The sequence below is a fragment of the Artemia sp. Qi Xiang Cuo genome, chromosome 5 (assembly GCF_049724085.1).
Source record: "Artemia sp. Qi Xiang Cuo chromosome 5, ASM4972408v1, whole genome shotgun sequence".
Taxonomy (NCBI): Eukaryota; Metazoa; Arthropoda; class Branchiopoda; order Anostraca; family Artemiidae; genus Artemia; species Artemia sp. Qi Xiang Cuo.
The window spans coordinates 60,876,829-60,935,749 of NC_142798.1; the positions used below are offsets into that span (position 1 = coordinate 60,876,829).

At 34.8% G+C, this 58,921-nt stretch overlaps 1 protein-coding gene across 1 annotated transcript; it reads right to left on the bottom strand.

Moving 5' to 3' along the window:
- Positions 1-32,015: 32,015 nt before the first annotated feature.
- On the bottom strand, positions 32,016-40,300 carry LOC148952343 (uncharacterized). Its single transcript, XM_089088938.1, has 3 exons — positions 40,201-40,300; positions 35,538-35,757; positions 32,016-32,236 (listed from the first exon to the last, which is right to left on the bottom strand). The coding sequence occupies exons 1-3, from the start codon at positions 40,201-40,203 to the stop codon at positions 32,142-32,144; spliced, it is 318 nt and encodes a 105-aa protein (XP_088945064.1). The 5' UTR covers positions 40,204-40,300; the 3' UTR covers positions 32,016-32,141.
- Positions 40,301-58,921: the final 18,621 nt, after the last annotated feature.

Below are 58,921 nucleotides of genomic sequence, written 5' to 3' on the forward strand. Positions count from 1 at the left end.
GAAGAAAAGTTCAACTTCGATTCTGAATTTTCTCAATGAAAATGAAATAAGTTATTGATCAATTCTATTTTCCCAAAATAATAGAAAATTTTCCACTTCAATTCAGATTTTTCTCAAAGAGATGAAAAAATTTAAAATATTGTTCCAAATTTTTCTTAGAAGATAGAAAAGTTCAAGTTCTAATCTGAATTTTACCAAAGAACACAATTCAATTCTAATTTCTCCAGAGAAAATAAAAAGCTTCCACTTCAGTTTTAATTTCACCAAGACATAAAAAATTTAAAATTCAGTTCTAAATTTTTACTTAGAAGATAGGAAAAGTTATACTTTGATTGTGATTATTTTCTATGAAGATAAAAAGTTTCACTTTAATTCTAAATTTTCTTAAATTCAGTTCTGACCTTTCTCAAAGAGATGAAAAAATTTAAAGTTCTGTTCCAAATATTTTCTCGGAAGAAGAAAAGTTCAACATCGATTCTGAATTTTCTCATTGAAAATGAAATGAGTTATTGATCAATTCTATTTTCCCAAAATAATATAAAAATTTTCCACTTCAGTTCAGATTTTTCTCAAAGAGATTAAAAAATTTTAAATATTGTTCCAAATTTTTCTTAGAAGATAGAAAAGTTCAAGTTCTAATCTGAATTTACCAAAGAACACAATTCAATTCTAATTTCTCCAGAGAAAATAAAAAGCTTCCACTTCAGTTTTAAGTTCACCAAGACATAAAAAATTTAAAATTCAGTTCTAAATTTTTCCTTAGAAGATATGAAAAGTTATACTTTGATTGTGATTATTTTCTATGAAGATAAAAATTTTCACTTTAATTCTAAATTTTCTTAAATTCAGTTCTGACCTTTCTCAAAGAGATGAAAAAATTTAAAGTTCTGTTCAATATATTTTCTTGGAAGAAGAAAAGTTCAACTTCGATTCTGAATTTTTCATTGAAAATGAAATGAGCTATTGATCAATTCTATTTCCCCAAAAAAATATAAAAATTTTCCACTTCAGTTCCGACTTTTCTCAAATAGATAAAAAAATTTAAAAGACTATTCCAAATTTTTCATAGAAAATAGAAAAGTTCAAGTTCTCTTCTGAATTTTACCAACAAACACAATTCAATTCTAATTTTTCCAGATACAATAAAAAGCTTAGACTTCAGTTTTAATATCACCAAGACATAAAATATTTAAAGTTCTTCTCTGAAATTTACATTGAAGATATGAAAAATTTTACTATGATAGTGATTATTTTCCATGAGGATAAAAAAGTTTCACTTTAATTCAAAATTTTCTTAAATTCAGTTCCGACTTTTCAAATAGAGATGAAAAAAATTTAAAGTTCTTTTCCAAATTTTTTCATAGAATATTGGAAACGTTATACTTTGATCGTGAATATTCAAGTTCTCTTCTGAATTTTACCAAAGAACATAATTCAATTCTAATTTCTCCATAGAAAATAAAAAGCTGCCACTTCAGTTTTAAGTTCGCCATGACATAAGAAGTTTTAAGTTCAATTTTAAATTTCTACATAGAAGATAGGAAAAGTTATACTATGATTGTGATTATTTTCTATGAAGATTAAAAGTTTCACTTCAATTTTAATTTTTCTCAAAGAAGTGAAGAAAAGTTCAACTTCGATTCTGAATTTTCTCAATGAAAAGGAAATAAGTTATTGATCATTTCTATTTTCCCAAAATAATATAAAAATTTTCCACTTCAGTTCAGATTTTTCTCAAACAGATGAAAAAATTTAAAATACTGATCCAAATTTTTCATAGAAGATAGAAAAGTTCTTGTTCTCTTCTGAATTTTACAAAAGAACATAATTTATTTCTAATTTCTCCCGAGAAAATAAAAAGTTTCCATATCACTTTTAAGTTCACCAAGACATAAAATTTAAAGTTCAATTCTAAATTTTTCCATAGAAGATAGGAAAAGTTATACTATGATTGTGATTATTTTCCATGAAGATAAAAAGTTTCACTTAAATTCTAAATTTTCTTAAATTCAATTCCGACCTTTCTCAAAGAGATGAAAAAATTTGGAGTTCTGTTCCAAATATTTTCCCGGAAAAAGAAAAGTTTAACTTCGATTCTGAATTTTCACAATGAAAATGAAATAAGTTATTGATCAATTCTGTTCTCCTAAAATAATATAAAATTTTCCACTTCAATTCAGATTTTTCTCAAAGAGATGACGAATTTTTAAATATTGTTCTAAATTTTTCATAGAAAATAGGAAAAGTTATACTTTGATTGTGAACATTCTTCATGAAGATATGGAGCTCCACTTTAATTCTGAGTTTTCTCGAAGAAGTTCAAAATGTACAATTTCTCTTCTGAATTTTCTTAGAGAAGAGAAAAAAAAGTTAGCTCAATTCTGAAATTTACCTATAAAAATGAAAAAGCTTCCATTTCAGTTCCTAATATCTCAAAGACATAAAAAATTTAAAGTTCAATTCTAAATTTTTCCATAGAAGATATGAATGACTATACTATGATTGTGATTATTTACCATGAAGATAAAAAGTTTCACTTTATTTCTAAATTTTCTTAAATTCAGTTCATTCATCTAACCACAAAAAACAATAGGTTAGGTTAGTTATAAATAAATATTAATAAATAATTATAAACATCTCTACATTTTTAATTTAGGTTAGGTTAACTTATCCTGAGCGCTCATGATAAGCTAACCTAACCTAACCTAAACATGGTAAAAAGATTAAATTAGGTGAGGTTAGGCTAGCTTAATTAGGTTAGGTTAAGTTAGGTTAGTTTAGGTTAGCCTACGTACGCGCTCGTACGTAGGCTAACCTAACCTAACTTAACCTAACCTAACTTAAGCTAGCCTAACCTAACCTAATTTAATCTTTTTAACATGTTTAGGTTAGGTTAGGTTAGCTTATCAAGAGCGCTCATGATAAGTTAACCTAACCTAACTTAAACATGTAGAGATGTTTCTAATTATTTATTAATATTTATTTATACCTAACCTAACCTATTGTTTTTTGTGGTTAGATGAATGAACTGAATTTAAGAAAAATTAGAAATAAAGTGAAACTTTTTATCTTCATGGTAAGTAATCACAATCATAGTATAGTCATTCATATCTTCTATGGAAAAATTTAGAATTGAACTTTAAACTTTTTATGTCTTTGAGAAATTAGGAACTGATATGGAAGCTTTTTCATTTTCATTGGTAAATTTCAGAATTGAGCTAACTTTTTTTTCTCTTCTCTAAGAAAATTCAGAAGAGAACTTGTACATTTTGAGCTTCTTCGAGAAAACTCAGAATTAAAGTGGAGCTCCATATCTTCATGAAGAATTTTCATAATCAATGCAAAACTTTTCCTATCTTCTATGAAAAATTTAGAACAATATTTAAAATTTTGTCATCTCTTTGAGAAGAATCTGAATTGAATTGGAAAATTTTATATTATTTTAGGAAAACAGAATTGATCAATAACTTATTTCATTTTCATTGTGAAAATTCAGAATCGAAGTTGAACTTTTCTTTTTCCGGGAAAATATTTGGAACAGAACTTCAAATTTTTTCATCTCTTTGAGAAAGGTCGGAATTGAATTTAACAAAAATTTAGAATTAAAGTGAAACTTTTTATCTTCATGAAAAATAATCACAATCATAGTATAACTTTTCCTATCTTCTATGGAAAAATTTAGAATTGAACTTTAAATTTTTATAACTTGGTGAACTTAAAAGTGATATGGAAACTTTTTATTTTCTCTGGAGAAATTAGAAATGAATTATGTTCTTTAGTAAAATTCAGAAGAGAACAAGAACTTTTCTATCTTCTATGAAACATTTGGAACAGTATTTTAAATTTTTTCATCTTTTTGAGAAAAATCTGAACTGAAGTGGAAAATTTTTATATTATTTTGGGAAAATAGAAATGATCAATAACTTATTTCATTTTCATTGAGAAAATTCAGAATCGAAGTTGAACTTTTCTTCACTTCTTTGAGAAAATTTAAAATTGAAGTGAAACTTTTAATCTTCATAGAAAATAATCACAATCATAGTATAACTTTTCCTATCTTTTATGTAGAAGTTTAGAATTGAACTTTAAATTTTTTATGTCTTTGCGAACTTAAAACTGAAGTGGCAGCTTTTTATTTTCTATGGAGAAATTAGAATTGAATTATATTCTTTGGTAAAATTCAGAAGAGAACTTGAATATTCACGATCAAAGTATAACTTTTCCAATATTCTATGAAAAAATTTGGAACAGAACTTTAATTTTTTTCATCTCTATGTGAAAAGTCGGAACTGAATTTAAGAAAATTTAGAATTAAAGTGAAACTTTTTTATCTTCATGGAAAATAATCACTATCATAGTATAACTTTTCCTATCTTCTATGGAAAAATTTAGAACAGAACTTTAAATTTTTTTATGTCTTGGTGAACTTAAAACTGAAGTGTAAGCTTTTTATTTTCTCTGGAGAAATTAGAATTGAATTGTGTTTGTTGGTAAAATTCAGAAGAGAACTTGAACTTTTCTATCTTCTATGAAAAATTTGGAATAGTATTTTAAATTTTTTCATCTATTTGAGAAGAATATGAAATTAAGTGGAAATTTGTTATATCTTTCGGGGGAAATAGAATTGATAAATTATTCATTTAATTTTCAATCAGCAAATTCAAAACCCAAGTTGAATTGTTCTTTTTACGAGACACTATATCGAACGGAAATTGAAATTTTTTAATCTGTTTGTGAAAGGTCAGAACTGAATTTAAGAAAATTTAGAATTAAAGTGAAACTTTTTATCTTCATAGAAAATAATCACAATCAAAGTATAACTTTTCCTATCTTCTAAGGAAAAATTTAGAACTAAATTTTAAATTTTTTATGTCTTGGTGAACTTAAAACTGAAGTGGAAGCTTTTTATTTTCTCTGGAGAAATTAGAATTGAATTGTGTTCTTTGGTAAATTCAGATTAGAACTTGAACTTTTCTATCTTCTAAGAAAAATTTGGAACAATATTTTAAATTTTTTCATCTCTTTGAGAAAAATCTGAACTAAAGTGGAAAATTTTTATATTATTTTGGGAAAATAGAATTGATCAATAACTTATTTCATTTTCAATGAGAAAATTCAGAATCGAAGTTGAACTTTTCTTCTTCCGAGAAAATATTTTGAACAGAACTTTAAATTTTTTCATCTCTTTGAGAAAGGTCAGAACTGAATTTAAGAAAATTTAGAATTAAAGTGAAACTTTTTATCTTCATAGAAAATAATCACAATCAAAGTATAACTTTTCCTACCTTCTAAGGAAAAATTTAGAACTGAACTTTAAATTTTGCATATCTTTGTGAACATACAACTGAAACGGTAGCTTTTTATTTTCTCTGGTGAAATTAGAATCGAACTTTATTCTTTGTTTAAATTTAGATTAGAACATGAACTTATCCATCTTCTAAGAAAAATTTTTAAAAAATTTTTATTTTTTGTAATCTCTTTGAGAAAAATCTGAATTGAAGTGGAAAATTTTCTATTATTTTGGGAAAATAGAATTGATCAATAACTTATTTCATTTATATTGAGAAAATTCAGAATCGAAGTTGAAGTTTTCTTCTTCCGGGGAAATATTTTGGAACAGAACTTTAAATTTTTTGATATCTTTGAGAATGGTCAGAACTGAATTTAAGAGAATTTATAATTAAAGTGAAATTTTTTATCTTCATATAAAATAATCATAAACATAGTATAAATTTTCCTATATTCTACGGAAAAATTTAGAAGTGAACATTAAATTTTTTATGTCTTGGGACTTTTCTTGTTCCGGGAAAATATTTGGAATAAAACTTTAAATTTGATTCTTTGAGAACGGTTGGAATTGAATTTAAGAAAATTTAGAATTAAAGTGGACCTTTTTATCTTCATAGAAAATAATCACTATCATAGTATAACTTTTCCTATCTTCTATGGACAAATTTAGAATTGAACTTTAAATTTTTATGTCTTGGCGAATTTAAAAAAGAAGTGTAAGCTTTTTATTTTCTCTGGTGAAATTAGAATTGAATTGTGTTCTTTGGTAAAATTCAGAAGAAAACTTGAACTTTTCTATCTTCTATGAAAAATTGAGCCTGCTAGTAGTATCATTATCTCTAAAATTATTTTTTTTACATCTCTGAACCTTTTAATAGATATTCTGAACGTTTGACGTTCTAGCATACGCAAAAAATAATGAACACTTAACAAAATAATGCATTAGATATTTTTAATGAAATAACGACATGTAGAATATTAATATAAAATATGTTAAATACATTATTATACATTATTAGTACACTTGCGCTTCACTTTCCGTCAATTCATCTTTATATTCATTGATGATATTGTCTGCTAATGTTCTTTTTATTCTGCCTGAGATTTCACTGTCTATTCTCACATTATTTTTACATAGATAGCAGTTTTGGCACATTGACATGATATGATTTATGATGTTGATGCAGCTGTATGCATGTCTTCTTTTTCCTTTTGCTTTCATTAGAATGCTAACACCGGAAAGATTGCGATAAGATCTATCAACGGCTAACAAGCTACCAGAACCATTAGCTAGAAGTTGTCCCTCTTCATCAAGTTATATTTTTAAGTTGACATTCTCTTTGACTACTAATTTCTCTGGTAATGTTACTCTCGCATATCCACCACTTGCATGATGGAAATTCTTGGGTACACCAAAGGAATTTAACTCCTCACTGTCATGACAACGTATGCATACAGCCCCAATAAGATCTCCACTTGCACTCGTTTCATATTTCAGGTATTTCTCCTTGTCAGCATTCAACACGACGATGATTTTTTCATGTGCACATACTTTCGTCGAATAATTAATCTTCACTTTTTACAGATATGAATTGTGTGTTGATCCTTCCACTGCGTAAAAAATACTGATTTAACGCATGCAATAAACTCGGTAGTGTCAATAACGTGCCATAGAGTATCAGTGGAAAAGCCGCGTCGTGTCTATGAACAAGCACAGAGTACGATTGGTAGAGCCGTAAGCATATTTCATGTCATTTTAAGATTAAAGAAAACTTAGAATTAAAGTGAAACTTTTTATCTTCATGGAAAATAATCATAATCATAGTATAACTTTTCCTATCTTCTGTGGAAAAATTTTGAAGTGAACTTTAAATTTTTTATGTCTTGGTGAACTTAAAACTGACGTGGAAAATATTTGGAGCCGAACTTTAAATTTTTTCCTCTCTTTGAGAAAAGTCGGAACTGAATTTAAGAAAATTTAGAATTAAAATGAAACTTTCTATCTTCATAGAAAATAATCAAAATCATAGTATAACTTTTCCTATCTTCTATGGAAAAATTTAGAACTGAACTTTAAATTTTTTATGTCTTGTTGAACTTAAAACTGACGTGGAAGCTTCACCTACGAAATACTAAGAAATCCAGCTCAGAAAAGTCAAAAAATAGCAACACACACATCCCAAATCATAGGTTTCAGACACCACACACCTACGAAAGACTAAGAAATCTGGTTATGAAAAGTCGGAAATAGCAAATTGCATACCTCAAATCATAAGTTTCAGATAACACACGCCTATGAAATACTAAGAAACCTTAGCTCAGAAAAGCCTGAAATAGCAAACTATTCATCCCAAACTATAGGTTTCAGACAACAAATACCTATGAGGGACTAAGAATCCTAGCTCTGAAAAGTCTAAAAAGCAAACTACAAATCCCAAATCATAATTCTCTGACAGCACACACCAATGAAAGGCTAAGAAACCTAGCTCAGAAAAGTCAAAAATAGCAAATTAACCATCCCAAATCATAGGTTTCAGGCAACACATACCTATGAAAGGCTAAGAAATCCAGCTCAGAAAGGTCAGAAATAGCAACCCACCTATCCCAAATCATTGGTTTCAGACAGCACACATCAACGAAAGACTAAGAAATCTAGCTTAGAAAAGCCCGAAATAGTAATTTACATATAACCAAATCATAAGTTTCAGACAACATTCACATATGAAATACTATGAAACCTTAGCTCAGAAAAGCCTGAAATAGCAAATTACACACCTCAAATCATAAGCTTCAGACAACACACACCTAAGAAATACTAAGAAACCTTAGCTCAGAAAAGCCTGAAATAGCAAACTACTCATCCCAAACTATAGGTTTCAGTTAACAAATACCTATGAGGGACTATGAATCTTAGCTCTGAAAAGTCCAAAAAGCAAACTACAAATCCCAAGTCATAGGTTTCAGACAACGCACACCAACGAAAGACTAAGAACCTTATATCCCAAATTATAGGTTTCAGTCAACACACACCAACGAAAGACGAAGAAATCTAACTTAGAAAAGCCCGAAATAGTAATTTACATATCCCAAATCATAAGTTTCAGACAACATTCACCTACGAAATACTATGAAACCTTAGCTCAGAAAGGCCTGAAATAGCAAATTAGACACCTCAAGTCCTAAGTTTCAGACAACACACACCTACGAAATACTAAGAAACCTTAGCTCAGAAAAGCCTGAAATAGCAAACTACTCATCCCAAACTATAGGTTTCAGACAACAAACACCTATGAGTGACTAAGAATCCTAGCTCTGAAAAGTACAAAAAGCAAAACTAAAAATCCCAAATCATAGGTTTCAGACAACACACACAAACGAAAGACTAAGAAATCTAGCTTAGAAAAGCCCGAAATAGTAATTTACATATCCAAAATCATAAGTTTCAGTCAACACACACCCACGAAAGGCTAAGAAATCCAGCTCTGAAAAGTCCAAAAGCAAACTACTCATCCCAAACTATAGGTTTCAGACAACAAACACCTATGAAACGCTAAAGAAATCTAGCTCAGAAAAGTCAAAAATAGTAATTTAAATATCCCAAATCATAAGTTTCTGACAACACACACCTATGAAAGGCTAATAAACCTAGCTCAGAAAAGTCAAAAATAGCGAACTACACATCCCAAACTATAGGTTTCAGACAACAAACACCTATGAGGGACTAAGAAATCTAGCTCAGAAAAGCCCGAATTTAAATATCCCAAATCATAATTTTCTGACAACATTCACCTACGATATACTAGTAAAGCCTAGCTCATAAAAGACTGAAATAGCAAACTCCTCATCCCAAACTAGAAGTTTCAGACAACAAACACCTATGAGATACTAAGAATTCTAGCTCTGAAAAGTCCAAATACCAAACTACAAATCCCAAATCATTATTTTCTGACAACACACACCTATGTAAGGCTAAGAAATCCAGCTCAGAAAAGTCGAAAATAGCAAACCATCCATCCCAAATTATAGGTTTCAGATAACACAGACCTATGAAAGACAAAGAACTCCAACTCAGAAAAGTCAAAAATAGCAACCCATACACCCCAAATCATAGGTTTCAGACAACATACATCAACGAAAGACGGGGCCCGGGGAGGGCCTTTGAGGGTCTGGGGGGGCCTTTGGGGACCGTGGGGGTTCCTTCGGGATTGGGGTATGGGGATCGGAGCCCTTTGGGTCGGGGTAGGGCGATCGGGGCCCTTTGGGGTTGGGGTAGAGGACCTCACGACACTGTTCAAATAGAACTTGTTTACTATAACCACTACACTCAAAACCTCTTCTAAAACCTTTTCTAAAATCATCTTTTAAAATGTCTCTAACTGTTTTGCCGAAATAATCCCCTAAAATGTTTAAAACTATTTCACCCAAATAATCCCCTAAAAGTAATTATTGCGTGTTCCTTTTGTTTTTGGCATCCCGGCGCTGTCCCATTTCAAATTTCTAGGATACCCTTTCTTACGTTAATCTCTTTATCTCATAAACGTTCCTAGCTACACTATTAAGGTTTCGTTAGAATATCAATTTATCTCTCCGACTTAAAGCTCAGTGAAGCCGTATTTAAAAATAGAATTTCTATCTCTTTAGACTCCCGCATAATTCCAAGATAACAAGTGATGTCATTTCTAATTTCTGAAACTAAAGATCAACGAAACCCTATTTAAATATAGAATATTAGTTTGTCTCGCTGACCTAAAGAACGTTTATCCCTCAGACCTAAGATTAAAGAAGCCATTATATTTGTTTCTTAATTCCCATTTCGCGAACCAATAATTCCCCTTCAGATTATGTAAATCAATTTCTCAGGTTAGGTTCGCCTAAAGATCAAAGAAGTCATGTTTGTTTCTCAATTCCCCCTTCGTGAATCAATACATTCCCCCGTCGATTATGTAAATCAATTTCTCAGGTTAGGTTAGCCAAACAACAATGAATCCATGTTTGTTTCTTAATTCCCCTTTCGTGAACCAATAATTCCCCCTCCGATTATGTAAATCAATTTCTCAGGTTAGGCTAGCCAAACAACATAAATTGCTGTTGACCTCCATAAATGTGAGAAAGTTCCTGTTTTTTCATTCTCACTGACAAAAACCATAAAACAGACATGAATTGCTGTTGACATCCATTAAAGTGAGAAAGTTCCTGTTTTTTCATTCTCTCTGACAAAAACCATAAAACAGACATGAATTACTGTTGACATCCATGAAAAACATCAAATAAATTGACCAACATCCATAACCGTCTAAGAAAACATCCATCAAAGTGAGAAAATTCATGTTTTTTCAAGTGAGAAAATTCCTATTTTTTCATTCTCACTGACAAAAACCATAAAACAGACATAAATTGCTGTTGACATCCATGAAAAACATCAAATAAATTGACCAACACACATAACCATCCAAGAAAACATCCATCAAAGTGAGAAAATTCATGTTATTTCAAGTGAGAAAATTCCTGTTTTTTCATTCTCACTGAGAAAACCATAAACCACGTGGTCCTCGTGGGAGTCAATAAGGCCTTTCTACTAATATTTTCTAGGGGGAATTTTCCACTGGAGGGGGAGGGGGGTAAGCTTCTAGAACGTTTCAAAGAACAGACTACAATTAATGTGGCTAATGGTATTTATAATTTGACTTGTTTCACAAGTCTAAAAGCCATTAATATTGTAATTTTTATTTATGTTGTTAGTGAGCACCCCCTTTGGACCATTTTAGAAGTCATATTGCTTCAAGTCTGTGATTTAAATACGGGAGCCGTTTCTTCACCCCCAGAAAATATCCTCTACAGAAAATAAACCCCTAGAAAATACCCTACCCCCTTGACTAGTTGGTCTCAATTTACTTTTGACTTACAAAAAAAGGAATAGAACTCTAAATTTCCGACGTAATGAGCACCCTCCGAAGTTTCTGTGACCAAGAGGTGGAAATAGGGATGAGGAAGAGACAGTCTCCCTCCTATACGGAATAAATTCTGCTCATTTTGAGTTTTAATGATAGTCTTTACTTCCATAGTTATAGCAAAGACAGAAACATTCCCAGCAATCAAGGGGGATTAAATATCAATATTAAATTTTATTACGTTTTTAAATATGTCTGTACCCCCCCCCCACACAAGAAAATACCCCTCCCAAACAAAAATCGTAGTTACAACCCTGGGGACTATACATTAATTTCTACCTTCTTCCTTCCCTTGTATCTTCTTTACATCTAATTCTTTATCATGGGTAGTGCAATAACGCTGCCTAAGTAAAGAGTGATGTGGACACAATTTTTTATTTATTTTTTTTTTTTTTTTTTTTTTTTTTTTTTTTGACCAGGGCACTTCGTTTCAAAGAAAATGTCGTAGAGACTTTAGAAAGGGCTCACTCGATTGGAAATTGAAAGGGCTAATGCTCTTTTCAATAGTCGAAAGTAATTGGAGGGCAACCAACCCCTCTCCCATGCCTACCATTTCCCAAAACATATCCGATCAACATTTTGAGTAGCCATTTTCTTCAGCGTATTCAAAAATTCCGAAAATTATGTCTTTGAGGATGACACCCCCCCCCCCTCCAATTCCCCAAGGGCAAGAGTTATAAGTTATACCCTGGGGGCATATGAGGTTTTTATAGAAAGGGTGGTCATATAAACTTTGGAGGGGGCTCATTGGATTGGAAATAAGAAGTTCTAGTGTCCTTTTTAAGATTCAGAGTGATCGGAGAGCGGAAACTCCCCCCCCCCCTCACCTCGTATTTGCCCAAAATGCAGCTGATAAAAGTTTTGATATGGCCATTTGTTGTTGTAGAAACTTGGAAAAAGGCTCATCCGATTGGAAATTGAAAGGGCTAGTGCCCTGTTTAATAGTCAAAAGTGATTGGAGCGCAACAAGTCCCCCCAGCCCATCAATTTCCAAAATATAACTAATGAAAACTTTGAGATAGCCAATTTGTTCAGCCTAGTTGAAAGGTCTAGAAATTATGTCTGAGGATGACACTCTCCCCCGCCCAAAGCCCTCAGTACAAGGGTTCTATGCTATGCCCCGGGGCAAATAAGGTCTTTATGGAAAGGGTGGTCGTATAAACTCAGGAGAATGCTCGTTGGATTCGAAATCAGATGTTTAGTGCCCTTTTTAAGAATCAAAATGATTTAGGCTCTTATGAAACGGGTCGTGTAAACTTTTGATTGGATGGAGGTCATTTGATCGGAATTCAGATTTTTCTGTTCCCTTATTAAGATTCAAAAGTGACTGGCGGCCAATCAGCCACCCCCCTCCCCCCAAGCCTATCATTCCTCAAAACACATCCAATCGATATTTTAAGAAATCTGTTTAGTTCAGCATTGTTGAAAGGTCTAGTAATTATGTCTTTGGAGATTTCAACCTCCCCACATTCCTCAGCACAAAGGTTGTAAGTTAGGCAATTCGTTCATTGTTTACATCTACTATATATTATTGAGAAAGGTATGCATGTTTAAACTTTTCTTTCCAAGAAGACGAAGGGCATTCAGGTGAGTCCTTTAGAGAATGTTGAGGGGAGTGTTGAACTAAATCAAAACACGGTATGTGTATACGGATTGTCAAAAGCATGTAATGTCAGAAAAATTATCCAACCTAATTTCCAAGGGTCAGAATACAACCCAGCTAAAGTTACTTTACTACAGTAACACAGGAATAACTGAGTATATTAATTTGGACAATTCAGGAAATGATAGGGAGATGATCAAAATGGCAATATATGCATGCTACCAATACTACTACAACTACCACCACTACTACCTCGAAAGTTCCTCTTCAAGTTTTCTAGTTTTGCTGCAACAACAATGAAACTTTCAAACAGTTCGTGGTAACGAACTGTAAGTAAGGAGCGACCCGGCTCAATGGTAACCGAAACTATAAAAAACGGAACTTCGATACCAATAGATACATCAAAAGAATCAAATTTTAATTCCGATTTGAAATATATAAGTTTTATCAAGTTTAATCTTACCCATCAAAAGTTACGCGCCTGAGAAAATTTGGCTGATTTTCAAAAAAGGGGGAAAGACCCCCTAAAAGTAATAGAATCTTAATAAAAATCACACCATCATATTCAGCGTATCAGAGAACCCTACTGTTGAGGTTTCAAGCTCCTATCTACAAAAATGTGGAATTTTCCATTTTTTGCCAGAAGAAAGATCACAGATGCGTGTTTATTTGTTTTTTGTTTTTGTTTTTTTCTTTTTCCCAGTGGTAATCGTAATGACCCAGGGTTCATAGAATATCGTAGGAGGGCTCATTGGAACGGAAATTAAAAGTTCTAGTGCCCTTTTTAAGTGACCAAAAAATGGAGGGCAACTAGGCCCCCTCCCACGCTCATTTTTTTCTCAAAGTCACCCAATTAAAATTTTGAGATGGCTATTGTGTTCAGCATAGTCGAAAATTTAATAAATATGTCTTTTAGGATGACTTAATCCCCCACAGCTCCCAGGGGAAGGGCTGCAAGTTTTGAACTTTGCCCATTGCTTATATATTGTATTGGTTATTGTGAAGTATACAGACATTTTCAGGAAGAATTTTTTTCTGGTGGGGGAGGGCTCGAGGAGGGGGTTACTCGGGAGAATCTTTCCGTGGAGGATGTTTCTTTGGGGTAAGGGACATTTCTATGAAGGGGGTGCCGGATTTCCAAGCATTATTTAAAAAACGATCAGAAATTAAATTTTAAAAAAAAGTAGTTTTTTCAACTGAAAGTAAGAAGCAACATTAGAACTTAAAACGAACAGAAATTATTACGTATATGAGGGGTTCCCCCCCCCCAAGTCAATACCTCGCTCTTTACGCTACAGTTCTTTTTTTAGTGCTTTCAAAAGAGCTATCTATTCTAATTAAACGGCCTTTGTGATTCAGGGATTTGTGAATTAAATTTTTTTTAAACTTTTAACGTAAAGAGCGTGGTATTGACTAAGGGGAGAACCCCCTTATATACGTAATAACATATGCGTAATAAAAAAAAACAATAAAAAAAACAAGCGATAAGGCTCAATAGTAATCGAAACTTTTAAAAAAGGAGTTTTGATGTCAATAAATGTATCAAAAGAATTGGCTTATAAAACCGATTCTAAATATATAAATTTTATTAAGTTTAGTATTACTCATCAAAGGCTACGAGCCCGAGAAAATTTACCTGATTTCTTAAAGAGGGGGGAAACATCCCCTACAAGAGAAAGAATCTTAATGAAAATCAAACCGTCAGATTCAGGGTATCAAAAAACACTATTACATAGGTTTCAAGCTCATATCTGCAAAAATCTGCAACTTTGTATTTTTTGCCAGAAGAAAATTATACGAATATAGAAGTTCGTTACGTAAGTTAATTTGTAAATTACGTCAGAACCAAATTTAGAGACAGCCATTTAGCAAAAGAAAAGTAAAATTTCTATGTAAATTTTGTTTACTTATTCAATGACGGTGAGCCAAATAAAAGCTGCATTAACTAAAAAACGATCAGAAATTAAATAAAAAAACAAGTTTTTTAAACTGAAAGTAAGGAGCGACATTAAAACTTAAAACGAACAGAAATTATTCCGTATATAAAAGGGGCTGTCCCCTCCTCAACGCCTCGCTCTTGACGCTAAAGTTTGACTCTGTCTCAATTGTCTTTGTAGGGAAAACTTGGAAAGGTTAGATTTTCGTTTTTTCTTTCTTCTTTCTTTTTCTTCTTTTTTGTTTAGCACTGAGGACGACTTGGCGGAGATCCTTGTCGAAATATTTGCTTATTTCTTCTTCTTAATGGTTCACCACTGGCTAACGAAATCCTCGTTTTTCACGCTTTTTGATTTTATTTTTCATTTTGTTAGTTTCTTTCCTCTCTTAGTTTTCATTTAAACCATTACAGTACAAAAGAATAGGACTGTTGTTGCATTACAAAGGTTTCTGAAATCAAAACAAGTGTTGTGTAATTCAAGAAGAGTTTCATTTGACTCTGTCTCACAAATTTATTTTTTTAAACAATAAAAAACTTTTGCGTAAAGAGCGAGGCGTTGAGGAGGGGACAGCCCATTTCATATACGGAATAATTTCTGTTCGTTTTAAGTTTTAATGTCGCTCCTTACTTTCAGTTTAAAAAACTTGTTTTTTTTATTTAATTGTGTATAAGGATCTGGCTATAAGTACACTTGCCAGTCAAGGCCAATCAGTTCTAGAAATCATTGAGACCGCATCTAGACATTTTACCTACTAATTACAGCACCGAGGCAAACACAGCCGTGCACGCTCCTCCTTGCCCCCAATCTATTCAAAGCATAACACAGCATTTTTATGTGCTTTCTACGCGATTGAGAATGGACAACGTCCTTTAGAGTATTAACTAAACAAAAACAAGTTTTTTTAACTGAAAGTAAGGAGCGACATTAAAACTTAAAATGAACAGAAATTATTCCGTATATGAAAGGGGCTTTCCCCTCCTCAACGCCTCGCTCTTTACGCTAAAGTTTGACTCTGTCTCACAACTTTATTTTTTAAAACAATAAAAACTTTAGCGTAAAGAGCGAGGGGTTGAGGAGGGGAAAGCCCCTTTCATATACGGAATAATTTCTGTTTGTTTTAAGTTTATGCTGGGAATAATTAATTGTTTCGCCAAACAGAGAATCCTGCAGAAAAATGCTGCGTTTTCTTCATTGCTACTTTTTTTTAAGCCACAATCCATATTTAAGCCGTGGGTTTTATTAAGTACATGGCTTTTGCCAAATTCAATGCTTAAACGAATTTTTTCAACTTCTTGATCCATCTAGATCGTTTATTCAGGAAAAAATAATCTCAAGTTGCCAGTTTTCAACAATGAAAAAAAATGGCGGCGTTTTTAAGTAAAAGTTATAAATAAATAAATCATCTGGGGCTATCAAATTATCCTTTTAGATGTTTAATACTAGCTGAAAATAGCATATCAATGGTTTCAAATAATTCAGAGACGTTTCAAATTACTCTGACATCTTCTTATATTTTACCTAATAAAGAAATGTTTAATCATCAGCTGTTCTCCTATTTGCATCGGCTTATCAAAAAAGAGCCATTTGGAAACATTTCAAATGCCTAAGATTTAAAGCAATAAATTGAAAAATTCACTCTTGATTTAGGGGTTTTGAATTGTATTTTAAAATTAATAATCAAGAAATATTTTTCAAAATACAGAAAAATTAACTGCTTTTATCAAATTATTATTAATGGGAAATATAGAAACTAATTTGTATAAACCATTTGTACAATTTATTTGGACAAAAAAGAAATACGTTGAGTTAATGTTCTAAGAGTTAATGTGTTAGAAATAATAAATAAAAATAATTTTTGAACTGCTGAATTGATTGAAGATCGTCACCCTGATCTTTATCAATCAGCACACATTAGGGTGTTATTCCCATGAAATTATTCGAAGTGCTGCCAGATGAAGCGTAATTAGGATGCAAAAGTGTCCAAGCATAATATTCTAGTCGATTAATCTACGAAATAGGATGGTTTGTGTGAATTTTGAAAAAAGTATAAAACTTCGTCCACATATGCAGTTTAATGTGATATTTCGAATGAAACATGGACACAATCATCTGACTACCCTCAGGGGGGAAACAGGGGGTAAAAGTCACCCAAAGGGGAAAATGCGAAAAAGTATCTTTTTGCCTTTTTCAGCTTGATATTTGGCAAGAAACTGAAGGGAAGTCATGGAAAAAGGGCTTGGATTGTTCCAGTACCCTAGGGGTGGGGGCTGGGGTGAACTTTAACCAGCAGGGGAAAATGGGAAATATTTGTTTTTGCCGTTTTTAACTCGACATTCGGTTTTTATTCTCGGGTATTAGAAAAAAAAGAAGAAGAAAGTAATTGAAAGTTCTCGGAGTGCCGTAGTAACTTACGGGGGGGGGGGGTTAGAATGGGTGAAAATGGTCACGAAGGGCTTTGGCAACCGACGGTGGACAAGCCAAAAAGCACGATTGCGCTGTTACCTGATTTTAGGATCAAGCGCATTCAGTAGCGATGATGCTTCACACTATGAATTTGGTTAAGAGATTTGTTGCGTATCTGAACCCAGGTCAGACTCAAGTTTTGACAGCTAATCAGCCACTTCTATGCGCTGGCCAAACTGATACAGTGGAACTTTCCAGAAATACATCCGAAAGATTCGTTTATCGTCGTTTTCGGATTAGACTCTCTAAGAGATTTTCTGGCACATTTGAACTCTTTTGATTCGAATCTCCAGTTCACACTGGAACTCGAAGATTCAGGCAAGCTGCCTTTCTTGGATGTTTTGATTATAAAAACTGCTCCTAGCCTTGAACTTTCCGTATACAGAAAACCGACCCATAATGATCGATATCTACATTTCTCTTCATATCACCCTCCTTCTGTGAAAAGAGGGGTAATAATCTCTTTGGTCGACAGAGTTTTAAAAATCTGTTCCCGTAATCATATAAATTCTGAATTAAACTATGCCAAGAATATTCTATTCTGCAATGAATACCCAATAAAAGTTATTGAAAATATCACAGATAGACGATTAAAAAAGATAAAACAAGAAAATAGGGAGCCCGTCCCCCTCGATTCAGTTACCCCGGCAATTGAGAAAAAAAATTTCATCACTTTACCATACATTCCGAAACTTGGTGATAAACTTGGAAAAATTTTAAAAAAACATAATCTCTCTGTTTCTTTCAAAACTGAAAAAAAAGTTGAACATTTTTTCAACTCAGGAAAGGATTTAACTGACCCTGTACTGGATATTGGTGTCTACAGAATCCCGTTTTCATGTGGGAAATTTTACATTGGTAGAGCCCATCAACAACTAGGTGAACGTTTGCATGAACACAAAATTTCAATAGATAAGTCCCTAAGATTGAAAAATAACAATGACAACTTTGATTCGGCTTGGGCCCTGCATATTTTCGAAAATCCGACCCATCTGGTTCTTTTTGACGAGGCAACCTTAATATCTACTGTAAATGGTCTAACACAAACTTGTAAAGAGATAATTGAAATAAAAAAAATACATAAACCGAAATTTAGCAATAAATAGAGATACTGGAGACATTTCATTCAGTCTAATTTATGACAGTTTAATTTTGAAGGAATCAATCAATATTTTCGCCCGTTATAACTTGAGAGAACCTATTTGCACATCAAATGATGAAGGAATTTGTAGACCAGCTAAGGCTATAGCAAAACAAAGCATTATTGCTCAATCATCTTGGTAGATTTTTTTTTCATTGATTCCAACCTGGTTCTTATTTAGTTTTTGTTTTGTCGTTGTGAGGTAAACTTCGAAAGGTTCGATTTTTGTTGGTTTCTTTTTCTTTTCTTCTTCTTTTTTTGTTTAGCACTGAGGACGACTCGGCGGAGGTCCTTTTCGAAATATTTGCTTATTTCTTCTTCTTCATGTTTCGCCACTGGCTGACAAAATCCTCGTTTTTTCGCCTTTTTTATTTTATTTTTCATTTTGTTATTTTCTTTCCTCTCTTAGTTTTCATTTAAACCATTACAGTACAAAAGAATAGGACTGTTGTTGCATTACAAAGGTTTCTGAAATCAAAACAAGTGTTGTGTAATTCAAGAAAAGGGAAAATCTACCTGGCCGCTTGTATCCATGAGGCTTTAGTGCAATGAAACGTAAAACCCTGCACATCAACAAACTCTTGCGTAAGCCAAGTGACGGGAAAACCTTTGTACTCGGGTTACAAAGGTTTTTGAAACCAAAATATGAGTTGTTGACCCTCAACCCCCCTTGTCGTCGGATTAAAAAGGTTTTTGGAACCTAAACAAGTGTCGTTGACTCTCAAAACTACGTTATTAACAAGGTCATTTGAATTTACATAAGTAAACAATAGAACTAGTGTCCTGGAGAATGCCCTGGGGTTTTGCATCTCTCCTAGTGCACATGCGGGGGCTCCCCACTGGACTAGCGTCTTGGAGAACGCCCTTAAGGTTTGGTATGACTCCTAGTGCATATGCGGGGTTCCCCACTTGACTTGCGTCTTGGAAAATGCATTGAAAAACAAATCTTGGGAAAATATCTGGAAAAATATCTTGAAACGTCTTGAAAAACGTTTTTAAGGAAAAAAATCTTGAAAAACGTCACAAAATATGTCTTGAAACAAATCTCGAGAAAAAAAATTCTTGAAAAACGTCTTGAAACGTTTTTAAAAATGTCTTGAAAAATGTCTTGAAAAACGTCTTCAAGAAAAATGTCTTGAAGAAAAAATCTTGAAAAACATCTTGAAGAAACAAAATCTTGAAAAATGTCTTGAAACGTATTTAAAAACGTCTTGAAAAACATCTTGAAGAAAAATATCTTGAAGGAAAAGATCTTGAAAAGCGTCTTGAAGAAAAGAATCTTGAAAAAACATCTGGAAGAAAAAAATCTTGAAAAGTGTCTGGAAATGTATTTAAAAACGTCTTGAAGAAATATGTCTTGAAGAAAAACGTCTTGAAGAAAACAAATCTTGAAAAACGTCTTGAAGAAAAACGTCTTGAAAAACGAGAAAATTTACCAAAACTTACGCTATCTACTTTTAAATTTGCATAAGTAAACAATAGCACCGGATAAACTATGTGCAGTGAAACGTAACAGCCACCTGTGTGTGAAGCGTAACATGTAAACAATAGCACCTGTGTTTGGAGAATGTCCTTAGGGAGGGAAGACACAGGTTGGCTGCAGGTACTTGGGTAGTCATGGACATTCGATTCAGACGCATTTGGGGAAAAGAGGGTAGGTGGGTGGGGGTTCTAGTTACCATTGGATCACTTTTGACTCTTAAAAAGAGAACTACAACTTTGAATTTCTTGTTATTTGAGTCCTCTCTGAAGTTTATACGACCAACTCTTCCATAAAAACCGTAAATGCCCCGGGACACGACTTACAACCCTTAGTCCCTCCGGGCTCAAGGGAGGGGTGGCATGTTGACCCGAAAGTTTTGTTACATGATCTTTAGACTATCATAGGCAGCGCGCTAGCGCTGCCTAAGTAAAGAACGATGTGAGCACAATGTGTTGTTGTTTTTTTTTGTTTTATCTCCATACCCGAGCACTTCGTATCGAAGGAGTCGTCGCAGAAACTTCGAAAATGGCTCATTTGATTGGAAATTGGAGTGGCTAGTGTCCTTTTTAATAGTCGAAAGTGATTGGAGGTCAACTAGCCCCCCCCCCACGCCCATCATTCCCCCAAACACATCCAATCAAAATTTTGAAATAGCCATTTTGTTCAGCGTAGTTGATTTCCAAATACAAAATATATTTTTGAGGAGGACACTCCCCCGCAACTCTCAGGGCAAGGGTTTTAAGTTATTCCCTGGGGGCATATAAGGTTTTTATAGAAGGCGTTGTCGTAGAAACTTCAAAAGAGGCTCATTTGATTGGAAATTAAAAGGGCTAGTAACCTTTTTAATAGTCGAAAGTGATTGGAGGGCAACTAGCCCTCCCACGCCTATCATTCCCCCAGATACATCCAATCAAAATTTTGAGATAGCCATTTTGTTCAGCGTAGTTGATTTAAACATAGAAAATAAGTTTTTGAGGAAGACACTCCCCCACAACCCTCAGGGCAAGGGTTTTAAGTTATGCCCTGGGGCATATTAGGTTTTTATAGAAGGCATTGTCGTAGAAACTTAAAAAAGGGCTCATTTGTTAGGAAATTCAACGGGCTTGTACCCTTTTTAATAGCAGAAAGTGATCGGAGGGCAACTAGCCCCCCCCCCCGCCCAGCAGTCCTCCCAACGCCTCCCCTCCAAGTGTGAAGAGTGCCAGTTTGTTCAGCGTAGTTGTTTTCCCCATAGAATATATATTTTGAGGAGGACACTCCCCCACAACCCTCAGGGCAAGGGTTTTAAGTTATGCCCTGGGGGCATATAAAGTTTTTATAGAAGGCGTTGTCATAGAAACTTCAAAACAGGCTCATTCGATTGGAAATTTAAAGGGCTAGTACCCTTTTTAATAGTCAAAAGTTATTGGAGGGCAAATAGCCCCACCCCCCCCAACCCTTCATTACCCCAAACACATCCAATCAAAATTTTGAGATAGCCATTTTGTTCAGCGTAGTTAGTTTCCAGATAGAAAATATGTTTTTGAGGAGGACACTCCTCCACATCCCTCAGGGAAAGGGTTTTAAGCTGTGCCCTGGGGGTATATAAGGTTTTTAAAGAAGGCGTTGGCGTAGAAAGTTCAATAAAAGCTCATTTGACTGGAAATTCAAAGGGCTAGTGCCCTTTTTAATATTCGAAAGTGATTGGAGGGCAACTTGCCCCCCCCCCCACACTCATCTTTCCCCCAAACACATCCAATAAAAATTTTGAGATAGTCATTTTGTTCATGGTTGTTGATTTCCAGATAGAAAACATATTTTGAGGAGCACACTCCCCCACAACCCTCAGGCAAGGATTATAAGGTATGCCCTGGGGGCATATACGGTTTTTATTGAAATCTTTGTCGTAGAAACTTGAAAAAGGGTTCATTCGATTTGAAATTCAAAGGATTAGTACCCTATATAATAGTCAAAAGTGATTGGAGGGCAACTAACCCCCCTCTCACGCCCACCTTTTCCCCAAACACGTCCAATCAAAATTTTTAGATATCCATTTTATTCAACGTAGTTGAAAGCTCTGGAAATTAGGTCTTTCAGGATGAGAACCCCTCCCCCCACATCCTTAGGGGCAAGGGTTGTAAATTACGCTCTGGGGGCAAATAAAGTTCTTATTGAAAGCTTTGATGTATAAACTTCAAAAGGGCTCATTCAATTGGAAATTGAAAGGGCTAGTGCCTTTTTTAATAGTTGAAAGCGATTGGAAAGCGACTAACGACCCTCTCACGCCCACCATTTTCCCAAACACATCGAATTAAAATTTTGAGATATGCATTTTGTTCAACGTAGTTGAAAGTTCTGGAAAATTTTGTCTTCGAAAGTGATTGAAGGGCAACTAACTCCCCTCTCACGCACACCATTTCCCCAAACAGATTCAATCAAAATTTTGAGATAGCCATTGTATTCAACGCAGTTGAAAGTTTAGGAAATTAGGTCTTTGAGGATGACAACCCCTCCTCCCACTGCCCTCAGGGCAAGGGTTGTAAGTTGTGCCCTGGGGGCATATAAAGTTTTTATTGAAAGCGTTGTCAACTTCAAAAGTGCTCATTCAATTGGAAATTGAAAGGGCTAGTGCTTTTTTAATAGTTGAAAGTAATTGGATAGCGACTAACGCCCCTCTCACACCCACCATTTTCCCAAACACATCGAATTAAAATTTTGAGGTATCCATTTTGTTCAACGTAGTTGAAAGTTCTGGAAATTTTGTCTTTTAGGATAATGACCCCCTCAGAGCCCTCAGGGCAAGGGTTGTAAGTTATGCCCTGGGGTCATATAAAGTTTTTATTGAAAGCGTTGTCGTAGAAACTTCAAAAGGGCTCATTCGACTGGAAATTGAAGTGGATAGTACCCTTTTTAATCGTCGAAAGTGATTGGAGGGCACCTAGGCCCCCCCCCCATGCAAAGTGATTGAGGGCAACTAATTCCCCTTCCACACCCACCCTCCCATGCCCACACTCCTATTTGCCCATTATATTTAAAAACTAAATGTTGCCTTAAGATTAAATCAAAATGCACTGTGATAATGCTAATTCCCAATAAGGCATCTCAGCCGTATCGCAAGAAAGACTGAGTGTATTATGTTCAAACTTTCGAGGCTACTTCTGCTCTTAAAATTTATTCCAATCAAAATAGCGTAAGTGTTTCCAAGCTTTCAAAGAAAGTAAACAGATTTTTTTTGCGAATGGTATCAAGTTTTCCATTTCAGGTCTACTAGAGGAGGTATGAAACTAAATTAAACAGTACTATTTGTGTCCAGATTTTAAAAGGGTTTATGTTGTTAAAAATTGCTGGAAATTTTTCTCCAGCATACAAATAGCAGGCCAAACTATAAATTCTTAAGAAAACGAAAAGATTTAAAGTGTTATTTTTTCCCCTTAAAAGACTATGTCAATATAAAACGAACAGAAATTAATTAAAAAAACTTTTTCCACAAAATAAGTTTTTCAAAGAAAAGTAAAGAACTCCATTAAACAAAGAATGAGCAAAAATAAAATCAAATACTCTACCAAGCGTGAAACTACCACAAATCAGCATTGATAAATAAAGGAAACCCAAAATGAACAAAAATTACAATAAATAACCGAGTCAAACTCAAAACGAGCAGAAATTAACATTAGTTGGGCGCTAAGCCCCTATGCCTTTCCAAGGCCAGAACAAAATTTACAATTAACTGAAAAAATGCAAATGAATGTGCATTGTCAGTTTAATATAGATATACTGATATTTAGTAATCAAAATGTTAATATTATTTGATTTATTTAAGTTATAAAAGTAAAAACATTAAATTTTTTTCAGTAAAGTGTAAATTTTGTTCTGGCCTTGGGAAGGCATAGGGGTTTAGCCCCCAACGTATGATAATTTCTGCTCGTTTTGAGTTTGACTAGGTTATTTATTGTAATTTCTGTTCGTTTTAGGTTTCATTTATTCATCGATACTGATTTTTGGTAGTTTCACACTTGGTATAATATTTGATTTTATTTTTGCTCATTTTTTGTTTAATGGAGTTTTTTACTTTTCTTTGAAAAACTTATTTTGTGGAAAAAGTTTTTTTAATTAATCTGAAAGAAAATGGCTATCTCAAATGGCTCGGATGCATTTAAAGAAAGAAGGGTGTCAGGGGAAGGGTGAATGCCCTTCGATCACTTTTGACTCTTAAAAAGGTAACTGAAACTTGACTGAGGGCAACTGCCCCCCCCCCCCCCAAGCCCTTTTCCCCAAATACATCTGATAAAAATTTGAGGTAGCCATTTTGTTAAAAATAGTTCAAAGATCTTATAACAAAGGCCATTTCGTTAAAAATAGTTCAAAAGTCAGATAAGAAAAACTCCTGTGTCGACGCAACCCCCCAGGGCCCGGGAAAGACGTTGTAAGTATTGCTCTGGGGGGCATATATGGTTATTATCGAAGGTATGCTCGTATAAACTTCGGAGGGCTCATATGATTGGAAATTGAAAGTTCTCGTTCACTTTTTAAGAGTCGAAACAGATCGGAGGGCAACTAACCCCCCTCTTTGCGCCATATTTTCCTCAAACCCAACCGATAAGAACTTTGAAAGAGCCATTTTTTCAAAATAGTTGAAAGGTCAGATAACAAAAACTCCGGTGTCGACACATCCCCCAGGGCCCGGGGGCAGGCATTGTAGGCAATCTCCTGGGGCCGTATGTGGTTCTTGTGAAAGGGATGCTCGGAAAAACTTCAGAGAGGATTCATTTTAATGGAAATTAAAAGTTGTAGTTCATTTTCTCGGAGTGAAAAAAGATCGGAGGGTAACTATCCCTTCCCGCTCTCCACGCCTTTGAGTGTATCGGATGGATAAACCCATCTGATAAAAATTGGAGGTGACAATTTTGTTAAAAATAGTTCACCCATCAGATATTAAAACTCCAAGGTCGACACAACTCCCCAGAGCCCAGGGACAGGCATTGTAAGTTATGCTCTGGGGATATATATGGTTCTTATAGAAGGGATACTCGTATAAACTTCAGAGAGGGCTCATTGGATTAAAAATAGAAAGTTCTAGTTCACTTTTAAAGATTCAAAAGAGTCCGAAGCTTAATTATTCCCCATACGCCCTTTTTCCCCAAACCCTTCCGATAAAAATTTTGAGATAGCGATTTTGTTAAAAATAGTTCAAACATCAGATAATAAAAACTCCGAGGTTGACACAAACCCATTTTTTCAATTTAATATTGTTACTTCGATGCCAGTTTTGATACTTTGATGAATATTTTTTTCTTTTTTTTTAAGTTTGATTTTGAAATAAGGAATTTTTTAAAACTTGAAATTTTTTGAAATCAAAAACGAACAAAAATTAAGTAAAAAAAACTTTCCAAAAAATAAGTTATTCAAAGAAAAGTAAAGGTCATTTTAAACTTAAGTTCAGCAGATACAAATACCTTTTAAAATTCAAAACTCAAAACGACCAGAAATTACTATTAAAGAATAAATGAAACCCAAGACGAACAGAAATAAAATAAACAATCATAGCAAACACATACAACACAAACACAGTAATACTATAAATCAATAAATAGATCTTAAAGCGAGTAATTCTTAGATTGAATATGAAAATCAAGCTTAAAACGAAAAAAAATATTTTCCTATTGAAGTATAAATGAAACTTCAAACGAACAGAAATTAAATAAACAATCAATGCAAACAAATATACAATAGATATTAATGTAAATTAATAAATAAATCTTAAAACGAGTGAAACTTAAATTGAATATGCGAATCAAGCTTGAAACGAACAAAAATCACTACAAACAAGAGTTTGGATATGACCTCCTTCTCTCACTGTAAAAGTCTAAAACCCACTGCGGTATTTGTATTTGTATCTGCTGAGCTTAAGTTTAAAATGCCCTTTACTTTTCTTTGAAAAACTTATTTTTCGGAAAGTTTTTTTCCCTTACGTCAAGTATGAATGCTTTAATCCAAAAGCAATGTGATAGACAACAACTTGTGTAAAAACATTTGCAGTTAGCAGCAAGCAATATTTATTTATTTCTAAAATGCTTTCAGAAAAGCACTAGTCAAATTGTATTGTAATGGTAACTAGTCGTTCAACAGCCAATCCCATCAATAAAAATATATATCTATTCGTTTTTAATTTTTAACGTTGCCCCTTGATTTATTTTTAAAAAATTTCTTGTTTTTCATTTAACTCCTTACAATATTGTGGCCAAAACTGATCACTACTCAATTTCATGTCATTTTAATACCTAGATTTACCAATAAACGCTTTATATAATGATCAAAACACTGCTTTAGGAACATTTTATTAAGTATATCATTTCAGGCAATTGTGCAGGAGTTTATTTGGAAGGCGAGAGGGTTCGAAAGGAAAAAAGTGAATTATACTAAAAAGCCTAGAAAGATCTTGAAAATTCCAGAAAAAGGGCAAAGCACGGGTTCAGAGGTGGGGGATCATGACGCCAACGTGTTTGAACTTTTAACACTATGTGAGTCGAGGCTGGTGCAGTAACGAGATAAGACCTAAATTTCATGAAGACACAAATGCCGCAAAAAGAAAACTTGTGCCCTTCTAACAATAAACAGTTGGACAGCGGCCACCTATACCCTGAAAAATAATTTTTCCATGCGTCCTCTTCTAAAAAAGTTTTAAAAAACGTAGGTTTTACCAAAGGATCATTTTAGCCATTTTAGACCTCAATTTATATATTTTAATTCTGAACAGTATTGATTTAATCGCTGCTGTCTGGCTGGTCTTATGATAGGATCCCCCCTCCCTTGCACAAAATTATTGGATCTAGACTTCTGTTCCTGTTCCAGCAGCAGGCACCAACCCCTGGGAAGTGAGATTTGATTGTTTATGAGGGTAATTCGAGAATTTTTGGGGCATAAGTAAATTAGCTTCAGGGTTCATCTAGGGGCAATGAAATATTTTTTGGGGTTTGTAATGATTATAAAGTATTGAAAAGAGGGGGATAGTGGTATCTTAATTTCAATTATTATTAGGCGAGGATTGGCTACAAAAAAAGTTTGGAGCCGCTGGTCTTGGTAATTGTCTCGGTTGCTAAGGCTTACGCGTGACAATGAAAATAAGCTTCTTCTTGGCTAGGTTCAAGTTTAAAGACAGAAATAGATAACCTAAAAAAAAACTCCCTCATACTAACCGTTATAAGTTTTTTCAGGGTGAAAAAAAAGGTGCTAACCATAGTGTAGAAACATACTAACAACACTTAAAAAGTTGCTTACTGCAGCTTAAACACACTCTATGAATATTTAATAAAACATTTGTAATTCCAAACAAGTTTTCTTACATTTCCACATAAAATTATGTTCTTTTTTAAGATTGGCAAAAAAACTGCCACTGCTTGACGGGATACATTACTCAAAGCGAAAAATGAGAGATCATCACGCAAGAAAAGAAATTTCAAGGCGGAGAGGGAAATGATCTATCAATATGATTTACTGGTACATTTTAATAATTTTATGTTTATATATTACTGATTTAATAATTTGATTTCGTCATATAAGAAAATTTTCCTCAAATGTTAACAGTGGAAACACCAAAACGAACTGAAACTACAATAAATAACCGAATTCAACTTAAAACGAGCAGAAATTAACATGAGTACGGCTGATAACCTCCATGCCTTCTCAAGACCCCGTAATTAAACGTGGATTGTTAATTTAATATACATATTAAATAAAAAAAAAAAAGTTTTTTTTAACTGAAAGTAAGGAGTGACATTAAAACTTAAAACGAACAGAAATTATTTCGTATATGAAAGGGGCTGTCCCCTCCTCTTTGCCTCGCTCTTTACGCTAAAGTTTCTTATTGTTTAAACAAATAGAGTTGTGAGAAAGAGTCAAACTTTAGCGTAAAGAGCGAGGCGTTGAAGAGGGGACAGGCCCTTTCATATACGGAATAATTTCTGTTCGTATTAAATTATAATGTCGCTCCTTACTTTCAGTTAAAAAAAAACTTGTTTTATTATTTAATTTCTGAACGTTTTTGATTTAATGCAGGTTTTGATTTTGGCTCACCGTACATAAATAATTTAAAAGAAATTCTAATATTTTTTTTGCTAAATTATTTTCTCAAAAGTTGTTTAATTTTATTTACGAACGTTTTTAATAATAATTAATTAAAGAAAAACTTTCCGAAAAATAAGTTTTTCAAAGAAAAGTAAAAGCCATTCTAAACTTAGCCTAAGCTCAGCAGATACAAATACCTTCCGCAGTAAGTTTTAGACTTTTACAGTCTAAAAAGAATGGGAAAACATATATAGGATGAGAGGCTGAAGCCCCTTTTGTCTACTATCCCCCACTCTTTCCAATTTACTTTGCGTGATAGATTCATATTCAGGGAGGGACCGAAATTTAACTAGGATTTCGTATTGCATTTTTAAGATATGTATTTGTGTAAGTGTTGTGACTTTTTTTTACTTGACTGTTTTCTTATAAATTAAAGGGAAAACTAAGGAAAAATAAACTGTTCACGCACAAGGAGGGTGAGAAGGTGACCTCCTTCCCTTTTATTCTACCATTTTCTGAAGAGCCCCTCGTGGAAAGCCTATAAATTCGGGTCTAAAAATACAATATTTGGTGCTACAGGCATCTCCTCTCTTATTGAAAAGATATGCTTCCCTACCCCCACCCTTTGGAAATTAGTTGCAACTATGTAATGCTGTTTATAAATGACTCAAGTCTCAAATGGACAAATAACAGATATATACGAAAGATGATCTTAGGAAGCTTAGGGGGAGCTCATTTGATCACATATTCTGAGTTTTAGTGCCCTTTTAAATGCAGGAAGTTTTCAACAGCGACTGGAGGGAACCCAACCACCTTTAAAAGCCTTTTTTCTTTTTCCCCCTCTCTCATGATCCCACATGGCATCATATCAAATTACATGATTGCTATTTCAATCAGAAGATAGAAAGGTACCAAAAATACGCTTCCAGAAGCAAAATGATGAGTGCAGTCCCAGGGGAAGTTGCTCATAATCTATTTTAAAGCAAATACTTTATAGACAAATTTTAGTTGACATTTTGGAATATTTCCCTTGTTGAAATCATGATGTTTAAAATATGAGTCAATATTAAAGAGCCCTGAGACCAAAGAATGACAATTGAGTAAATTATACCACTAATATCTGATGAGAGGCTAACGACAAAGATGGACACGGTCAGTAGGAAACAAATCCAGAGAATGTATCATCGAATTTTGATCGTTTTTGTTGTAGCATCTCAATAAAAAAAATGGAGGAAAAAGTGAAGCAATTGACAAAGAAGGAAGCATATTAATTAACTTGTAGGCACTCTTCACAGCAGACGTGTTTGGTAGCGACAATGAAGTTGGTAAAAACTCCTTCAACATGCACATCCACTTATTTGTTGCCCCCGAGGAGGAGTTAGATGACTTTTAAGTGTTTTTAAACAGACAATGAGGCGATAAATAAGGTAGAAAGGTCTAAATAATATTTTTACGACCAAGGACACTTTCTTGTTCCATGTCAACCGCATTCTTTACCAATTCCACCTCCTGCTTCAGGCTTTCAAACCCCTTCTAATTATTCACAGCCCCTTCAACTTTGGAAAAGTATCCATTGGAGCCTTATGTATTGAACCATTGACTTGTTCCTTGCCTCTATGGCCACTTTTGATGCAGAAAATTTTGCCATATAGCACTTGTAAAAATCTCGTTTTGGTTGTGAAGGAATAATAAGTTGTAGTTAGCAGCATAGGTGTTGAGTTGCAATTGTTTTAGATTCTCATGATGATAGCCATTTTTGATGTAATTATCTATCAATATCTATATTTTATTATGCATATTAGATCTTATACGGTTCTTTGACTAGAGAGTCTCTTATTTAAATATATATATGCTAAACTGAGTAAGCTGCACTGCATTTTCATTCTTTTCTTTTTATCGAAGCCTAGCTAAGCATTACACTATCTGCTTTTCATGAAGATTATAAACAATATCTCTCAATCAATTACTTTTATAAGTTTATTTTTAAATTCGATTCTGGAAACTTGACAACTTTAGATCAAGAGAATGAAAGAGAACTGAGCAAAGGTGGAGGTAAAACTAAGGTAAGAAAAATCGTCAAATTTTATGTAAGGCAATGATTTTAGCCGGATTAAAATCGCGGAGATGATCCAATGGTGAAACACAGGCTCGTCAAGTGCGCCAGTGCTTGTACAAGATCGGGAATCATTGCCTCCAATAGGTTTCTGGATGGTCTAAAACTCCGAACAATATCTAACATCTTGAAAAATGTCTCTGAAGTATGACGTGAATGCCACGGTAATTTTTGTTTTTATTCACAAATCGTTAGCTGATGCTGACATGAATGTTGCACTGATTACCAAAATTTCTGACGAATCATCAGCAGATAATGACCTTTTTAAGTGACAAAAGAGATAATTTCATAGCTAAGTGACATTTTTTGTCATACTTCTGCCATTTTGTGGGACAAAATATCAAATCTTGCCTAAGAGGGTGAAAATACCTGTAAATACAAATTCTAAGATTGACAGTTGATTCGTCATAGTCTAAAACCCCAAACAGGAGTTTTGAGCACCCCATCTGAAAAAAGGGCGTGAAGTCTGACGTGAATGTTGCAGCAAGTTGTTTAATCATGAATCATTAGACAGATGACATGTGTAATGGCACAATCGAAAGCTACTGCCTCTCTTTACATGCCTTCTATAAGTATGTGTTAAAAACTCCAACATAAGTGCCAGATGAGACTTTTTGTACGAGAAACTGGTGAGATAATAATGGTAACATTATAATTTTCGTGGTTGAATCTTTTATTGGTGATTTACAATCATCCCTCTTGTATACACCCCTCCCATTCCCTTAGTAAGAAAAAAACGTGCTTTGAATAAAGAACTACCTAATAAAAAGAAAAATTGCATATATGTACGGAATCCTTTATTTGCAAATCCTCAAAGATACCAGTAACGTGAAAACATGTCCTCCGGACTGTTTAGTTAAGTGATAAAACTCACAACGAATCCCAAATGAAAACAATGGACAAAGAAATCTACGGTTAGAAAAAAAAGCGATAGGGATGATCGCATCAAATCATAAACGAAATCTGCTGTTAGATGTAAAGCAACAGTGAGAATCACAACGAGTCCATAGAGAAAACATATCCTATAAAATGGATGATTAATTGACGCCAGAAACTTTTAATTCAATGGAAATTGCTGATTTGAAACCCCGTGGCTTAAAGATAAATATTAACGTGGTGATCTTCTAATGCGTAATCAGAGAATCAGATATACAAAAGCCTATCGTGTGCCGAACGCCGGGGGCCGGGTGAAGCTGGGCTCCTAGTAGTAGTTTTTAACAGTAGATGGCACCGCTTCTGGAACGTGGGAAAATTCTCCCTTTCTAGGTCTTTAAATTTTCAGATTTTTTAGTTTAACAAATATTTCAGTGATGGGGCCATGGTACCGTTGCGTACCTTAAGCATTTCCAGTCTTTGGTCTGACTTCAACTTGAAGCGTCTGTCTCCTTTGCTTGTTTGCTTGAGCAAAACTTTCCACTCGAAGGTAGAAACATAGCTTTAAAAAAAACGAAATCTGATGCCCCCCTAATGATATTTAAATTTTGTTGTTCAAAGTTTTATATATATTCACCTGAAAGAAGCTTAAAAGGCCATTAACTTGGGATTTTTTAGGTCCTCCTCTAGGCATATGTTATCCTACCGAAAAATATAGTCTTTATAAAACATCTTTTGTACAGTACATGACGTTATTCCAATACTATCACGTATCTTTTTTGCTCTTTAAATGAATATAAGTGTGATTTCATTCACATGAATAATGTTTTATTTTTTCAAAATTAAGGCTCTAAAGTATAGTCAGCCGCAGGATGCACGTCCTGCCCATCACCCACCAAAACATTGCCATACCCCACCGGTGGGGCCCGCACCCCAAGTTGGGAATCAAGGAGTTGGACCTTCCAAAAAAAAACTTAATCTTCAAAAAAACTGAAGCCGCCGGCATAGGAAACAAAAACCACTCCGATTGATCTTAATACATAATATCCAATTTATATTATATATGTCTAAATTCTTAAAACCAGTAACGATATTATTTAATATAATAAAAAAGAAGACCATCAATTTTCTAATTGAACTGCTTTTGGTATGCACTAAATTGTACCGATTAAAAATTGTATTGTCAATAACAAAATACTGTACTTTATACATATAGGAATATATTGATGCAAAATAAATCTTCCGTAACTGTCATGTATTAACCAGAGCCTGGTTGTATGGTTTCAACTGCAACATCTTTCTATCTGTTGACATTGTGTGTGGTTTTCTATCCTTGATCCAGTAACCTTAAATAATAAAAGGTTGTATAATATAAATGCATTAAAGAGATCTGAAAGAACCTTAAAAAATGAAAGATAGTATAATATATTAAACTAGTATTTAAGGAGAAATATTAAATTGAAAAGTGATTTGGACCGGTGGGCTCTCTATCCTTAGTCCAATAGCCTTAAAAAAGAAAGAAAGATGAGCAGTATGTACAAATAGTCATTACGGAGAAATATTATATTTTAGAAAGATTTAGATATACCAATGCTTTCTGTCTTTAATCCAGTAAACTTAAAAATGAAAGGTATAACAATCTATGCAAGTAGTCTTTACGGAGAAATATTAAATTTTAGAGAGACCTTAATCCAGTAACAATAAAAAATGAAAGATGGAATACTATATACAAATAGTCTTTATAAAGAAATATCAAATTTCATTTGGATTTGGACCAGTGCTTTCTGTGTTTAATCCCGTAACTTTGAAAATGAGAAACAGTGCAATATATCCACATGATACATGAGAAATATTAGACAGGTTTGGACCAGTTCAACTTCATGTTCAATTTCATATTATTCATGTTGAAGTTACTTAGCTTGGGGAAAATAGCCTTTTATGTAATGACAAGATTTAATAAATTTGCTCTGGATTGGTTTCTTTAGCTACCAGGATAGTCTACAGGGAATTATAATGCAAAGGAGGCGTGGGTTTTTATCCCCAGAAATCTCGTAATTTGTATGCGTTTTGCCAGAGCTGCCTGGAATTTTCATTTAATTCAATTTTTTACATTTTGATGAATTTCCACACACCCTCCCCCACCCTCCAAACAAAAAGCATTTCAAGATTAGCTACCAAGGAGCTGAACTAACTATAAATCTTTTCTTTAGGTTATATAACGTCTTCTTTACTCTAGAATATTCTTAGAGGATGTTGAACTCATCTTATGGAAGGGGGGATACCCTTTGTTAATCTAATACCTTTGTTTATTTTCTTTAATCGTTTTTACTATCTTAATCAATTTTACTATTACAATCCTGATTGACAATTGCGTGCTGTCAATTACTTTCGCGGATGATTCCGAATGTGCATACTAAATACTCACATTACTTCTTCACGTTCTAAACTAGCCTTTATTCCCCTTTTTTGCGAATATTGGTACTAGCTTAAGTCATTTGCAATCAGATTGGAAGGGTCGCCAAACCCTACAAAAAGCTTGAGGATAGGTGGCATGTTTCAACGAACCTACAAAAAGTTGGTGTTGGCAATTCTTGGTAGTATAATCTCCAACAAAACAAAACTTTGTTGGAGAAAGGTTTTTGCTCTTTTTTTATACAAAATTATGGGTACTTTCCCATTATATGGGTACTTCTAAGAAGTCAAGCTTGGTTAATACTAAAGAAATAAAATAAAATAGGAGACATATATAATAGTTTATAAACAAATTTGGGCTATATATTTGCACATTAGGGCGAGGGGTGGGGGGGGGGGGGGTAAAGCATTGCATATATTACATACGTAGCCTAACCTAACCTTGGTACCTTTTCTATCCCTAAACTCCAAAAAACAACAGTTTAAATATTGTAAATTCAATGAGAAACCACGCTCTTCGATCAATTTAGTCTCCATCACTGCATACATTCAACTCTCTAAATTAGTCTATAGCCGAGGTGCCCATATAATGGGAAAGTACCAAATTATGAAATTGTAAGCGTGAAAATATAACTATTGGTTTTTGCAATTCTAATCATTTTTGGGATTACTTTTGTGCTTTATATAGTGTTTTATACTGGTTTGTTCGTTTATTTGTTGTTGTTGTTTTCTGCAGTAGTGTTCTGAATTAAGGCTTTTTATTTGGCAATAAATAACATTGGACTACCAAATTATACTTTTTCAGTCGTTCCAAAAATTAAAGATGCGATTCTACTGGAAAGTTTAAAACATGATTTGAATATGCAACCAGATTTTTTTGTTGCTGACTCTAATTGTGCGTAAACGTATTTCAAAATTATTCTTTTTTTTATAAAATTTGCACTTTTTGCTAAAACAGGAATTTATTGTTTAGAAAAGCCTCCAAGTGCCCTACCTTAGGCTAAATTCCAAACTTTTATCGGCTTTTTCTGGTGACCCTAGTTTCTACGAAATGTTTTTTTTTTTTTTAATTAAGTTTCCAGACAAAATATTTTAAGAGATCCATGCCTACAAAATGTGGGCACTAGAAAAAGCAGAAAACTTTTTTAAGCATTTTTTTTCTTTTTCCACCCAAAACACCAAGTTTTACGAATAAAAAAATTGAAAAACAATTGCGCTAGAACGGAAGTGGGTGAAAACTCTGATTCATATTTTCGAATCTAAAAAAATACTCAAAAACATATTAACTTAGTTGTTGAACAAAAACAAATTTCAATTTTGTGTTCAGTAAGTAATACTAGTCAACAGTGCTTTTCAATATCGAAAGTTATATATTATCTCTTCTGCAAACTCTCGAAGCCTGTTTTTTGTAGAAATTATTCCATTTTTTTTTTTTAATCTCGTTCTCGCATTGCGTGTTCTACTTAAAACTGCAGCTGCTATATATTAAGAAAATTTTCCTCACCTTTCCGATCCAGTCAACACCTATTTGAAATGGCCATAACTCACTACTGGAGTAAGTTCCTCCTTGTTACCTCTAATTAACTTATTTTTTTTTAAATGAAAACCCCTTATATTTTTTTTCATTACTTTTAAGCTTGACCTTACCTTAACCTTTCATTACTTTTAAGCTGCCATACCTGAATCCGTGTCAAATGGAAATTCTTTTACGTTTAAAAATTTATTTAAAAAGGCGTTTTTTTTTAGTTTATGGTTTCTAAGAAATGAATTAGAATAATGCTTTCTTAATAAAACAGCCTTTTGGTAGACTTAATGCTTTTTTCGTATCCCAGGCAAAAACACATTTTGTTTAAAGATTTTGCTTACTCCTTGAGCCAAATCCTTCAGGTCGAGACAGACAAATGTCAGTTGATGGCGTTAATAGGAGAGCATTTACCCTCCCAGGCTTTCTTGCCCCTCCCCTTGGATTTGCAATTTTTTGTGGTATTTTCACCAAAAGATGGATTTCTTTTGAATACTCATTGAAAACTGAGAAACAACAAAAAACCCCACCCTTTTTTAAAGTACGTGTCCCACCTCCTACGTTTCTTTAAGTTTAGGCCGCGGGTGGCTACTATAAAATATAATTAACAAAGCTTAATACAAATTTAAGATTACAGTTCTCTTACAGGGGGAAACGAAATTCAATTATTTTTAATACTATGACGGAATAGATTTTTTTTTCTTTTACCTTACCTGGTAGTTTAGTTATATCAATGGTACTTGTTTCCAACTCCAACTTCCTTGACTCTCTTTCTGTGTGAGAATTTGAGGGTTGACTTCTAAGGGCTAAAAGGGCTGAATTATAAGTAGGACTATCTACTTCTTCAATATCCATTCTTCTAGAAACTGGTCTTGCGAAAGAGTTCAATGCCAAAAGTAGTGTCAGTAATATCGGAATCTTTAATTTTTTCACCTACAGCAGATACCAAAATTAAAAATTCTCAACTTAAACTTCTAATTCGGGACTGGAAAAGAAGGATAAAAATAGATTCAAAACTTTCTCAAATCTAATTATTTTGCATTAGAAGGGAACCGTTACTTCATGTTTAATATGACCTTAGTCAAGGTGTAAGTAATACAGCACTGAACTATTGCAGTCCTTACCAGCGGTGCTGATCTCTGTTTCATGGCCCTTCATCCAGGAAGTGCAATGGGGGCTGGGAACAGCGATCCTTTGCTTTCACATACCGTTCCTGCTTACTTTCCTCAGATTTCTCCAGGTACCCATTTAAAACTGCGTTGACTCTGGATAAGCTTACAGTCACGCCACTTATCCTCGTTCAAAACCAAACAGCTGGCGACACCAGGAATCGAGCCCCCCTTCCCTTCAGAAAAGATATTTCAGTTCTAGCGCGCTAACAACTCAGCTAGGACAGCAAGAGTGTGCCAAACGTTGGCTAGAAATAACCCAGTTTTATCTATCTCTCTCTCCCTCTCTCTCTTTCTCTTTTTCTCTCTCTCTCTCTCTCATTTTGCATTTTTTCGAGAAATTTGGCTACGTATGCGTGTTTGTTTTGTTCGTTTGTTGGTTTTTATACTTTGAGAAAATTTATCGAACCAATAGTCATAACATATTTCGGAAGAGGGCTCGATCGTGCTGAAATTGAAAGATCTACTACCTATTTTAAGTATCGGAAGAGATTATGCAGCAAAGAAGTAAAACAATTTGTGCCGATTTGCGCCACATAACTAAGCATTTGACCTGGCTTGAACCAAAATGCTGCTGGGTTCAAATTCTAAGGCAGACAAAGGTTTAAAGTTATAGACCCCCCCCCCCAGTTTCAGATCATTTTATAGGAGAAAGATAGTTTCTGCTATAGTGTTCCAAAAACAACATTTTTCCCAACAAGGCCAAATTGCCGTTGAGAAAAGATTCCGAGATAGCCAAGTGGTTTAAAACTATTGAAAGGCTATAGAAAAAGTATCCAAGTTTCAAAGGCATCTCTGCCACATGTTGGTGCAGGGTGTAGTCACCCCTAAACATGTGCAGTCCTTACAAAATTAAAGGTTATTAAATTGACTGCTTATGCAGTATTACTACCGGTTATTCGAAAGCTCTCAAATTTTTTATTAAAAAACCAAAAATCCCAGAGTGTGGGATTTGAACATCAACCTTTTCAAAATAACTGTTTGGAAATCTTTTCGGAGGGAAAATTCCATGTCCAACGCGAGTGCATGATCCCTGAGAAGTTTATTTTTGGAACTTGGACAGTTTTATTTCGTTTCTTCTTTATGCTACTTAATTAGCTAGGAAAGAATGAATTAAAACTTTCAATACTTCACTCCATATAGTATGCAGAACCCCAAATTGGACCTAGTATTGTTTCACAAAACAATGCTTCGCATCACAGAAACCTTTGGTGATTTTCGTCTCTAATTTTAGGTGAAGTACGATCTTTTCTTGGACGAAAGCTTATACCAGGGGTGGCCAGCCCGTGGGTCATGTGCAACCTGGTATAATTTTTTTTTTTCCAGCTCGGGAGATTCATCACACTTCTACAAAATATAATGACCAAAGCGGTGAAAGTCAATGTGTTAAAAATATTTTTGGATCCATTTATTCATTAGAAAATAATAACTTTTGTTTTGAACATATTTGAAACACCAGAACCAAAAAAAGATTTTAATAGAGCTTGTGTCACAAAAGCGAAGTTTGATAAATACTGGCTCCACTTTTGGTTCAGCTTACTCTACGACTTTTTTTTTCATTTTTTTTTTTTTCTTGCTTTGTCTTTTAATTGAATTTGACTAAACACGAAAGAAACTCAAGCATAGCGGACGCTAACATTAAATATCAACAGAAATTAAATAAAAACAACAAGTTTTTCAACTGAAAGTAAGGAACAACATTTAAACTTAATACGAACAGAAATTATTACGTATATGAGGAGGTTCTCCCCCTCGTCAATACCTCACTAATTACACTAAAGTTCGAATTTTATTCCAATTCTTTAAGAATGATTCCTGAATCACAAAGGCCGTTTAGTTAGAATAAATAGCTCTTCCGAAAGTACTAAGAAAAACTTTAGCGTAAACAGCGAGGCATTGACGAAGGGGAGAACCCCTCATATACGTAACATTTTCTGTTCGTTTTAAGTTTTAATGTTATTCCTTATTTCCAGTTCAAAAAACTTGTTTCTTTTTATTTAATATCTGATCGTTTTTTAAATAATGTTGAGAAATCCGGCATCCCCTTCACGGAAACTTCCCTTTCTCCTTGAAAAATTCCTCCATGGAAATATCCTCCCGGTTAACCCCCTCCCCCAACATCCCCCAATAGGAAAATCCTTCCTGAAAACGTCTGTATACTTTCCAATAACCAATACTATATGTAAAAAATGGGAAAAGTTCATAACTTGCAGCCCTTCCCCCGGGGACTGTTTGGGATTAAGTCATCCTCAAAGACATAGTTATTAGATTTTTCGACTATGCTTAACAAAATAGCTATCTTAAAATTTTGATCAGGTGACTTTGGGGAAAAAATGAGCGTGGGAGGGGCCTAGTTGCCCTCCAATTTTTTGGATAGATACATCAAAAGAATCGCATTTTTATGCTGATTTCAAATATATAAGACTTCTATTAAACACAATAATAATAACTAATTATGATTTAATATTTCACTCCGAATAATATGCATTGCAAGTCTAAATCTAACAAAGGAATATTTATTTGTAGATGCAGCCAGGAGAGTTGGGTTGCGCTTCCCAAATGGGCCGTGAAATCATTTGGATTGGTCACCTCTGGCTTATATCCCTCTTTTTGATCTTGTTGTCACCCACTGTTGGCCTCAGTCGCAAACAGTCTATATCTACATGTTTATGGTCAGATGGCAAAACATATTGAAGATCGTTTCCCATTTCCTAGTCCTACTTATTGACAATTTTTTACACGAAGGATGAAAATAGTACTTTCAACCCCGTTGTAATTTACTAACAGTGTCGAATTTTTTTTCTAACTGTATTTTGTGCCGAGAAAAATTGTTTTTGCCGCCCAGACTCGAGCTTAATAGTTAAACTAGATTTTTCGCACACTCAGGTTAACGTTTTATGTAACATCCATTATTACACTTTTTCCTTCCGGTGGCCAGTTCTCAGCCTTTATTATTGATAGATTACAATTAGAACGACTATGGTAGTGTAAGCTTTTCATCATTTTACCGAAATCTGTCAAGTTTTGCAAGTTTTGCATCGAGAATTTTTTTTTTTTTTTTTTTGATTTCATAATACTTGCGACTGCGATTATACTGTTTACCCCAACCTGGATTTGTCCAATCATGTTGAATTTTATCGAATTAAACCCATACAGGGGCAGTTTCATAGACTCCGATAGGAGGGGTGTCAGGGAAACAAACGACACTAACCATGGAAACAGATTGAGAAAGGAAGTATATTAATAAAATGTAAAAAATAGCAAAATGAGAAATATTTCCATTTAAATTTTGATAAGAACAAAGCTTGATGTAGCAATTACCCCCCCCCCCTCCTCCCTTTGGAAATATCTTGTCAGCGCTCTTGAGTAGTTTATGTTCTTGTTTTAAAGCCATGAAAAAAACTTCTAATATTTTCATTAGCGTTTCTGCTTTTTCTCCTCAAAGAACTGGAAAGATAAACACGGTTATAACGTATATTCGCATAGAACCAAATTTAAGATCACGTAGTAATAACGAAGAATGAAAACTGATGACATCAATTGAAGAAGGAATACTTTGCCTTTAACCAGGACTGGTGAAGGTTCAAAATGAGATTGAAGCCTCAAAGGCAGAAACACTTCTTTTGAAATTTTTTATGAAAAAATTTTGTTTGGGTGGTATTTCCCTCCTGGTTTTTTTAAGGGTCTTCTCTCTTTACGAATGGGCCCTTGTCAGATTTTTTCTAATGTTCTAGAAGGAAAGAAATATTCCTCTTATGGTTCTTTTATCCGCTAACCGCGTTTCCAGGGCCGTATTTACTTAGTAATAGCCAATAGGTATGAGAGACCAGCCATGACTGGAAAAAGATAATATATTATCTCTAGCTTAAAGACAATCTAACACAATTTTACTCCCTTAATACCTAGTTATATTGTATACCATTTGCACCATTATATACCCTATATACGATATTCTTTAGTTGCATACTAAATTTCCGGAAATTCCTCGCCAGTTTCTACTGAAAATGGTTTTTCAGGAAAAGTGTTGGTCTCGAAACCAAAGGCGTAAAATCGTTTCTCACTGATTGAAATCTACAAACATACGGCCTAATAATTTTTGCTTAGCAATAAAAATTCAATTTCATAGAAAGCAATACAGTCCAATATATCTTCTCCAAACGAAAGTGTCACAAGTCTATTAGAAGCACAAGTTCATTAGATAGCTTACCATTTAGAATGGTACTCCTGATTCAACAGACCTAACACAATCCTAAAGGATTTAACATGCACACGCTTCTATTTATCAGTGTCTTCTGACGAGGATTCAGATTCGTCAAAGAAACTCTTCAAAGGTGTGAGGATTCCCCATTTCTTATGTACCGCCTAAGATCCTGGGGTCGTTAGGGCGGGTCTTTGACGCCGTTTATCAAGCTATCACTTGCCCCTACATTAATTTAGTTAGTTGATAGTGACAAATTGGAATTTTCAGAATTACATTCCAGGCATTCCAAAGATTTCGTGGCCTTCTATGAGTAATCATATCGTAAATACTGCGATACCACCTACGAAGATGATTTTAATGTAGCAGTAAAAATCTACATTCTGGATTCCATGACGATAGTGTAATGATCATGTTTAATATGACTTTAAGTTGAATTTAAGATGTGGTATGATTATAATCTTGCTTCAGGATCTTAATAATTACACGTGTCAACCTTAAGGGTCAGGGGATCAGAGCATTCTCAAAAGTGCTGCTCAATGGGCTGATTCCCCCCTCCCCCGACAAAAAAAAAACAAAACAAAAAAAGCAACAACAACAAAATACTAAAATACGATAATCAGAATCCTTAACCACAAGCTTTTAGTACATTAAGATATAGTGTAATTAAAATATGAGCTTATACAGGCATATAAAGAAGGGCATCTTTAGGTCTGTTCGTGCCACAAGATATCTTTTGGATTTAACAGTTTCCTTCAATATTTCTTACGCATTATATATATATATATATATATATATATATATATATATATATATATATATATATATATATATATATATATATATATATATATATATATATATATATATATATATATATATATATATATATATATATATATATATATATATATATATTAACCCCCGTAATAAAATCCCACCCTCACTCCTATCCAGAACTGAAGTCTATGCATGACCCCAAACACATTAGAGAAAATCTAAACTTGGCGCACATGAAACAATACGCTGATACGCTGAATCCGATGGTGTGATTTTTAGGGGCGTAGCATTTTTATTTGGGGGACGAGAGAGGTCCATACAGGGCTTCCATTCTCGAAAATTAAAATTCGGGGACAAGTCTTAAAAATTTGGGGTGTTTTCGGGGACAAGACTTCAAGATACGGGGATTTTTCGGGGAAAAAACAAAATGGAATTTCGTTGCGAAAATTTGGGAGCCAAAATTGGTTTTAGCTTCGTTTTCAGGCTCAAGTAGGGCTTGTATCTGCGTAGTAAATCAAGCTTTTTACAAAATAGGTTTTAGAGCCAGAGCCCGGGATTGGAACCCATAGCTGAAAACACTTATTGCTGATATTGCGGCAAAAACTTCAAAATTGTTAAAAAAAAAAAAAAAAAAAAAAATAGTGAACACATGTTAACTGTAAATACCATTAGCAATTTTTTATTATGTCATTTATCTCAGAAATTCCTTACAATATTTAAAAAAAAAAAAAAATATTATTTGCGGTTTCTAGATAAGTAAATTAGATAGACAAATTCAACCTATAAGTACGGGGTAATAATTAAAACTTAAAACAAACAAGAACTAAACTAAACAAGTAAATTTAAACTTAAATTAAAAAGGGAATGTTAACGACAATTGAGAAATTATTGGTTTTTCATGCTGCTTCTAAGGACTTAGGTGTTTACCCCCCCCCCCACAAAAAAATCCTCCCACAGAAAAAAACGAAAAATACCCCCCCCCCTCCTCACAAAAATTTACCCCGCAGAAAATGCTCCTCTGCTGAAAATACTCCCCACGGAAAGTACCCCCGCGGAAAATATCCCCCGCGAAAAATACCCTCGGAAAATATACCTATCCCCGTGCGGAAAATACCCCCTCCGAACATACATTTTTTTTCATTGTTTGTTTCTACTATGGTTTTCTCTCTTTTGGTTACCTCATAATTACTATATAGTCACCGATTAACCCCCAACCCTCCCACCAACCCTGTGACCATCCATACTCAAAATATAATACTTATTGCAGTCTCAATTTTATATCAGCCCATCTAATGCCTGGACATGATAGCTGTAGGCTACAAATTATATAGAATTTACTAATTCTTTTACTTTGCACTAACATTATTTGGCATTATTAACCAACTGTTCATGTTAAATAAGTCCGAAAATATTTAAAACTTGACAAGAAAACAATATGGGCCTAATATCCAAATTTTTACTTTAAGCTGTATTGTAAATTTTCTTATGGATAATATTTTTGGGTTTACTTTCGTTTGAATCCTCTATTCCCCGACCTTTTACATAGTCTGTAGCTAAATTTTGCCTCATTAGGAGGGGGGAGTTGTGAATTTTTTATGGTAAGAAGATCGTATTTAGGGATAGTTCTTAGGAAGAAATAAATTATACAACACTTTTCTTTAAAAAAAAAAATTATCTCACAATTAGCCTTCATACAGGGCTATTAATTGTTAAAGCATTAGAAGTTGTAAAGGTAGGCCTTGGATATTTAAACAAATTTACTTGGCTATCCCAAATTTGAGCAGAATATATTTTCCGTAAAATTTCCTTTGCCTAACTAACAGGTTTGCAAGACCGTAAAAAGTTCCTAAAACCGCAGTTTAAAATATTACGTCACTGAAAATATTACACGGGTGAAGGGACCAGAATTACAATTGTAAGGGGAGTACTGGGTAAATACATTTGAGTATAAAGGGTGGTATGACAAATACTATTCTCAGATAAAAAGAAAAGAGCTTAAATTTAACACACCGAATGAAACAAAAATTTAAATGGTAAGTATTCCTGGTAAGAAGATCAATTTCTTCAATATATTATGCGTTCAATTATTAAGTATTAAACATTAATACAGTATGTTCCAAACCCAAGATAGCAAAAGAAAACCAAATTTAAACTTATGATTCGGTTTTCAAAACAATTCTCTTTCTTTAGAAGCTCAATTTCAAAATCCAGAATCTAACTGACCGTTCCGTTAAACAGCTTCAAGCATAATTCTTGGCTAATTTTTGTCAAGATACTTGACCACGAATGATGAAAATGTAGGAATTTTATACCATTTGGAATTCTGCTCGAAATTATTAAATCTAAATAGAAGAAAGGGATACTTTTGTGAAAATATAAGGAACCGTCTATAATTAAATTGTATCGGTCTGGTTCTTATGCAAAGTAACACAGGAGACGAAAATTAACGAACAAGAGAGTAGTGAAAAATTATGGTATGTATAGTAATGTTTGCTAAGGATAGTCACTAGGGGGTCAAACCGTGGTTGAGTGATTTTCGGGGAAATTTCGGGGATTCGGGGAAAAATAAATTTTTTCAGGGAGACACAAAGATTTTCGGGGAAACCCCCGAAAATTCGGGGATAGTGGAAGCCCTGGGTCCATATCCAGACAGTCGAGGGTTCAGGGTTATGTAATGATTTTTCTCCAAATTATTGGGGAGGGGGGCAATTGCCCCCCCCCCCCCCCCGAAACGATGCCCCTGGTGATTTTCATTAAGAATTTTTTGGTTTTAGGGATTATTTTCCCCCTTTTTTGAAAATCAGGCAAATTTTGTCAGGCTCGTAGCCTTTGATGGGTAACACTAAACTTAATGAAACTTATATATCAGCACAGTAAGCCAATTCTCTTGATATATCAATTGGTATCAAAAATCCGTATTTCGTTGTTTCGGTTACTATCGAGCCACGTTGCTCCTTAGTTACAGAGGGGAGGGGTCAATTGTTTTCTTTTCTCCCCCTGAAAGGTCGAGAATATAGAAACAAGCTCGAAACGTTTAACATGAGGGGAAAGCTCCCTTTGCATGAATAAAATTCTAAAAACTTTTAGAACATATTGTTATTATTATTATTATTATTATTGTTCCCCCCCCCCCCACTTTGAAAAATTTTTAGCAGAGAACACAGACCCCATCGCCGTGAACTGAGCAATCTGAATGGACTGGTCTGATCTGTTTTCCAGTGTGCTATTTATAACGCAAAGTACTTTGAGTTGTCAGTTTTCCTCTAATACCTCATGTCGCCTTGCTTCAACATCTGGTAAACCCTTGTTTTCCGCAAAACAACCCAAAGTTACCCGTCTTTCTTTTTTTTTTTCTTTTTTTTTGTATTACTATTATTTTCTCTTTTTTGTAAAGAATAATCTGTACAATTACAGGTCTTTTGAGTTATCGCTTTACATTATGCTTTGGGTCGCATTTGTGAAATAATATGATCTGATTGGAGAAAAAGTAAATAAATTGTTTTCAAACCTCCTCCCACCCTTTAGAGTTATTTTCGGTTATTCCCACCTCCCCCTCCAATGAATGAATTTTTGCCAGTACCAAAAACTCTATCCCATAAATTGCTTATAATGGACCCGTGAGCCAAATGACAAATTACAAGGATCAAAAAGTACCAGAGAGATCAGAATAAAAATATTTTGGGCTCCTGAACCTATCTTAGGGCTATTCATATCCCAAAACCACAATTTTCTAAGATATTTCTTTTGTTTTTTGAAAACTATGAAGGTTTTAGGGCAACATCATATTTCCGTGCCACGTAGAACCGTGAATCAAATAAGCAAAATTAAGGAGTTAAACTTGGTGAGTCTTTTCGTCCGTAAGAAATTGAAACCTCGATTCCTAAAAACACTTGCATTACCTCCAAAAGAAACCTGCACCGTCTTAAGTTGTTCGGTGCCCTATGTTTTAGCTTACTTTTGCAGGTTTTTCTTTTCTTTTGGATTTGGCACTCACTAATACTAAGAACTCCATAACTGCTTATGGAGGTCTTCCTCGATAAAAACTCAATTTCTCGTTTCGTCCTAGCTTTTCAAGTCATAAATGGTTGTGTAGGTTTTCACTTAACCAACCAGATTCCATTGTCACTGTCCTTGGTACTTTTTAAAGAAATATCTTTGGAATGTCCCATTAAAATTTTCTTATCCCAGCTGCACCAAGTTGATAAGTTCTCTTCTTCCTTTTAAGTTTTAGTCTATGCATTACGAAACTACTTCCTATTTTTGATTTATCTCTCTAAGATTGGTGGTTGTTTTAGTTATTGCCGTTATCTGCTTTCAATAAAAATAACGGCATTTATGAAAGTAGCGACTCGAACCAGCGAAAAAAATTCGATTTTGTTTTTAGGTTCACCAATGAAAGAACGAACTCGTAAGAGTTTTAATTTGGTAGATTTGGTCGTTTTGGGTTTGGTTACGAAAAGTAAGTGGACACCTCTGAACCAGTATAGCTAAACTAAAAAGGGGAATAAAAAGGAAGTTCAATGAGAAGAATAGGAAAATGAGACAGAATTTCTAAGCGTTTCATAGCAAAATTTCCTGTTCTCTCGCCAAAATTATCTTATGCGGTTCCATAAATAAACTTCTGTCCAATTGTACATTCTTTTTTTCTTTTTTAACTAATTTTGCAACCTTATACCTGAAGGTAATCAGACATTATGTTTATTTTATCTTTTGTGACCCTGTCTGTCGGTTAGAAATTTTTTAATTGCTTTGTGGAAGAAAACAAGCAAAACATGCATTCGAATATTCAAGTCGTGTTGTTAAAAGCAAATATTAGTTGAAATATCTGACAAAATAAATTTTTGTCAAATAGGTCATAAGATATAGAAGCATTAAATATTCGGCAATATTTGCTTGTTTACTGGGGTATTTTACAACTACTTTTTATTTATCATGTATATTTTTTTCAAAGTGAGGCTCCATTAATATCAATAATCTATTCCGATTATCTCTTAAGTACACAAAGGCTGCTCCATTTCAATATTTTTGAGTAAATTTCTGCAAAACCCACACCAATCAAAGTACAAATGAAATAAAAAAAAAGGTTAAAGTTCAAAAATACTGGAACCAAAGTGCCTTCTCTTTGGTTCAAACACAATTATCTGACTATATATAATGGGAGAAGGTTTGTAAGAAAAGACGCATATAATCAACAACAAAAAGAACAGTTTTTCGTTGTAACAAGAAAACTTTTGTCAAGCTATGTTTAGAATGAAGATAGCGATAAAAGAAATAAAAATGGAGAGATCCAGAATTTACTTATTAATAAATCAATTTACAACGAAAACACTTCAACATAGTCTCCCCCGTAAGGCTCTATGACCATCTAAATGCGACAAAAAATTTATAATTTGATTTTCATGTATTTTGCTCCCTTAGATTTTGTCCCTCCTAGATTTTGAAAAATACCTATTTTGATATTTTCATTGAAAAAAATCGTATTTTTATTTTCTTTGAAAAAATTGAAAAAAAAGATTGCGCCCCCTCAAAATTGTCCCCCATCTAATTTTCGTGAATTACCACCACTGATTCTAGATTAGATTTTTGCAATCTTAAAATTTGGTCAATAGCCTTCAAATCTCCACAAATTTTCCAGTTGTTTTTGTTTTACTGATTTTTTTTTTTTTTTTTTTTTTTTTTTTTAAGATAAATTGAACAACTTCGCAATACTCTTTTACGCTAGAAGCCGTCCCAAGTGATATAGAGGAAAGTTAAGGCAATAAAGATGGTGTAGAAAGAAAAGAGTCAATGTGTGCATGTTTCAACCCATGAATCACCCCAAAACCGCCGGACTTTTCCGAAATTTGCTAGAAAAATGAGCAAATGCTGTGGCTAGCAATGGACAGTGCTTTGAGTTATCCATTTGTAGCCTGTTTTTTTTTCAACTACCTACCTTCTTCTGGAAAAAAATGAAAAATACCACATTTTTGCAGAAGGGAGCTTAAAACTTCTATAAGGGGATTTTTGGTTACGCTAAATTTGGTGGTGTGATTTTTATTAAGATGCCTTGACTTTTAAGGGGTGTTTTTTCCCCTTTTTCGAAAATCATTTAAAGTTTCTCAGGTAGCTCTAAATTGTCCTAGCTTTTGAAGGGTAACATTAAAGTTAATGAATCTTATATATTTGGAATCAGCATAATAAGCCAAATCGTTTGGTATATCTATTAATATCAAATTCCGTTTTTTAGAGTTTCGGTTACTATTGAGCCATGTCGTTCCTTACTTACAGTTCGTTACCCCGAACTGTTTGATGGTCAAATTACAAAACTTAAAAAGGTACTTAAACTTCTACAGTCGGGTTCTCTGATTGTTTTGTAGTTAGGGAGGGGGGAGATACCTCAAAGGGTGTATTTTAATGCCAAAACATCCCAGCTCTCATTGAGCCATCACATAATTAGTACGAGGAATACATAATTAGTGACACATAATTACTTCTAAGGGCAAGACGAAGGGAGAATGGGGAATAAATTGATATATAAGCCCGTAGCTTGGATTTGTGTTGGGGAGGGGGGGGGTGAGGGTACGTAAAAAACTAAAAAGAAACAGATCAAAAATTTGAAATTGATATTTTCCTTATGATTTCTGGGAATATTTGTGGTCTACGCTGTTATTATGAAAGCAAAGAGTTACATTAAGCCCCGAAATGAGGAAAATTTTTTACGTATAGGACGGGACTGTCCCTTCCTCGTCCATACCTCCACCTGAACGTATAAGAAACTTAGGAGTGTGCTCATTAGATCAAAAAATGAGATTTCTAGTCCTTTTTTAAAGTCCAAACGGATTGGAGGCCAACCACACACATAGGGGTGGTATCTTCGGGGGAGGGGGGGCGGGGATGTTTTCTGAAGGGGGATTTTCTTGGGGATATTTCCCTTGTGGTACTTTCCGATATTTCTGGGGGTACTTTCCGCGAGGGGGGGGGTATTTTCTGCAGGGGTATTTTCTGTGGGGGTACTTTTCAGGAGGTATTTTCCGCGGGGTTATTTTCCACGAAGGGAGAGTATTTTCCACGGGGGGTATTTTCCGGGGGTAAACGCTGGCCACCCATTTTAACACAGATATCGAATTTAAAAAAAGATAAATATATATTAAGTATCGGTTTTCATCTCTGTACTTGTAAAAAATATGTTTGTAGGGTTTATTTCGAAGAGTTGTCTTCAATTGCAACAGAACAGGAAGCTATCATCCTGCCGCAGCACTTGAATGGAGTTGGTGGCAGAGCTGTAAACTAAAGGCTGGCAGATCGGCAACCGGATTTTTGGCGATGATCTTTCATATTTAAAACTCCTTCCCAACATATTGACAGTTTGTCAAAAAGATCTTGATTAAGATCAGTAGGATCAGCTTCGCTTAATAAAAGCTATTCCAACTGGCCGCTAGTACTCTCCTCGTTTAACAACAACTAAGGTACAAGAAAGGTCCACTCGACAAACGTAATTAATAAAAATATAACTATTCTAAAAAAAGGTAGTAAATCAGGAGCACAAACAACAGGAACACAAATTTTAAGTTTAAATAAGCATATCATCCTGTGAAAGTGCCGCATCTACTGTTGTAATTTGCTCTTCTCTGAAATAGATTATCTGACAACAAGACAATAAAATATATTAGAACATAAAACTAAATGATCAATATCACAGCTTGTTACACCATTTCATTCATCGCAAACTACATATTTTGATCAGCAAACCCCTTTATACTGAACTGTGTAATTAATTGAGACTAAAAAGGCAGCATTAAGTGGTGATTTCTTTTTTATTAAACACTATTCTTTGTTCAAGTTTATGAATTTACAGTATCGAACACATTAATATTCTAGCTGTAAATTACTTAATATGTTGCCTTTATTAAAAACATTTTAAAGTTCTGCCGTTTGACAGTAAAGTCTGTGAACAACGCAATCCTGGTTGTGAGAGGATGGCAACCCTGGTTGTGGAATTTTTTTCGTCTGCAAGAATTTACGTTGGATTGAAAATAGAACAGAGTAACCTAATGCTCACACAGACAAGTTCGTTGCGGAAAACGCAATGCGGTGCATATTCCGCAACGCTTCGTCGCAGTGGTAAAACCGCAGAATCTGTTCACATCAAAAAGTTATTCGTATTCTTTTGATGTCACGAAATTATTCTTTATTCTCGGTATTCTTTTGATGTCACGAAAAAGAAGAAAGAGAGTATGTTAAAAAAAATTCAAATATTTGCTTTTTACTTATATAAAAACATCTCAAGGTTAAAAGACAAACTCTCCTTTCAGTAAATTCTGAGCTTTGGTCAAACTTCGGTGAATAGCTTGCTGTTAAAAAAGTCCAGTGCACTGTTCAGCACATCCTTACCTGACAAATTCGTCTCTCTCGAGATCTCCTCCCAAGCCTTCTGAGTTAAGTTGGATCTTTTATGGTCAAGAGGACTTGTCATATATTATTTGATGAAATTTAACAGCTAAAATCAGCCTTTCAAATTCCTCCATGTTCTTTTCTTTCGCAATCCGCAAGCGTCTTAACCACATGCGTTGGATTATTTCAACGCATGAGTATTGCGGAAAAGCGCAACGATGCGTTCTTCCACAAAACGCAATCCGCAGATCCATCCTCTGTGTGAATATAGGGTAAATCGACACGTTTTTTGTAAGCCAATGATTCCCCACCCAATTACATTCGCTTTGCATAGCGCATCTTTGATCACGGAAAAGAGCGGCGGAACGACTAAAGGATCGTCAGAAGCCGATTATTTACCTGACATAAAACCTTTTTGTAAATTTTCTCAGCTGGAATCTGATTTTGATTAATATTCAGCACGGGTTAGATCATAAACCTGGGATGTTTTAACATATTGATGGCGCCCAAAACTGCGACTGGAATGTAGTCACTTATTTAATGTAATTTCACACTTCCTTTGGAATGTGAAACATCAGCTACTGGCCTTACGTTGGTGATCTATTAAGCTAATTCTAAGGGGCTATGCACTAGATAGGATACGACAAAAAAAAACAAAGCTGTCTAAAAAATTAATTCGTTTTTCTCTCTAGCATTGAACAAAGATCGTGGGAATTGGCAATTGAAAGAAAAAACCGAGTTTTCCTCTAAGAAAAAAAAAGTTCAGAATTAATGAGTTCGTGGTAACGAACTGTAAATAAGGAGCGACCCGGCTCAATAGTAACCGAGCTCTAAAAAACGGAGCTTTGATGCCAGTAGACATATCAAAAGAAGCCAAATTTTATGCTGATTTCAAATATGTAAGTTTCATTAAGTTTAGTGTTACCCATCAAAGGTTACGAACTTGAGAAAATTTGTCTGATTTTTGAAAAAAAGGGGAAACCCCTTAAAAGCGATAGAACTGCAATGAAAATCACACCAATAGATTCAGCGTCTCCGAGAACCCTCCTGTAGAGGTTTAAGCTCCTATTTGAAAAAATGTGGAATTTTGTACTTTTTGCCAGAAGAAAGGTCACGGATGCGTGTTTATTTCTTTTCGTTGTTTTTTCCCAGGGGTAATCATATCGACCCAGCGGTCCAAGAATTTTGTCAGAGGACTAATTCGAACGGAGATAAAAAGTTCTAGTGTCCTTTTCAAGTGACCAAAAAATTGGAGGGCAACTAGGTCCCCTCCCACATCCCTTTTTCTTAGAATGGTCCCATTAAAATTTTGAGATAACCATTTTGTTCAGCATAGCTGAAAGACCGAATGACTATATCTTTGGAGATATTATAACCCTCCACAGACCGTGGGGAAAGGTCTTTAATTTGAAAAATTTGCCCATTGTTTACGTATTGTATTTGTTAATGTTTCCTGGCATTACTTTCAAAATGATTAGTAATTAAACTTTAAAAAACAAGTTTTTCAACCGAAAGTAAGGAGCAACATGAAAACTTAAAAAAAAACAGAAATTACTACGTATGTGAGGGGACTTTCTCCTCCTCAACACCCCGCTCTTAACGCTAAAATTTGAATTATGTCCCAATTCCTTAAGAATGACTCCCGAAACACTGTTTGTTTAATTAGAATATTAAGAAGCTTTTTTTAAAGCACTAAAAAACTTTAGCGTAAAGAGCGAGGTTTTGAGGAGGAGCAACTCTCCTCATATACTTAATAATTTCTGTTCTTTTTAAGATTTAATGTTGCTCCTTACTTTCAGTTGAAAAAACTTGTTTTTTTTTAACTTAATATCTATTAATACCCAGCAAAATCACCAGCTAACTTATAAAACAATCAATAAAAACTATCGTTTATTCATATTTTTTATTTATTTTTTACATTGGGCCGGAGATCAAACAGCTAATGTTCCCAAAAGATATAACAGTTGTAACGAGAGCTTTTTTCACTTTTTATTAGCCTTTGTTCTCATAAGAGGGGGTAGCCTCCACCTAGATTTTGAAAAATACCTTTTTTGGGCATTTTCATTGAAAAGTGTCTTTGTGGGAATTTTCATTGAAAAAACTGTAAAAACAACAGAACTGCCCTTTCTAGATTTTTAAAACTAGTCCCCCCCCCACAGTTTGTGAATAGAAGTCAAAGTGTGTCCTGCACCAATGGCATAGCCCTAAATGTTATATAATCTAGTCAGATTCTACGTCAGTAGAAGAAAGAAAAATACCTCACGTTTTTGAATATTCACTTTTTTGGAATGAAAGTCAAAAATTCGCTTCTCAATCTGGCAACAAAGTCTTTCGAATAAAATCATGTTTCTTGTTTATACATTCGTAAAAAATACTATTAGTATTAATTGTAATAAGTTTTTTAAAGTATAATTTGTGTATGTTATCATTATGGAACAGCATTTTTGCCAATAAATTAAGTGCATAAACACTTTCTTAACTGGGTTGTTCGATCGAAAGAAGAAGAAAATGGATTTCCAAAGCAGAGTTTTTCTTTCGTTCTTTCAAAAAAATTATTTAGAAATTTTTTGAAGAATGTCGCTTCCAATTAGATATACCAGGTAAAATTCCCGCTCGGGGCCGCTTGGTCATTTTTATTTAACAAAATTTAACCCCCCTACGTCCAAACATAGATTTAAAACAGCATAAAAATACGCACTTTATGTACCTTCCAGTGGCGCTAATTGAATTGTTGGGAAGTTGTCCCTCTCCCCACCTATATTTCAAAATCATCTTTCATTTATTTTTTTCGAAATTAAATACCACTGATGTTGTCCCATTGATGGACGTTGAAACGGTTGATGGACATTGTCTGTCATGAGTCAACCAAAAAATCTCGATCACCCCCATTGCAATTCCAGTGGACTTTTTTTCAGTACGCAAAACTCATATAATATGAACAATCTCAGTCGCCCACTTGTCTGCAAGTCCTGTGGACATGGTCAGTCATAAATATTTGAATTTTGTTGGTCTCCAATTGCCTTCAAATGGCTCAGATAACTGATAGACTACCCGAATTATCCTTACTCTATACCTATCTATCTTAGTTCTATGTTAAGATGAATGATAGACTATCATCAAGAAATGAAATTAATCATTTATACAACTCTGAAAAAGTTATGCCAGCTTTATCAAACAGTTCTTTGGTAACGAACTCTAAGTAAGGAGCGACCCGGCTTAATGGTAGCCGAAACTCTAAAAAACGGAATTTTGATACCAATAGATACATCAAAAGAATCAGATTTTAATGCTGATTTTCAAATAATAAGTTTCATCAAGTTTAGTCTTACCTATCAAAAGTTACGTGCCTGAGAAAATTTGGCTGATAGTAGAGATGCATTATTGAGTCGTGTCACCCACCCCTGCTGCCACCTACAACTTTTTCGCACCCCAAATATGGGCATAGCCTCCCTAGGGAGAAAGATTACGTAATGGGGTCAATGACCTCTTTTTCCAAGGTCGATTTATTTGTTGTTTCTATGTGTAATAACTCCGGGGCGAAGGTTGAACATGCGCATTGAATTCTAACGGGAACAATGTTATTGATCTAGGACTCGAGGGGGAAGTGAATTTCCGAGAAATTGATTGCGTAATCGAAGGGGAAGTGAATTTCCGAGAACTTGATTGCGTAATCAAAGTGTGTCAGCAACAACAACAACGACCTTGACATTCGCTGAGAGCGTGCACTTACAACAACAAAAACCCGGAATTTTGAACACCTGTGCTGTCGACCTCAATTCACCTATCGTGAATCAATAATTCCCCTTAGAAACAACAAATTAATTTCCCCTTTCTTGACAGATCAATCAATCAATGACATCATCTGTCAGACTTTAAAAATTTTCGCCCTAGAAACATTCCTCCAGTTATAGAGAGAACACAATAAACCCCGTGGAGCTGACACGAGTCAGGACCCCTGTACTGTCAACCTCAATTCACCTATCGTGAATCATTAGTTCCCCTTAGAAACAATAAATTAATTTCCCATTTCTTGACAGATCAATCAATCAATGACATCATCTGTCAGACTTTAAAAATTTTCGCCTAGAAACATTTCTCCAGGAATAGATTCAAGTCATTAATGTCTTTGCCTCGGGAACAGTTCTACTGGTCGAACTCCAAAGGATATTAATAACCAAAGGCCATGGAAACAATTAGGCAAGAAACATCTTAGCGATGAATTGTTTTAGCGCGCGAGAAGGTCTCCTATTAATTTGAAATGCGTTAGCACAGAGATGCAAATAACAAAGGAACACTCTTAATTTGCGTTTAGGGATTATTTGGGCGAAACCGTTTTAGACAGGTTATGTAACTATTTCGGCGAAACAGATAGAGACATTTTAAAAGAAGATTTTTGAAGAGATTTTAGAAGAGAATTTGAGTGTGGTCGTTATAATACACAAGTTTCATTTGAACAGTGTTGTGAGGTCCTCTAACCCAACCCCAAAGGGTTCTAATCCTCCTACCCCAACCCCGAAGGAAGCCCCCTAACCTCAAAAGCCCCCCAAGCTCCCAAAGGCCCTCCACCGGTCCCCAAATGTCCCCCAGGCCCCCAACTGTCCCCCCGGACCCTCAAAGGCCCCCCAAGCTCCCAAAGGGCCACCGGCGCCCCAAAGGCCCACCCAGACCCCCAAAGGCCCTCCTGGCGCCCCAAAGGCCCACCCCAGACCCTCAACGGCCATCCCCGGGCCCCCCAAAGGCCCATCGAGTTCCCAAAAGACCAACAGGGTCCCAAAGGCCCTCCACCGGTCCCCAACTGTCCCCCAGGCTCCCAACTGGCCCCCCGGACCCTCAAAGGCCCCCCAAGCTCCCAAAGGGGCACCGGCGCCCCAAAGGCCCACCCAGACCCCCAAATGCCATCCCTGGGCCCCCCAAAGGCACATCGAGCTCCCAAAGGACCAACGGGGTCCCAAAGGCCCTCCACCGATCCCCAAATGTCCCCCAGGCACCCAAAGACCCTCCCGGCGCCCCAAAGGCCTCCCCAGACCCCCCAATGCGATCACCGGCCCCCCCCCGCCCATCCACCGGTCCCCAAAGGTCCCCCCGCGCTCCCCACGGACCACCGCCCCTCAAGGGACCCACAGACCCTCAAAGGCTCTCCCCGAGCACCCGTCTTTCGTTGATGTGTGTTGTCTGAAACCTATGATTTGGGATGTGTAGTTTGCTACTTCAGGCTTTTCTGAGCTAAGGTTTCCTAGTATTTCCTAGGTGAATGTTGTCTGAAACCAATAGTTTGGGATGAGTAGTTTGCTATTTCAGGCTTTTATGAGCTAGGTTTCTTAGCCTTTCGTTGATGTGTGTTTAGTGAAACTTATGATTTGGGATATGTAGTTTGTTTTTTTAGACTTTTCTGAGTTGGATTTCTTAGTCTTTCATAGGTGTGTGGTGTCTGAAACCTATGATTTGGGATGTGTAGTTTGCTATTTTCGGCTTTTCTGAGCTGGATTTCTTAGCCTTTCATAGGTATGCATTGTCAGAAAATTATGATTTGGGGTGTATAGTTTGCTATTTCAGGCTTTTCTGAGCTAAGGTTTTCTAGTATTTCGTAGGTGAATGTTGTCTGAAACCAATAGTTTGGGATGAATAGTTTGCTATTTTTGACTTTTCTGGGCTAGGTTTCTTAGTCTTTCGTTGGTGTGTGTTGACTGAAACCGATGATTTGGGGTATGTAGGTTGCTATTTTTGACTTTTTTGAGCTGGATTTCTTAGTCTTTCATAGGCGTGTGTTCTATGAAACCTATGATTTGGGATGGGTGGATTGCTACTTTTGACTTTTCTGAGCTGGATTTCTTAGACTTTCATAGGTGTTTGTTGTCTGAAACCTATTTTTTGGGGTGGTTGGATTGCTACTTTTGACTTTTCTGAGCTGGATTTCTTAGCCTTTCATAGGTGTTTGTTGTCTGAAACCTATGATTTGGGATATGTAATTTGCTATTTCTGACTTTTCTGAGCTAGGTTTCTTAGCCGTTCATAGGTGTGTGGTGTCTGAAACCTATGATTTGGGATGTGTGGGTTGCTATTTCTGACTTTTCATAACCGGATTTCTTAGTCTTTCGTAGGTGTGTGATATCTGAAACCTATGATTTGGGGGTGTGTGGGTTGATATTTTTTGACTTTTCTGAGTTAGATTTCTTAGCCTTTCATAGGTGTGTCCTTTCAGAAAATTATGATTTGGGAGGTGTAGTTTGCTTTTTGGACTTTTCATAGCTAGGATTCTTAGTCACTCATAAGTGTTTTTTGTCTGAAACTTCGAGTTTGGGATGAGTAGTTGGCTATTTCAGTCTTTTCAGATCTAAGGTTTCTTAGTATTTCTTAGGTGAATGCTGTCTGAAACTTATGATTTGGGATATGTAAATTACTATTTCGGGCTCTTCTGAGTTAGATTTCTTAGTCTTTCATAGGCGCGTGATGTCTGAAACCTATGATTTGGGCTATGTAATTTCCTTTTCTGACTTTTCATAACCGGATTTCTTAGTCTGTCGTAGGTGTGTGGTGTCTGAAACCTATGATTTGTGATGTGTGGGTTGCTATTTTTTTACTTTTCTGAGCAGGATTTCTTAGCCATTCGTAGGTGTGTGTTGACTGAAACCTATGATATGGGATGGTTAATTTGCTATTTCTGACTTTTCTGAGCTAGATTTCTTAGCCTTTCATAGGTGTGTCCTTTCATAAAATTATGATTTGTGAGGTCTAGTTTGCTTTTTGGACTTTTCATAGCTAGGATTCTTAGTCACTCATAGGTGTTTGTTGTCTGAAACTTCGAGTTTGGGATGAGTTGTTGGCTATTTCAGACTTTTCTGAGCTAAGGTTTCTTATTATTTCGTAGGTGAATGCTGTCTGAAACTTATGATTTGGGATATGTAAATTACTATTTCGGGCTTTTCTGAGTTGGATTTCTTAGTCTTTCATAGGTGTGTGATGTCTAAAACCTATGATTTGGGATGTGTAGTTTGCTATTTTCGACTTTTCTGAGCTAGGTTTCTTGGCCTTTCATAGGTATGTGTTGTCAGAAAATTATGATTTGGGATGTGTAGTTTGCTATTTCTGGCTTTTCTGAGCTAAGGTTTTCTAGTATTTCGTAGGTGAATGTTGTCTGAAACCTATAGTTTGGGATGAGTAGTTTGCTATTTTCGACTTTTCTGAGCTAGGTTTCTTAGTCTTTCGTTGGTGTGTGTTGACTGAAACCTATGATTTGAGATACGTAGTTTGCTATTTTGACTTTTCTGAGCTGGATTTATTAGCCTTTCCTAGGTGTGTGTTGACTGAAACCTATGATTGGGATGAGTGGTTTGCTATTTTTGTCTTTTCTGAGCTAGATTTCTTAGCCATTCATAGTTGTGTGTTGTCTGAAACTTATGATTTTTGATGTATAGTTTTCTATTTTAAAATTTCATAGCTATGATTCTTAGTCCGTCATAGGCGTTTGTTGTCTGAAACTTCTAGTTTGGGATGAGTAGTTTCGCTATTTCAGGCTTTTCTGAGCTAAGGTTTCATAGTATTTCATAGGTGAATGATGTCTGAATCCTTTGTTTTGGGATTTGTATATTACTATTTGGGTCTTTTCTGAGCGTGATTTCTTAGACTTTCATAGGTGTGTGTTGTCTGAAACCTATGATTTGGGATGGGTGGATTGCTACATTTGACTTTTCTGAGCTGAATTTCATAGCCTTTCATAGGTGTTTGTTGTCTGAAACCTATAGTTTGGGATGACTAGTTTGCTATTTTTGACTTTTCAGAGCTAGATTTCTTAGCCGTTCTTAGGTGAGTGTTGTCTGAAACCTAGGATTTGGGATATGTACATTACTATTTCGGGCTTTTCTTATCTAGTTTTCTTAGTCTTTGAGTGGTTTGTAGTGTCGTAAACCTTTGATTTGGGTTTTGGGTGTTGCTATTTTTGATTGGTCCGAGATTGGTTTCTTATTAATTCAAATTTGAGTACTGTCTGAAAATTGTGATTTTAGATGTTTAATTTGACATTCCAAGCTGTTATTAGCTAGGTTTCATAGCCTTTCATAGGTGTGTGTTGTCAGAAAATTACGATTTGGGATGTGTAGTTTGCTATTTTAACTTTTCAGAGCTAGGATTCTTAGTCCATCATTGGTGTTTGTTGTCTGAAACCAATAGTTTGGGATGACTAGCTTGCTATTTCAGGATTGTTCATTTTGAATTTCTGTTATTAAATGCAAGATTTGGAAAATTATGGTCTTAGTCCACCAGCTCAGTATTAGGGTCCCAGTCCACCAGCCTGAACGGTGGAAATTCACTAGCTCAGAATTGGGGTCTTAGTCCACCAGCCTGAATGGTGGAAATCCACTAGCTCAATATTGGGGTCTCAGTCCACCAGCCTGAATGGTGGAAATTCACTTGCTCAGAATTAGGGTCTTAGTCCACCAGCCCGAATGGTAGAAATTCACTAGCTCAGAATTGGGGTCTTAGTCCACCAGCCTGAATGGTTGAAATTCACATTAGACGACACAAAAACTTACACACACACAAAAACTTACACACACGCACAAAAACATACACACACACACAAAAACTCACACACACACACACACAAAAAAACAAACACACACACACCAAAACTTACACACACACTACGAAACTTACACACACACACACAAAAACTAACACACACACACACACTTACACATGCACACTAAAACTTACATGAACACAAAAACTTACATGCACACAAAAACATACACACACACACACACACACACAAAACTAACACACGCACACAAACACGAAAACTCACACCCACACACCAAAACTTACACACACAAAAAAACTTACACACACACACACACGCACACAAAAACTTACACATTAACACAAAAAAAACTCACACACACATGCACAAAAACTAACACACACACACACACACACACACAAACATACACACACACACAAGAAAACTTACAAACACACACAAAAACTAACACACACACAAACTTACACACACACACACACACACACACACAAAAAAACAAACACATGCACACAAAAAAATACAAGCACAAAAAAACTTACACACACACACACACACACAAAACTTACACACACACACACACGAAAACTCACACACACACACGCCAAAACTTACACACACACAAAAACACACACAGACACACACAAAAACAAACACACACACAAACACACAAAAACTCATAAACAATAAAACACTAAAACTAACACACAAAAAAGAAAAAAATATTACACACACACACAAATAAAAATAACTCAAACTTAAACAGACTAAATCTTACAAACACACGCCAAAACTTACACACACACAAAAACTTACACATGCACACGAAAACTTACACACACACACACGAACACTTACACACACACGCAAAAACTTACACACACACAAAAACATACACACACACACACACACAAACTTACACACACACACACACACAAAACTTACACATGCACACGAAAACTTACATGCACACAAAAACTTACATGCACACAAAAACTCACACACACACACACAAACAAAACTTACACACACACACACACACACACA

What these genes read in the sequence shown, in the direction of transcription:
- LOC148952343 (XM_089088938.1), bottom strand. An exon ending in TGATATAACTAAACTACCAG is followed by an intron (nt 32,237 to 35,537) that starts GTAAGGTAAAAG and finishes TTATTATTTAAG; the next exon opens with GTTACTGGATCAAGGATAGA.